General features: G+C 36.8%; 2 protein-coding genes across 7 annotated transcripts; both read right to left on the minus strand.

Annotated features, from left to right (window-relative positions):
* Positions 1–23,857: 23,857 nt before the first annotated feature.
* Positions 23,858–24,916, minus strand: LOC127137889 (serine/threonine-protein phosphatase 7 long form homolog). Its single transcript, XM_051064297.1, has 3 exons — positions 24,857–24,916; positions 24,065–24,771; positions 23,858–23,984 (listed from the first exon to the last, which is right to left on the minus strand). Exons 1-3 carry the CDS (start codon positions 24,914–24,916, stop codon positions 23,858–23,860), a joined length of 894 nt encoding a protein of 297 aa, XP_050920254.1.
* Positions 24,917–41,156: 16,240 nt separating this feature from the next.
* On the minus strand, positions 41,157–54,508 carry LOC127135223 (mediator of RNA polymerase II transcription subunit 12). Of its 6 annotated transcripts, none has more exons than XM_051061994.1 (14): positions 54,331–54,508; positions 53,423–53,459; positions 52,512–52,703; positions 50,542–50,607; positions 50,137–50,242; positions 49,827–49,895; positions 49,615–49,668; positions 49,341–49,448; positions 49,106–49,255; positions 48,667–49,014; positions 46,268–48,549; positions 43,162–45,768; positions 42,663–42,987; positions 41,157–42,173 (listed from the first exon to the last, which is right to left on the minus strand). In XM_051061994.1, the coding sequence occupies exons 3-14, from the start codon at positions 52,634–52,636 to the stop codon at positions 41,730–41,732; spliced, it is 6,684 nt and encodes a 2,227-aa protein (XP_050917951.1). In that variant the 5' UTR covers positions 52,637–52,703; positions 53,423–53,459; positions 54,331–54,508; the 3' UTR covers positions 41,157–41,729. The 6 variants fall into 6 exon arrangements, with proteins under 6 accessions (XP_050917951.1, XP_050917950.1, XP_050917953.1 ...); XM_051061993.1 differs by having other exon boundaries at positions 52,512–52,753; XM_051061996.1 differs by lacking the exon at positions 53,423–53,459.
* Between the last annotated feature and the right edge of the window lie 17,581 nt (positions 54,509–72,089).

The raw sequence follows: 72,089 nt of genomic DNA on the forward strand, positions 1-72,089 counted from the left end.
CATAAAGGTGTCCGACATCTCCTACCATACAAAGCTTCAAACGGTGCCATACCAATGCTCGAATGAAAACTATTGTTGTAGGTAAACTCAATCAAAGGTAAATAACAATCCCAAGCACCTCCCTTTTCCAAAACACAAGCCCTCAAAAGATCCTCCAGTGACTGAATCGTCCTCTCAGTCTGACCATCAGTCTGCGGATGATATGCAGAACTCAATCTCAGCTTAGTTCCCAAAGCCCTATGCAAACCTTCCCAGAACTTCGATGTAAATCTAGGATCTCTGTCCGAACAATACTCGACGGAATACCATGCAAACTTACAATTTTCTCAATATACAACTCAGCTAATCTCTCTAACGGATAATCCATTCTGATCGGAATGAAATGAGCCGATTTTGTCAATTTGTCAACAATCACCCAAATAGCTTCAAAATTCTTAATTGTCCTCGGTAAACCAGAAACAAAATCCATACTGATACTATCCCACTTCCACTCTGGAATAGCCAACGGTTGCATTAGCCCAGACGGCTTCTGATGCTCAATCTTTGACTTCTGACAAGTCAAACAAGAATAAACAAAACTCGCAATTTCTCTTTTCATTCCCGGCCACCAAAATAACTTTTTCAAATCATGATACATCTTCGTAGCCCCAGGATGAATACTCAGGCCACTACGATGTCCTTCCTCAAGAATACTCTTCTTAAGTTCGGTAACATCCGGAATACACACCCGATTACCAAATTTCAAAACACCATTCTTATCAACTCTGAATTCACCACCTTGACCTTGATTCACTAGAGTCAACTTATCAACCAAAAGCACATCGGATTTCTGACCCTCTCTAATCTCATCCAGAATACCACTCGTTAACTTCAACATTCCCAATTTAACACTATTGTGAGTACTCTCACACACCAAACTCAAGTCTCTAAACTGCTCAATTAAATCCAATTCCTTAACCATTAACATAGACATATGCAATGATTTCCGACTCAATGCATCAGCCACTACGTTTGCTTTACCCGGATGGTAATTCAAACCAAAGTCATAATCCTTCAGAAACTCTAACCATCTCCTCTGTCTCATATTCAGCTCTTTCTGATCAAACAAATACTTTAAACTTTTATGGTCACTGAAAACCTCAAATCTTGACCCGTACAAGTAATGCCTCCATAACTTCAGAACGAATACCACAGCTGCCAACTCTAAATCGTGTGTCGGATAGTTCCTCTCATGAACCTTCAGTTGTCTCGAAGCATAAGCTACAACCTGCTTATTCTGCATCAAAACACCACCCAAACCCAACAATGAAGCATCACAGTAAACCTCAAATGGTTCCGACGGACTTGGTAATATCAGAATAGGAGCAGTAGTTAACCTTCTCTTTAACTCTTGGAAACCTTCTTCACATTTTGAGTCCCAAATAAACGCTTGCCCCTTTCTAGTCAACATCGTCAACGGTAACGCCAACTTAGAAAATCCCTCAATGAATTTCCTATAATAACCTGCAAGTCCAAGAAAACTCCTTATCTCAGAAACTGACTTCGGAGCTTCCCACTTAGATACCGCTTCTATCTTAGAAGGATCAACAGCAACACCACCTCTTGAAACCACATGACCAAGAAAACTAACCTCTTCTAACCAAAATTCACACTTGGACAGTTTAGCAAATAACTTCTTTTCTCGTAGAACTCCTAAAACCACTCTCAAATGTTCAGCATGCTCTTCTTCAGATTTCGAATACACCAAAATATCGTCAATAAACACCACAACAAACTTGTCTAGGTACGGATGGAAAATCCTATTCATATACTCCATAAATACCCCAGGCGCATTAGTCACACCAAAAGGCATTATAGAATACTCATAATGTCCATACCTTGTTCTGAAAGCAGTCTTCTGAATATCCTCAGTTTTCACACGTATCTGATGATACCCCGATCTCAAATCTATTTTGCTGAACACACTCGCACCAACCAACTGATCCATCAAATCATCAATCCTCGGCAAAGGATACCGATTCTTGATCGTCACTTTATTCAGTTGCCTGTAGTCCACACACAACCTCATAGTACCTTCTTTCTTCTTAACCAATAACACTGGTGTTCCCCACGGTGACACACTCGGACGAATAAATTTCTTATCCAACAGATCTTCCAGCTGACTCTTCAATTCAGTTAACTCAACAGCAGACATACGGTACGGAGCCATCGATATCGGCCTAGTACCAGGTACCAAATCAATCGAGAACTCAACTTCATGCTCTGGCGGTAATTCATTCACTTCTTCAGGAAACACATCAGGAAAATCACACACCACGGCTAGATCGCAAATCACCAGTTTATCTTTAGCCTCCAAAGTCGCTAACAGCATAAACAACTCTGCCCCATCTGCTACTGCCTCATTCACCTGCCTTGCTGATAGAAACAAACTCTTTCCTTCCTCAATCTCAGGAAAGATCACAGTCTTATCAAAACAGTTGATATAAACTCGGTTAAACACCAACCAGTTCATACCCAGGATAACATCAATCTGCACTAGTGGAAGACACACGAGGTCCATCCCAAAGTCTACCAAAAATACTCAAAGGGCAATTTAAACAAACTGAAGTAGTAGTCACTGAACCCTTCACAGGAGTATCAATCACCATACTCCCATGCATCTCAGATATCTCTAATTTAAGTTTCACAGCACAATCCAAAGATATAAAGGAATGAGTCGCACCTGTGTCAATAATAGCTACAAGAGGAAAGCCATTAATATAACACGTACCTCGGATCAAACAATCATCTGCAGAAGTCTCAGAACCCGATAAAGCAAAGACCTTGCCTCCCGACTGGTTCTCTTTCTTCGGCTTAGGACACTGTGGACTGATATGACCCACCTCTCCACAGTTGAAACAAGTCATAGTCTTCAACCGGCACTCTGCAGCCAAGTGACCACCTTTGCCACACTTGAAACACTTCTTCTCAGTACTGGTACACTCATGGATACGATGTCCAGCCTGACCACATCTGTAACACTTAGCAGGGGCACTGGAGTCTCCCCCACTAGGTCTCTTCATCCCACTCTGTCTCTGGAAACCTTTGCCAGCTGCATACGGTTTCCCACGATCATTCTGATTCTTGCCTTTCCTATCAACCCTCTGCTGATAGCTCTCCGCTCTGGCCTTGGTATCCTGTTCAAAAATCCTGCAACAGTCAACCAAGTCAGAAAACACTCTAATCCGCTGATACCCAATAGTCTGCTTGATCTCGGGACGTAACCCGTTCTCAAACTTCACACATTTTGAAAATTCCCCAGTAGCCTCATCATAGGGAGTGTAATACTTCGACAGCTCTGTGAACTTAGCAGCATACTCAGTAACAGACCGGTTGCCCTGCTTCAATTCTAAGAACTCTATCTCTTTCTTTCCTCTGACATCCTCTGGAAAGTACTTCCTCAGGAATCTCTCTCTGAACACCGCCCAAGTGATCTCAGCACTCCCAGCAGCTTCCAACTCAGTGCGGGCAGCAACCCACCAATCATCTGCTTCCTCTGACAGCATATGCGTACCGAACCTGACCTTCTGGTTATCGGCACACTCAGTCACTCGGAAGATCCTCTCGGTCTCCTTCAACCACTTCTGAGCACCATCTGGATCGTATGCTCCCTTGAACATTGGAGGATTGTTCTTCTGGAACTCACTCAGTTGACGAGCAGCTCCCAATCCCATAACATTCGGATTCCCTCCAAGTACTCCAGCTAGCATACCCAGAGCCTCAGCAATCGCAGCATCGTCTCTACCTCTTCCATCCATCTCTATTCTGAGTTAATCCAACAAGCTAAAACAATAAGTACTGATAGGGTTACACAACATCTATCACATACAGGGAAACAGAATAATTACGACTCGACTCGACCGACTATGCTCTGATACCACTAATGTAACACCCTTCTAAAATACCCCAATAATTAATTAAAACAACAAAATATGAATCAGAGTAGATATGCAATTTCAGGGTGTCACACTTGACACTTCACACCATTCACCAAAATAACTTGTCATGCTCATTTATTAATCAAAATAAAACATTGCACAATTCGCAACGGATAGAAATCTAACAACATGCAAACCATGTAACACATTACATGTAAAATTGTTCAACAACCAAAAATGAAAACAAAGTAAAACATCCCGTCCCGATGTTACATATACCAGAGCATGACCCACTAAGGAACTACACTAGACTCCAAGCACTAGCTTCTACTCAATCACTGCTCGTTACCTGAAACATAGTTGTAAGGGTGAGTTCCTCAATCGATATAATAAGCATTATAAAATATCATGTAATGCTAAGTAAATTAACACATTCATCACCCTAATCATATCACACATTCAGCAACGGCAACATCAACTCATAATCATACTCAACACAAACACAAAACACACGTATAATATTGGAATACATCCATTCATATTATATGCCATACATACATTATGAAATGAGACTCCATGCATGCGGTACCGACTATTCGTGAACACATAGTTCAACCTCACCGATCAAACCCAGATACGGCTACCAAGCTCACTAGTCCCACTCATTTGAGACCTAGTGACTCACTCACTAATTCCTCACCATGGGAATTAGCTACCACCATAAAGGCTATGCTATGCACGCTAAATCACCTAGCATGCAAACATCAACAACAATCCACAATGGACATATGCTCACACTCTAAGCCATAAACAGTCCATCCACAATTGCATACATAATAGATATATTCACAGCATTATCCATACCATCATACATCATCAGCATATTTATCACAGAATCATATCATGTCATGCCAAATAATAAATCACAGTATTAGCACACTCTACTAATACCTATACTGCTCAAAACAACGGGAAATGATCCCTACTATATCATACATCAGCTAAATTACATCACTCAGCTGAAACGACCAAAACTGCACAACAACAGCTCAGAAAAATCAAACTTCTGCCCATACACGTATGCCTCATGCCCATACGCGTATGGCACATTTCCTAGCCAAGCCCATACGCGTATGGCCTGTCTCATACGCGTATGATACGCGTACCACTTCTCCCATACGCGTACCAACAGAGACAAAACTACGTTAGAACATCATCTTCTTCATTCATACGCGTATGGCCTCACCCCATACGCGTACCACTCACAGGCTACGCGTAAGTACACGCGTATGGCGCGTATCAGCACCAGTCTCCTCCCCTCCAGGCCATCTCATACGCGTATGGCCTAGTGTCATACGCGTATGACCAGAAACCAAAATTCCAGATCTGCTATGGGTTTTTCTCTTCTACGAGATTTCTCAAATCCAACCTCCCACAGTCCAATTTTTACACAGCATTCGTTCACATTATCTAACACAGATCATACCCATTCAATTTCACAATTTCTAACCTTATTACATCTAATTCCTACGAATTTTCTTCAATTATAAACCCATATCTCATTCATCCCTAAGTTCACAATTTGCAGCATTCATCATCCTAATTAGAGTCAATTCAATGGCTTATTACTACCCATTACATGTTAACCCATAATGCCCATTAAACGACGATAAACCCCCCTTACCTGAGTTAATCCGGCAAATCCTTTAACTTCAAGCTTTTCCCTTCTTCAACCCTTTTTCTCTTGCTCTTCCTTTTTGCCCTTTTTCCACTTTTTAGTCGCTTCTCCGTTTTCACGTGTAAAAACCTTTTTACTAAATGGGACTCTTTGTAGCGGTGTATTCGTCGCTATATGATCTATTGGTTAAATCATAAGCAAAGTATACAATAAACATAGAGTCGCCACCGCACTTTTATTTATCCTAAGGACTGGCTAAAAAGCGAACAAAAGCCTAAGAAGTTTTACTCGTAGAAAACCAATGAAAAGATCAGAGATCGGGGTAAGGGGTAAATTACGCAAAGGGAAGGTGTTAGGCACCCAATGCGTCCTAGGTACTCCTAGGGAGCCCTTTTCACACTTTGTTGTTTGAAAAATTATTATTTGTCATGACATAAGTATTGTGCAAACATGATTGGGATGATGAGGGAAGAATGTACAAATTAATTATTTTTGTGTTTGGATGGATAACCATTGCCTACGTACCTTTACAGGATCAAAACCTCGTAGTTCGGCTAAAAAACTTCCAAAAGTTAGTGGATTCAATTTTAAAACACAAGCTCAAAGGTCTTACGTTACCCACGGGAGAAAACTCAACCTTAAGAAACAACAAGTCCACCATGTGAGAAAAGCTTCAACTTGCTAGAGAGGGGTTAACCCTATAATAAGCAAGGAAGACTTACAATTCAATCAACTAAGGACAAATAGGTGAGATTAATATCAACCAACTAGGGTAAATCAAACCTATAGCTGATGTATGAAAACTTAATAAGCATGGACAAAGCCACAAAATCATTTGAATGGGTGAAGTTATTTGGATTATTTACGAAAAGTCAAAGTATGATTAAAGTCAATTCAAAATGAAGTATTTACAAAAATGAAGTTTGGAAAATCATGGACTTAAGGTCCAAGTTTCTAATTTGGGAAAGAAGGTGAGAATGTTTGCACAACACTTATTTCAAGTTTTTAAACATGTGTGAAAAGGTTTAGGACACAATGGGGTGAATGGAATAGAAGAGTGAATGTAAAACTTCTTAGGAGGGTCCACCTCTTGAAATCATATAGAAGATGATTCAAGTGGGTCCTTAGGAATAGGCTACAAATGAGCAATAATATGAACATGGTACAGATGAAAGTAAATAAAAGCGGATACTGGATGCCACTCAATGGTCTTATACCTGTCTCCTAAAACAAGTAAGGATATCAAAGGCCACTCTATGGACTTACACTAATCTCCATCAGAATAAAACAAAAAAACAAAACAGGGAAGTCAACTGCCAATCTATCTGGACTTATGTCAACCTCCACAGTATGATCCTAGGACTACAAATGCCACATCACAGGGACTTACAATGAATCCTCACATACAACAACAATGCTCGAACAAAGAGCAAAGAAGATATGAGTGACCAATGAGGTCTTACACTCTATCTCTTCCATATCATGGGAACAAAAGCCAACCAATATGGACTTACAATTGTCCTCAATGGGAAAACATCAATGTCACGAGGACAAAAGAAATGATCATGCACTAATGGCAAACAAAGATGATAAATGCACAATGGCAATCAATGATAGTAAATGCACAATGGCAAATCAAGTAATCATGTATAAATGAATCAAGTAATCAATCACATAAATTCAAGTAGCACACACTATAACCATTCAATGAGGCTCAAGCAAAAGGGTGAGGCATTAAAGCCAACTGTAATAGGGTTCAAGTTGCTCTTAACCTTGCCATTGAGGGGATAAGGTGAAGCAGATGAAAGGATATGAGGGGTGTGCCTCATCACTCTTATCTCTGGTCAGAGAGAGTATTGAATATCAGAAGGGGTGGGAGTTCAGAAAGGGGGAACTCTCTCCACATTTTAGACTCGATGGATCTTGGGTTTGGATCTCAATGCTACAACCATGTAATGGGAGCAAGGAGAAGACTCACAGAATAGTGGGAGATAGGCTACATATCTCTTATATCCACCAATTGCCTCAAATGAGGACTTTTCCTGCTTGGGACAAACATAAACAATCACAAACATTGCCTCTTAAGGAGGACTTCAGACAGTTTGCCCGGCCAAATAACAGGCCGGGTCTCCAGACTACATGAAGAATAGAGAGTCTACCTCAATGCAAATTGCTATTTAAGCAAAGCAATGCAAGTTCTTAAGAGAACTGAGCAACTAAAGGGTACCTGAAATCAATCAAATATAATCAGCATCCCAGCATAAACAAAACAACAACATAATGATCAATCAACAATGTACAATCAAACAATAATGTGCATAGCACCAAGCTCAAGTGGCCCAAGCACCCTACAACACAAACAAATTAGTTCACAATAGTCAAAAGCAATAACTCAATCATGAATCAACCTCCTTAAGGCATTAGCTTTTTAACCTGAAAAGTCAAAGTCAAGCTCAAACATAAGTAACAAGACCACTAGGACAAGCCTAGGGTCCAAAGGAGGGAAAAAACTTAAAACAGCAAGTAAATCATGATCAAAGTTAAGCTAATTCAAATAAGAAGAGATCCCAAGTGGTCTCACATCCAAACTATGCACTAATTTCATTTTATGCACAAATTAAGACAAAGTGAGCAATGTTGCATCACATATGGACAACCAGAATGATTTCAATCCAAAAAAAATATCAAAACAATACAGTAAATTCCACAAAAATTATATCCTAAACAGAGGGCATTCAATGAGCTACACATCAATTTTCATGCCATTTGGACAAAAGGAACTATGGGAATTAAATCAACATGTTAAAGCATGCAAAAACACAACCAAATTAAGTCACCAAAATGAGTATCAACCTCAATCCATTGGTAAAACAGTGAAATCAAATTAGAAATGAGTGGGACCAAAGCCAAATTAAAGCTTAATATGTTAGGAAGCACTCCATAAATTTTCATGTTCATAGGATAAGGGATGAGTATTTAATGACACATGTATATTTTGTTACACATAAAACAATCCAAAATTGCTAAACAGCAATCAAAAATCCAAATCAATTAGAAAATGGATCAATTAAATCCACAAAAATTCAGGGTGAAACCTAACATATACATTGTATCTCATGCAAAAAATCAGGGCCATAGGCCTAGGGGAAGCATGGAAAAATAAATCATGAACTCAGCATAGCATAGTGTGACACATATTGTCACACTCAAAAAGAATAAATCATATCTAATGGACCAGAGGTCTAAAATTTAAAAATCATATATCAAAATCTCCAGGAATGTGTCAAGAATCATCATATGAATTTTCAATTAATTTGGAGCTAGCATGAATATTTGGTGATTAAAATGGTAAAACACATGAATATTGCACACATGTCAAAAATCAATATACCATTCAAAATTCTACCAGGCACAACTTACACTACTATGCCTAAAAAATTCTAGAGGAAATTCTGAATCCAACAAAAAAAATTCCACCTAATTTGGATTAAGAATGAGTTAATTAGGATTTTTTGAAGATTGGTTAAATATTGAAATAATTATCTAAGTTTAAATGAAATTAAATTAATTCAGCATGGCAAACTTGTAATTACTTGCGCCATAGCCAAAACGACGCAGTTTCATTAAACTGCATGTCAGCACGCTATTGGTCCATTCCGGAGGGAAACAAGATTCAAATGCGCGGCCAGGGAACTGAAGATCAAAACACGAATTTTCCAGAAAACTCCAAGAACATCAACGTGTTCTTCATGTTCATACCGGTAAACAGCAAATCATCACAAAAATCATCATGCCATATATGGATCGAATCCTCATTCCACCTAGATCATGGATCTAACAATGATTTGACCTAAATCTAATCATGCTTCACGGATCGAGCCAAGAAAGTTTCACAGTCAAACATTCAAATCCACATAACTTCATCAATACCTAACGAAAATTCATGATCTAAGTTGCAGTGTAATCTATGTTCCACGATCTACCTAAACCACATGCTGATTTCAAGAATCGAAGGATTCGAAATCTCACCTTATGAATGTGCAGTTCGTGTTCTTGAGATTTTCGAACCTCCAATTGTCAAAACAGATGTCCTATGGTGTTGTGGAAGATGAATGCAAGTAGAAGTTTAGCTCGACACAGCTTGATGATGTAGAAACTTCAAGATGCCATGGATGAACAAGGTGATGACAGTTGCGGTTTAGCCAAGTTCTTCAAGATTTCTCCTGCAACAGTTCCTCGATAACACCTACAAATGATGATTAACACAAGAGAAACCAAAAAGAATCATGAAATTCGAAGGAAAAAGCGAGAAAAAGTTTGAAGAATTTTGAGAGAATTTGGAGAATTTTTGGTTTGGATCTGAGAAAATGAATTGTGATTAGCTGTTTCTGTTATGATTAGTCTATATATATGATGTACTAATGATGCTTGCTAATCACAATTAAGCAGATGCCAAGGGATTAATGAAAACCAAGGTGTTTTGCAAATTTGCCAATTAGTGGTGCATGAAGTAATATGGACGTGAACAGTAAACAATGCATGATCAAAACAGAGTTATGTATTGATACCAAAGCTTCTGCATCAATGCATAGCACATATTTAACAGTATGGATCGATACCAAATTCATATGCATCAATACATAACACTTTTTAACAGTATGCATCGACACATAACTTGTTTGTATCGATACATAGCACTTTTTAACAGTATGCATCGATGCGTAACTCGTATGTATCAATACATAGCATTTTTTAACAGTATGGATCGACACATAACTTGTTTGCATCGATACGTAACACTTTTTAACAGTATGCATCGACACATAACTCGTATGCATCGATACATGGAAAATTTCTGCCTTGCATGCATCGATGCGAAACTCGTACGTATCGATACATGGAAAATTTTGCCATGCACGCTCGGTGGTAATTTGATCATATCTCCTCAACCGTTCATCCGATTCTCATGATCTTGGACTTTTTGGAAATGGGAGAGAAAGAGCTACAACTTTCATGTTCAACAAAATTCCATTTGAAGATTTTTTTGATGATGAAAAGTTGAGTTGAAGTCGTTCCAAAAACTTGCCATTTTTTTTGGAAACTTGAAACCATAGGTAATTTTTCCCTTTGGAAACTTTTGGTATGATCTCAAATCCTTCAATGTGAGTATTTGAAATGTCAAATGAGACTTGTTTGAACATGAATGGAGTATTTTTAATCACTTCCCACCTCCAAATCCACAATTGACTTTGCAGTTGACTTTTCTAGGGTTTTGGATGACTGGGCCATGTTCTGATGAATTCCAAGCCTCTTTCAATTGAGATCTTGATTCCAAATGGTATCACAAGTTATATGAACTCTTTATGAATGATCATGGTGTCCAAATTCTCAAGAATGGCCACCATCTATTGCTCAATGGCTGATTTTGACTGATTGACTGATGATTGTTTCAGCTGCAAGAAACAAGGTTAGATGACAATATTTTTGTACTTTTGGTTAGTAGACATATGAAAAGCAATGATATACAATGCAATACATGCTTGGTGATCAAGAACCACACTCACAAGATAACCCACCCACTAGGAGGGCAGCTAGGGCATGCAATGATCCTTGAGGCCATGATATGATATGATATGGGCCATGAGGGATCTTAGGGCCAAAATTGGGGTCTTACACTCTTTACTGATTCCAAAAATCGTTCCAATTCCAACTTTATTATTCCAATAATAATAATCCAATAATATTCCAATTATTTAATTAAATTAATAAATATACTAATAATAATATATATGAATGGTTTATCTTTTATTTTGAAAAATAATACCCTCTCATTCATATTATCATCATAATATACTATTAAACTTAAATTAAATAATTATCATATTTTATCGGGGTGTTACAACTTTGTTCAGTCCATCATTGTGAGCGTGCGATTGCGCTTCACGTAAGTCGTATTCTCATTTTTCGAGGTGCGACAATTGCCAATGTTGAGGATGTCTTCCTATCTGAACCACTCGCTTTAAGAGATGCCCCTTGAAGTCTTCAAACTCATTTGGGAGAGAGGTTGACGTGCACCACCAAGTTTCCTTCTGGAAAGAATATGTACTTCTTATCGATAAATTGTTGAATATTAACTTTCAAAGCGTTGTAGTCTTCAGTTGAGTGCCCTATAGATCCAGCATCATATTCACATTGCACATTGGGGTCATACCCAGGTGGGTATGGTTATGGAAATGGCTTGAGTGGTTTGGTATCCACCAGCAAGCTTTGAATCAAACCTGGTAGAAGTTGATTGTAGGTTATAGGAATTGGATTGAGATGAGCATTCCTTCTTTCCAGAATGTTTTGAGGTCTATGTTGGTTGTGATGTTGATTTTGATATCTTCGACCATGAGCTTATTTATTTGCATAAGCAGCAGTCCATGGTTGCTGGTATGGCACTCTAGGCATTGATGGTTGCCCTCAAGGATAGTGTGGCACTGGACATGGTGACTGCTAAAAAGATGGGGGATCATAAGGTATGGTTGGTGCACAATGAGATTACCCAACATCTGTCATGACTACATTGGTTTCATCCTCTTCTTCCTTTTGGGAACTGCTGAGGGATTTTATCTCGCTAGCTTGACTGCTCAATGTGCCTTAGATTCTTCCGTTTTTTAGGAACTCTCGATGCATTCTCCAATTGTAACTAGGTGGGAAAATTTGTATAACGCAATGCCTACCAACCTCTCGAAGTACGGGTTCTACAATGTGTCCATAAATAAGTAAACCAATTCCTTGTCTAAAAATAATGGTTGCACTTGGGCTGCCAATTCTCTCCACCATTGCGCATATCCTTTGAAGGATTCACTACTCTTTTGAGATAAGCTTTGCATCTGCCTTCGGTCTGAACCCATGTCTAAATTGTACTTGTACTGCTTCAAAAAGGCGTTTGCCAAGTCTTCCCATGACTAGATATGGCTCATTTCTAACTTCATATACTAGATCAATAACGCTCCAATCAAATTATCTTGAAAACAGTTAATCATTAGTTTATCATCGTTAGTATGAGAGGCTATTTTTCGGAAGAACATCACCAAATGGTGCCTTGGGCATCTACCCCCTCTTTACTTCTCGAAGTTTGGTAATTTGAAATTTGGCGGGATCACTAGGCCTGACACTAAGCACAAATTGAGCCTAGAAGTGTCATTCACGTCCATTGCTCATACTTTCTCCTCAAGGGCACGAAGCCTTTCAACATCAGGATTGGCCAGTGGCATCAATTGGGATTTAGTAGGATTGTTCACTTGTGGAGGATAATAGTCAGGCAAAAGATTATACATTGGGTTTGTAATCACAGTAATCCTGATGTGGAACGAACATTCTCTATGAAAACATGATGAATATTGTTGTTTGAGTGAGCTAGCATAGCTTCCACCATTTGGTTTACCTTGCCTTTCATGTAGTTCATATCCTTTCTTAGCTCAACTTGATTTTGTCCCAAGCATTCCATTATCCTTTAGTAGCTTTCAAGGGTTCGATACGAGTACCGGGAAGTCAACTTGTTGGTTATGGATAAAAGGTGGGATGTTTGGTTTATGATATGCATGCATGCTGATGAATGCAGATGCATGGTTTTTTTTGTATGCAAAAGAAAATTCAATGTAGGTATAGTTATAATTTGGGATAACATGAGTATCATTGAACAATCCTAAGATGGAGGTCTTCATATAGTGGATAGTTCTAAGCTTTCTACCCATAAACCGCTCACAGGGTTGGATATGAGGTTTTGGATAAGGTTCCCAGATTCATGGACGTTAATTGTATAAACGTCCTATAATAGGCTATCCGTTTTATGATGAGAGTGACGAAAGGTTTATTCCAGGAGGGGTCTTCATATTAGGCACACAATTAGTGGTCCTTGGAGTCTAACACTACATAACCACCAAGACAGAAACTGGTTCTAAGAGTAGTTCCTACAGTCATGAACCTTTCATGAATCAAGTCATGCTACTGTTTACCGTGAAAATTGGTAAACAATCTCTGGTTCCAAGAATGGTTTACTTTACAGGATCAACCAGTGAATCCTAGGACATGTTTTCTTGTTAAATTATAGTTGAAAGTCTATGAACACTTTGACATTGTTCATGATTTGAGAATGTTGTTTAAAGTTTAAAAGTAGAATGCATAATTTGTAAAGTAATTGCAATAAAGGAACTTCAAATTAAATTGCAATAAGAAATAATAATTGATAAATTGCAGATAATTTTAATTGAAACAAAGATGTGGTGATTGATAACGCAAAAACGTATCGTATATTTGGCTTCATATGCATTGCTTTTTACTTGATTAACACTTATTATTACGCAGTATTTTATGTTTATTTCAGGTATTTATCAAATAAGAGATGTATAGGCAAGCAAATTGGAAAATAGCAAAAAGGAAAGAAAAAGAGAAGAAAATGGAGAAAAATAGAAAGCATGGCGCTCACCATACCAAATGGACGTGTGGCGCCCACCACTTGGATATGTGGTGCCCGCCATATGACCTAAAGGGAGTGGTGGCGCCCACCACGAAGCTATAAAGTGGTGGCGCCCATCCCACAAAAGGTGGTGCCCGCCACGAAGACCATATTAGGGTTGTGGCAGCCGCCATCAACCCGGTCTCCCTTATTTCTCTCCACTTTTTTATCCACGACCTCCACATTTTTAGCCATGACTTTCACTTACTTTCTCAACTAACGAATGCTACAATTAGGGAGAGTGGAAGTATATAAAGGAGGGTCAGTTTTCTCACCATGGTGTGCATTTTTCAGTCAAATTCTTTTGGTTAGATTTTCTTAGGCAGTTTCCTACTTTGTAAAAGCAATAGATTCTCCACATCGAGGACTATTGCAATTTATTGTTTAAGCATCTGAATTTAATTGTAACGGTGAACTTGATTGCCAAAGCTTATCGGCATTGTTTAATTTGAAGAATCAGGATTCATTCCAAGTTCTCTATTTATATTCTAGGTTTTATTTTAATTTCCATGGTCCACACACATCAAAGTGAACTAACTCCAGCTTTTCCTTCGACCCCATAGGCAAGTCATGTTTGAATGCTTTCCTAGCCTGCTTTGCTTTGCAACATTCCTCACATACCTGACTTGGTTTCTTTATCTGAGGTAATCCATACAACATCTTCTTCTGGTTGATCATACCTAAACTTATGAAATTTATATGTCCATACTTGTGATGCCATAGTCAGTTCTTATCTTCTTCTGCAGACGAAGCAAGACACTTGTGATTAACTGGGTTGATCTCTACTTTGAAGGGCATGTTGTCTGCCAATGGTGCCTTCAGAATCAACCTTCCATCATCATGATACACCTTCATTTGATTCTTTTCTAACTTCATGTTGTACCTTTTTGCGAGTAATTAACCTACGCTTATCAAGTTACTTGTCATCAAAGGTACATACAACATATAAGTGATGTTGACTTTTCGATCATCCTTTATGACAATAGAGATATCTCCTTTTTCACCTAATGTGAGGTGCGTGCCATTTGCAAACTTTATCACTTTCTCAACAAATTCATCTAGTTTGGTGAACCAGTTTTTATTACCAGTTATATGGTTACTGCATCCTGAATCTAGGTACCTCATGTTAGTTTTCTCAGTGTTCGACTGAGTGTTGACCATGAGTAGCACATCATCATAATCATTATCTTCAGCATGTGCATACTGCACTTTATCACTATCTTTCGCCCATGCTTCCTTATTTCTTCGACGGTCTCGATCATAGTGGTCAAATCTTTGACAGTTGTAAAACTACACCTCCTTCATGTCAACTTTCTTCCCTTAATACTTGTTCCTCATGCCTTTATTTGTTTGAAGCAGAGTGATTGTTTGAATTATTTCTTGACTTCTCATCATTATCAAGATTTTTTCCCTACTTCGCTTTCTCTTTCCCATATTTCTTTATGACTCTTGCTTGTAGTGCTTGTTCAACCACCTTCTCCCTTTCTAAGTTCCTCTGCTTCAGCCTCATCTCATAAGCCTCTAATGAAGCTTGAATTTCTTCTAACTTTATCTCATCTAGGTTCTTGGACTCTTCAATTGACACTACAATATAATTAAAATTCACAGTCAAAGATCTCAACACTTTCTCTATCTTGTTCAAATCGTTGATTGATTCACCATACGCCTTCATCTGGTTTGTTAACAACATCGCACGTGAAAGGTATTCTGATATTGACTCATCTTCCTTCATTTGAGTCATATCGAATTGATTTCTCAACGTCTGCAACTTTACCATTTTTAGTTTTTCATCTCAGTCATACAAGTTCTTCAACTTATCACATGCTCCTTTGATTGTTTGTTCTTCAATTATCTTCTTGAACATGTTAGGATTCACACATTGGTGAATCAAGAATAGAGTTTTTCCCTCTTTCTTCTATTGATCCTTGTGCGCAACTTTCTGACCATCATATACATTCACTTCTAATTACGGTACTCCATAGTTCATGATTTCATATACATCTTGAAATCTGAAGATGACCTTCATATACACAACTCACTGTTTGTAGTTCTTATCTTTGAAAACCGATAGATTCGCTGGAAATTATGTTGATGTTGTTGTTCCATTTGCCACTACATATTCTCTTTAAATTGTAACTCGGACTCCTTGATACCGATTGTTGGAACAAAAAGATTTTCAAGAAAGATGATAAAAGAAGAAGAAGAAGAAGAAGAGAGAGAGAGAGAGAGAGAGAGAGAGAGAGAGAGAGAGAGAGAGTTGAATTAGTGAAAAGTGGAATTCTTCTTAAGTGAAGTTGTTATTTACCTCATATCATGCCATTTATATAGGCAAATGAAGTCCATATCTAAAACTTACAAAATACAAAATATAAAACTTCAAGTTACACTTCAACATAACAGTTATATGTTATACTCGACTCTGTCGAATACAACTGACTCATACTACTTCGACTAATTATTTAGATAGAGTCCAATACTAACTTCCTACAAAACTATGAATTACAACTAACAAGATACGATATGTTGGTCTAATATTTTTAACGATTTTCTTTCTTATTTTATATTGCTTCCAATTTTTATATTTTAATTGTGTGACATGACACTTTTATGTGTCAGTAACTTAAAGGAGATAATTTGTTTAACTACTACAAAATGAAGATGGTTTGATGATGCTACTAGATATAATGGACTGCCTGCCTTCGCCACCACAAACTATAGCCAGATTAATCATAATCTATTAGTTGGTTTTTCTAATAGGTGCTAACAAAAGACCAACAACTTACATGTATTGGTTGAGATTTTTTTTTCCTCAAATGCCCCAATTCTGAAAAATCAATTTCCAATATATTCTATTTTGAAAGAAAAAAAATCTAAAATTGACCTTATTTGTAAAAGGGATCGTCCATTCATTGACAGAGGACTTTTCTAAAGAGATTCCTCAATCATTTATTGAACAAGGATATGCATGAAACCGGTGTACATTAAAATAAACAAAAAAAACATTCAGACTCTAATCCAATGAATAGTCAAGGATATACCTATAGTGGACCCTCGGTCAATGAATGATCGAGTCTCTTCTTCAAATAGAGCATCATACACTTTAACAAATTGTGAATTTTGTTTTTTAAAAAAGAGGGCAAGGCCAACAATAGACTTTTTTCTCAAAATGCCCCAAACCTGAAAATAAAATCCCATAATATCCCAGTTTGAAAAAAAAATCCCAATCTGCCCCCTTTTCCTTATTGGGCTCGTCCATTCATTGGGCGAGTTCCTGAAGCCCATAATGCGCTGGGTGGGCTCGGCCATTCATTGGCCGAGCTAGTGAAGGAAGTAATTTTTTTATTATTATTATTTTAAAAACTTTTATATAATTAAAAAACTTTATTAAAATTATTATTAAATATTTTTCTAATTAATTCTATATTTAATTAATATAATTAATTTTTTTAAAAATAATAGTAATAATTTTATAAAAATATTTAAAATAAAATGTTAATAATAATAGTTTTTTATAATAATAATTGTTTTTCTAATATTGTTTTTTTAAAATATTATTAATAAAATGATTTTTTTTTAAAATATTAATAATAGAAATGATTAATTTTTTTAAGAATTACAATGGAAGAAATACATTTTATTGATATAATGGAAGGAATACATTTTATTTATAGTGACCGCTTGTTCCACATCTGTAACACCTCAAAATTTGCCCTCCTCTCTTGGGACTAGCTTTGCATATTGCATTTCATTTTGTAGGACATTAGGCATTACATCTTTGCATACCATGTGGAAACAATGAGCAAGTCATCCTCCTAGGTCTTTCTCAGAAGATAGAGAGGTTAAGAGATGCAAGCCTAAGGGTTTCATGAATTGATCACCAATCATCTGAGGGTTTGTGCTTCAATTAGGGTTTTTTGGTTCCTCAAGGAGGTTGGGTATTATCTTGGTTGAAATGGTACACCATCATCATCATGGTTCATTATTCCTGATCAAGCTCCTTGGGATTAGGGTTTTAACCTCTGGTCAACCCTAATCAGTTGCATTATGCCAATCAGGGATTTTTAGGGAGATAAGGTCTTTATTAAGATGGGGATCATCATATGATTTTGTTGGGCTTGTATAAGATAGGGTTCCATTTTGGTGCCATTTCATCAAGTGGTTGAGGCTCAAAATCATCTGTGCATGACCAAGTCATCTATCAACTGCAAAAGTCAACTGCCAAGTCAACTGTTGGATTTGGAGGTGGGAAGTGATTAGAAATACTTCATTCATGTTCAAAAAAGTCTCATTTGACATTTCAAACATCAACTTTGAAGAATTTAAAGTCAGGACAAAACTTTCCAAAAATAGAAAGTGACTTGTAATTAGAATTTGCCAAAAATGGAAAGGTTTTCAACTCAAGATTACATCATCAAGAAAGCTTCAAATTAAATTTTGTTGAGTATGAAAGTTGTAGATCTTTCTCTCCCATTTCCAAAAAGTCCAAGATCATCAATTTCTCATGTGTGGTTAAGGAGATATGATCAAAACTTGACAAAGTATGCATTGAACTTCAAATGGGCATAACTTCTCAACCAAAAGGCCAATTTGAGTGGTTCTTTTTGCATATTGATCCTTGTAACATGTATTTTCCAAGAATGGCATCATTTGGCATGAAATCTCATTTGCATGGCATTGGCTCTTTCATGAAGATTTTGGGAAGAAAATGCATAACTTCATTTTGGTGTAGCATGAGCATACCAAATCAATTCCAACATGTGCATGGAATATTTTTAAGTGATTTTAAGCCTTCAACATGCACTGTTCACGTGCATGAAGGTGCATGAAGTAGAAAATCCATTTTTGCACTTACACCACAAAGCTCCTTAATCTCATTTGCATTTGCCCTAAACCTTGCTTAAACATGATTAGCATTGAGTATAAAGCCCTAATCCTAACTGTTTTCATCACAATTACCAATTCTAGATCTAGAATCACAAAAAATTCTCAAAATTCTCTCTCACTTTTTTCTCCAAAATTCTTCAAACACCAACACTTTTCCTTGATTCATTCATCATCATGGATCATATTTGAACACATTTGCACGTGGAAACAGAGGAAATTGTTGCTATTTTGTTCATGTTCAAGGTGTGAAGCTTCCATGGCAAGTGAAGATTGAGCAAGATTCAAGAGCATTTGAGCCTCATATTCATCATCATTCATCTTAAGGAGTATATTGGAGAAGATCTAAAGCATCAAGAGCCTTGGAAACACGTGAATCAAGTGACTGCTCATCAAGAGGTAGGTTTTTGACCTCTCTAATTTTGCAATTCGTTATGCCTATCATGTAGATCTCTTAATGGTGATGAATCTGCACTTTGAATCAAGTGATTTGATGCTATATCCATGAAGATTCGTGCATTTGAAGTTTGGACGATGAACTTTAATTCCTTCGATCCATGCATGTTTATGTGTTTTTTTTCATGAAATGATTATTGATTCTTGTTGTATGATGAGTGATGAGTTGATTGATATGCATGTTTTTGATTTCTGGAACGTTTGAGAAATTCTGGAAAAATTGGATGAAGATGTTCATCATGTTCTTCATGATTCATGCATTTTCCAGTTTATTTGTGGATTTACCTAGGGAATTACCTGTGAAACGCATGCAATTACCTGCGGAACGCATAGGCGTTTCCTACGGATTTTCAAATTGATGCATGGCGCGCGCTTAGGGTTTGTGTACTGATACGACGCCGTTTTGATTTGGCGCGCCTGGCATTTCAAATTTGCCTTGTGTTCGATTCTCCGCTGCACCATTATTTCAAATGCTCAGTTATTTTCTCCATTTCCCTCCATGCATTGCCATACTTGATCCACATGATTTTTGTTTTCTTTCTCATCTTCAAAAATTCACAACAAATGGAAAATTGATCCAAAAATGATGAGATTTTTTTCATTGTGATCCTGATTTTGTCTAGTATTTTTTGATCATTAAAATGAAAATTGTGCTTGGCCTGGAAATTATTTTGGTTAGAGTGATTGAATACATGTCCATTCTTGACATTGCTATGCTATATCATTTGTGAAATGCTCATTTTTAATCCAATGCTTCTGAAATTTTACATGTTGAAACTAGACTCATGGCTTGAAATTATGGTGTTGATTTGGTATTTTTATCATGTGTCATTTCTGTTTTATGATCATGTTAAGTTAGGTGTGACAATTTGTGTCACACCTTGTGATGTTCAACTTGATTGGTGTGTTTACCATGCTAAATGATATCCAATTCTCCTGATTTTTTGTATGATGCTTGATATGAATGTTGTGATTGCTCATGATTTATGTTGGAATTTTTGGGATCATTTCTGATTTAATTGAGATTTTTCATTCTGGATGGTCACATTTGAGCTTTTGAATTGCCTTGAACTTCATTTGATTTTGAAATGCTTGTGGATTATCCAATGCTTGTGAAATTTTGCACACTATTTCTAGACATGTTGAATGTTGTTTTGGCTTTGGTTTGAGGTTTTTACCAACTACCATTTCTGTTTTATGCCTATGCTAACTTGGTGTGACAATTTGTGTCACACATGTGCTTGTTGTGCTTGTCTTGACTTGTGCAATGTGATTGCTATGCCTAATGATGTCCAATGCCTCTAATTTTTTGTGTGATGATCATGTTGTATGTCCTGTTTACTCATGAATTTTTCCAAGATCATTTGAATCATTTTTGATTTAATGTGCATTTGTTGCTTCTGATGTCACAATGTGGTCACAATTTGCATACCTTGCCATGTTTGGTTCATGAAATGGATTTGGTAATTGATATTGAGATGAGACCTTTTGGATTGTTTCAAGATGTGTTTGAAGTTGATTCATGTTAATTTTCAGCTTCTGTTTTAAATTTTTTCTCCATCTTTGACCCTAGGCTTTGACCTAGTGGTTGGTTGCTTATCTTTGAGCTTTGGTTTCAGGTTGAACATTCAAGTTCCATAGTTGATGATGCTCTATCACTTGAGCATTTGATGTTTACTTTTGACTACTAACCTTGTGTGTTTTGTAGGGTTGTTACCTCATTGGAGTTTGACTTGTTGGCTTATGCCTTTGCTCATTGGGTTTGACTGTTTGATATTCATGATTGTCTGTATAGTTGTACTGATTTGTTTGATGTTTCCACAGGTACATAAGTTGCTTAAGTTCATTTTGAACTTTCTTTTGCTTGGTTGCTTAACCACTTAGGTATAACCTCTAATCTTCATGTAGTCTGGAAGACCTGTCCTGTTATGTGGGCAGGCACCTGTCTGAAGCCCTCCTTAAGAGGCAATGCTTGTGTTTGTTTACTTTTGTGCCAAGCAGGAAAAGTCCTCTTATGAGGCAATTGGCAGATAGAAGAGATGTGTAATCCATCTCCTGCTATTCAGTGTGTCATCCACTTTGCTCACACACCTTGTGTTGATGCATTGTGGATAATAACCCAAGATCTTTGTTGTGTCAGTCATATGTGGAGAATAGTTCCTACATTCTGAACTCCCACACTTTCATTTGTCTGAAGCTCTCCCAGGCCAGGGATAAGAGCTGTGAGGTCTTACCCTCATTTCCCATTTCATCTGCTTCACCCTAACTCTCAATGTTAGGGTTAAGAGCTAACATCACCCTGTTACAGTGGCTTGTTTATCGAGGTTGACATGACCCCTTGACTAAAGCCTAACCTTGTATGAGCCCAATTGTGTGCATATAGTGTGTGTGCTTGCTTTTTGTGCTTGTGTTGTTTGACTGTGCTGTTTAGGATAGCTTGCTGCCTGTGCAAGTTAGATAGAAACCTCAACCTAGGACCATTGTGGATTACATGATAACTATTAGGCTCGAGTCAGTCTCCCTTTTAGTTTGTCATTTCCCAGTCTCTGGTTAGGATAGAAGTTTCTCCCCTGTTAAGGGGAACTACGTTGCCCTGATCCTCATACCAGATGAGGTACGTAGGCAGGAGATCATGCGAGATCTCTCCGGGCACCCTTTTCCTTTTTGTGTGTGTTTGCTTGACAGTTATTAGGCTCGAGTGCCAGACTCCCTATTAACTTGTTTGGTTGTTAACCTTCTTGTGTGCGTTAGGAGATGGATATAAGACCAGTGATTGGCATTCCGTATCGTATTGGTGTTTGTTTGTGTGGAGTCTGACGTAAGTCCAGTGATTGGCAGTTGGTTTCCTGTGTGTGTTTGTTGGTTCGGAGTCTGATGTAAGTCCAGTGATTGGCATTCGGTTTCCATGTTTGCCTGTTTGTGTGGAGTCTGACGTAAGTCCAGCGATTGGCAGTCGGTTTCCAATATGGGTGTTGTTTGGCGTGCGTTAGCCGAACTACGGTAGCTCTGATTCTCATTCCATATGAGATACGTAGGCATAGGATGCGATATCCTAGCGAGCCCGTTTCCCCCTCTTCTTCCACTTGTGTATTATTCCAGTGTGTGTGTGCTTTCTTTTGAGCAGTGTTTAGCAACCTTTCTTCTATTCTTTTGAGCGTGGATCCCGTCGAGTACGACGGATGCGTAGGGGTGCTAATACCTTCCCTTCGCATAACCGACTCCCGATCCCATCTCTCTTTGGTCGCGAGACCATGTCTTTTCCAGGTTTACTTCGAGCGTTTCCTTTCCCTCTTTTGGGATAAATAACGCACGGTGGCGGCTCTGTCTGTTTTGTTTTTTTGCCCACCGGTTGTTTTTCGCGGATGCGACAACATCTTGTGCCAACTTTTTTGTGTTTTCCCTTGCCCAAGTCTTCTTGTCTTTGTCTTGCGGGAGACAGAGATGAGTCAGAAGACAATTCATCATGGGCGTCTTGTTGTTGATGTTGTTGTTGACTTTGATGTTGTTGTGATGTGTTTGGAGGCATATCCATACCGTCGAGTTCTTGAATGCGAAAAGAAGGCATATTCATTAGATGGTCATAGGTGAGGTCAAAGTTGGGTAGTGAATGTGTGACTTGTGTATAGGTGTCGGGTTGGGTGTGTTGGATAGGAGGATAATAGACATCATCAGGGTTGTATGTGGGAGTGGGATGTGCGAATATGGTGTTAGAAGGTTGGGGTTGAGAATGAGGGTTTGAGTATTCAAAGTTGGGTTGAGGAATTGGAGTGTATTGTATGGGTGGGCGTAGGTTGGTTTGGTGTTGATATTGTTGGTTGTAATAGTAGTTTGTTTGAGGGAATGGAGTGTGGGGATTATGGTGTTGGGTTGAGGTGGAATAAATTGTGTGTTGTTGTATGGTCTGGGTGTGTTGGTAAGTTTGTTGAGTTGAGGATGATGGTTGGTTATGTTGTTGTGGGGGTGATGTTGTTTGTTGGGTTGAAGAAGCTACATGTTGACGGGGATCATTCAAAAACTGTGTCGGAGCAACGTGCATAAAAGGAATTGATAAAAATCAGTACATGTATTCTCTACCTGGCTTAGACTCACCAATTACCGAGTTTCCTTGTAACACCAAATGCCTTCTTCTTTTCCATTCTTTCAGCTCTTCTTTATTTAAATCTTGCCAATGTGTGTCCCAAGCTTGGACCATAGTCATGTTATGGTGTTCACTTAGACATCTTGGTTGAGACGTTATTTGTTGTTCAAATCCAAATTGGAGTTTGACTCGATCCGTCTGATGCATCTCAACGGTAAAGAAACATACCATATATGTTGTTGCATTCCAAACTCAACTGTCAGTATAATCAGGCACTAGATATTGTATGTACGGCCTCCAAATAAATTGTTAAAAGAAATATAACTATTATAATGTATAAAATAAATTTAAATAAGTTTAATATTATAATTAATCATTCTTACATCGTTTTCTTCCATGTGTTCTATTGCAACACAGTACCCTCGTAGATGATGACGAGGATTATTTTCATAATTCATACCTCGTTTGCACCATCTTGCATATTAAAAAAAACGTTAAAGCAACGTATAAATAATTTTGAGAAATATAAATTGCATTTAAATGAAAATCGTTACCTTAATGCATAAGGATGTGATGGAACCTCGTTACTAACCGGGGCTAACAAGGGTATGCGTGTGAATGCCCATACAGTTAGTAATACAACACATCCTCCTATGCTCTTGACTCCTTTATGGGTTGCCTTGCACATATGTCTATATAGTGTCTCCAGACAAGCAGAACCCCAACTGTATGTATTACATTTTTCAAGGTCTCCTACTAAAGGTAACCAAGAAGAATGCAACAAATTATGACTCTTATCTGGCATTAAAAAAGTAGCAATTAAAAGTAAAATATAAATTTTTGCATGAAGAATATTTTCTGCCCCGGTCGGGTTAGGGTTATTTTTTTGTGTCAATACTACTTCTAACCAAACTATTTTGACAGAAGCCCCATTTTTATCCGAAGTTGTTGGTTCGATGCCCAAATTTTCCATGTAAACATCATTGGTTACGTTTGTCGGGCCATTAGCAGCTTTCACATGGATTCGGAGACCGAGTAACATACTCACATCATCTAGTGTGATAGTACATTCACCTATTGGTAAATGAAAGGTATGTGTCTCCGGTCTCCATCTCTCTAACAATGCAACAATTAGTTTAGAGTCTACTTTTAGACTTGCAATCTTGGCCACATTTGCAAAGCCGGCTAGTTCCAAATACGGTATTATAACCGCACTTGGTTGAATGTATGTATGTGAATAGACCCGAAACCTACCGTCTTGCTGAAATTAAAATAAAAAATGGTAATGAATATTTGATGTGATATTTACGTATTGAATTTGTGAAATAGATTTGAAAGAGACTTACGTATTCGGAAATGTTTGCCGCCGTCCCACGGTGTGATTCGCCCATCCATAACAAAGACATTTTGGATTTAAAGATAGTGAATATTTGTAGAGAGTAAATATTTGAAGATAGTGAATAGAAATTGTAGGTAGATGATGAGAAGGAAGTGTAGAGGAAAGGATTATTTATAGTAGTAAAATATAATAAATATATTGGTTAAGATTTTAATGAGTGATTGGACATTGCATGGAATGCATGCAAAAAAATTTGGTAAGGAATCCTGCAAGAAGAGACTCCCACGCTGATGGGAAATTGCACTGTCCAAAGGCCTATTTTCAGACTCGTCACTTTGATAGACGAGTTAAGCTTTGGTGTGTATGAGCTCGTCCAATGGAATGACGAGGTACTTCATTTGTTGTATGGGCTCGTCCAATGGAATGACGAGTTTAGTCTTTTAGGGTTTCGGCTCGCCCAATGAATGGACAAGCTAGTACAGCCTAGGGATCACGCTTTCTCTCTCTTCCTATTAAATGAATATCTGCATGTGATTTGTATAGGATTTGGTTTACTATAAATACCACTAACATCTTCATTCATTCTCACCAAACCAAATCTACATTCATATCTCCTAAATCAAATCAAATATTCCACATCCATGGCTCAAAGAAATTTAATTGTTTCTATCCATTCCGAAGGATCCCTTTTCACAGATCCAAATGAGGGATTCTCATTTTGCAATACGAATTTAACTATGTTCAAAATCCACATCAACTCCGACTTTCATCATTTCAAAGACCGTATTGAAAAAAAGTTGCAACGTTATGTTGAAGACATCATTTATCGTCAACCATTATTTAATGGAGATGATAATACCGTCTTTTACATAATGACACACATTGAGACCGACGAAGATGTCAAGTCGATGTTTCAATGTCATGTAACATTATCTCAATTACCCACCATTGAGATATATGTTCGTCTAGTCTAAAATCTTAAAGAACAACCGAGTCACAATGAAGATGTTGAAGAACAACCGAGTCACAATGAAAATCTTGGTTATCCAACGCAATCAGTACAATCACACGACTATGGAATGAGTCAAGCCATTGACGAAGAGCCGACTCAAAATAATGAACCTTTCATACCAAATGAAGAGGTAGGCGAGAATAGTGAGGATGATCTTGAGGAGGTTCGATTTGAAGATCTATTTGGTGTTAGCGATGACGATGGCAACGAGGACATATTCGACACACCGACCGTTGCATTAAGAGCGCAACCAATTAGTTTGTACAACCCACCTGTGCACATGCAAAACATAAGTTTGGATGATGTTGAACCAATCTTCGTTTTTGGAAGTTTCATACCAACTCACAATTCTGACGAAATAGAGGAGGGCATCGAGTATGAAAATAAGGAAGAGTGTCTTCTGGCATTGCAACAATGGCATATAAAACGTAGCCTAGATTTTTCTGTGGTTAAATATGACAATGTACGTTTTGTCATCAAATGTAGAAATTCAACATGCAATTTCAAATGCAGAGTCTCTTTGCGTAAGGGCAACTCAAGGTGAAGAGTTGGTAAGTCTGGTGGGCCTCATACGTGCACAACCACTACCATGTCACAAGACCATACACAGCTCAGTTCAGAAATGATTAGTAAGAGCATAATGGAGCTTGTAAATCGGGACGTTTCTCTTAAGGTGAAGGTTATCATCGCTCATGTTGCTGAGAAATACAGCTATATCATATCCTACAAAAAGGCATGGATTGCAAAGTGTAAGGCAATTGAGTCGCTGTATGGAAATTGGGAGACATCTTACAACGATCTTCCGCAGTGGATACTGGTAATGAAAACATATCTACCAGGTACTGTAACACCCTTCTACCCAAACGACATATTTAAATAGATTATCAGAGTACAACATGTAGAAGAGTTTACATTTCTTACAACATAACAATTATCGCATCACAACATAAAACATATTATTTATTTTATTAAAACTTCGCAGCGGACAACAACATTAATATTATCATTCATCATATAACAATTCATAATAATGGTTCAACATTATCTCAACAAAACATCTCAACATGTTAGTCATCATAAACAACGTAAATAATAATCAATTATCTATCGAATCCCATAACCCCGGTGTCACATGACCAGAGCATTTGACTCGACTCTGTAGAATAACTCTACACTTATTCTTCAAACCTCAACAATAGCTACTCCTCTTTATCTGCACATTGCTCATCATAGATGAACATAAACACATGCAGAAGGGGTGAGAATTACATTATTAAATAATAATATAACGACAGAAATATAAACATAAATATATTTCACATATGCCAACACAGCTCATCATAATCATCATAATCAACATATTCATGAACATCAACAAAACAACATATCAAATGCAATGCACACACCCATGCATGACTCAACACGACTCGGTATACCCATTTTGTGACCAACTACAGGATCACCACTCCCAGATTCATCACCATAGAATCCGAGTTCCCCGCAAGGAACCAAGCCTCTCAACAAGCCCGGAGTCAACAACATCATTGGAACTCAGTCCGTTCATCACTAGGCATCGGCCTTTCATGAATGCATGCACACCAAGCATGCATCATAATCAACATAGCAACAACAGCATCATATATTCATGTTATCATCATCATTAACACATTCTATCACAAAAGCATATCACATCATGCCACATAATCAAACACAGTATTATCACACTCTACTAATATCTATACCACTCAAAGCAACGGGAAATGATCCCTCGTATACCATACATCAGCTAAGTTACCTCGCTCAGCCTAAACAACCAAAAACTGCACAACAACAGCCCAGGAAAGACCACAAGTCTGCCCATACGCGTATTGCCTATGCCCATACGCGTATTGCCCACGCCTGACCAAATCCATACGCGTATTGCCATGTCCATACGCGTATCACATTCCCATACGCGTACCAACAGAGACCAAAACACGTTCAAAACATCATCTTCCTCATCCATACGCGTATTGCCTAGTGCCATACGCGTACCAGCAATCTCATACGCGTATTGCCTAGTGCCATACGCGTATGACCAGAAACCAGATTTCCAGATCTGCAATGGCTTTTTCTGCTACGAGATCTATCCAAATTCATCCTTCCACAGTCCAAATTTCACACAAAATCACTCATATCATCTAATACAAATAGTCCCCTATTCGATTTCACAAATCCTAACATCCTTGCATATAATTTCTACGAATTCCTTCGATTAAAATCCCAATTTCGTTCATCCAATATTTCACCATTTTCAGCATATTATTGTTTAATAAGGTTCAGACCCCTTACCTCTTTGGATTGAAGGAAGCTCTGAGCAATCTTTGGCCTTTTCCTCTTCCTTCTCTTTCTCTTCAGCGTTTCTCCCCCTTTCTCTGACTCTGAGGCAAAACACGTGAAAAAACCTGAGTCCTCACTTTGGCCTCTTTTATCCAATTTCCACTTTTACCCTTCCACTCTTCATATTCCATTTATTTTATTATTTAATTATTATTAAAATAAATAACATCTATAATAATAATAAAAATAATCCAATAATTCAACTTTATTTAATTAAATTAATAAAATAATATTGACTCAATTAAATAATTCTCTTATTTTAATCGGGGTGTTACAACTCTCCCCCACTAAAAGAGTTTTCGTCCTCGAAAACATACCTCAAGCAAATAGAGCCGGATACGACTCCTTCATCTGATCTTCACGCTCCCAAGTCAAGCTCTCACCAGCTGGACCTCCCCAAACAACTTTCACTAGAGCAATCTTCTTACCTCTCAGGGTCTTCTCTTCTCGGTCATCTATCCGAATTGGCAACACCTCAACGGTCAAATTATCCCTCACCTGGATATCATCCAACTGAACAACATGCGAAGGATCCGCAATATATTTTCTCAACTGAGATACATGAAACACATCATGCAGATTAGAAAGCGACGGCGGTAAAGCTATCCGATACGCCACTTCCCCAACCCTTTTCAAAATCTGATACGGACCCACAAACCTCGGAGTAAGCTTTTTAGACTTTAAAGCTCTACCCACACCTGTCGTCGGAGTAACTCTCAAGAACACATGATCTCCCTCTTGGAACTCAAGTGCCTTTCTCCTGTTATCATGATAACTCTTCTGACGACTCTGAGAAATCTTCATTTTCTCCTGAATCATCTTAACCCTTTCAGTCGTCTGCTGCACAATCTCAGGTCCGAGTACAACACTCTCACCTGATTCATACCAACACAATGAAGTTCTACACCTCCTACCATACAATGCTTCATATGGAGCCATACCGATACTAGCATGAAAATTATTATTATAAGTAAACTCCACCAACGGCAAATAACTATCCCAAGAACCACTCTGCTCCAACACACAAGCTCTCAACAAATCCTCCAAGGATTGGATAGTTCTTTCGGTCTGACCATCAGTCTGAGGATGATAAGCTGAACTCAACCTCAACTTAGTTCCCAACGCTTTCTGCAAACTTTCCCAAAATCTAGAAGTAAATCTGGGATCTCTATCAGACACAATACTGGATGGAATACCATGCAGCCTCACTATCTCCTCAATATACAACTCTGCCAACTTCTCTAAAGAGTGATTAATCTTCATCGGCAAGAAATGCGCCGACTTAGTCAATCGATCCACAATCACCCAAATAGAATCATTACCTTTCGTCGTCCTCGGCAATCCCGTCACAAAATCCATGGAAATGCTATCCCACTTCCATTCAGGAATCTTCAAAGGTTGCATCATACCTGCCGGTTTCTGATGTTCAATCTTTGACTTCTGACAAGTCAAACAGGCATACACAAACTTAGCAACATCTCTTTTCATACCAGCCCACCAAAACAACTTCTTCAAATCTTGATACATTTTAGTTGCACCTGGATGGATGCTCAATCCACTCCTATGGCCCTCTTCAAGAATACTCTTTTTCAATTCAGACACCTCAGGAACACAAACTCTACCCTTAAATCGCAGGATGCCATTCTCATCAATCTCAAAATTACCACCATTACCCTGGTTAACCATAGTAATATGATCAACTAGAGCGACATCAACTTGCTGACCATTCCGAATATCTTCCAGAATTCCACTAGTCAACTTCAGCATACCCAACTTTACACTATCAGCGGAAACTTCACAACCCAAACTCATATCACGGAACTGTTCAATTAACTCGAGCTCCTGAACCATCATCATAGACATATGTAGAGACTTTCTACTCAGCGCATCTGCAACTACATTAGCCTTACCGGGATGATAACTCAATTCAAAGTCAAAATCCTTCAGTAATTCTAACCACCTTCTCTGCCTCATATTTAACTCTTTCTGATCAAACAGATACTTCAGACTCTTGTGATCACTGAACACTTCGAATCTGGAACCATACAGATAATGCCTCCACATTTTCAACACAAATACAACAGCTGCAAGTTCTAGATCATGCGTAGGATAATTCCTCTCATGAACTTTCAACTGTCTAGAAGCATAAGCTACAACTTTACCATTCTGCATCAAAACACCACCAAGACCCATCAAAGAAGCATCACAATAAACAACGAAGGACTCACCAGGATTAGGCAAGATCAACACTGGAGCACTGGTCAACCGCCTCTTCAACTCAACAAAACTCGCTTCACAAGCTGCATCCCACACATACACTTGACCCTTCTTAGTCAACTGCGTCAACGGCAATGCCAACCTAGAGAAGCCCTCAATAAATCTGCGATAATAACCAGCTAACCCCAGAAAACTGCGTATCTCAGTAGCAGACTTCGGAGTCTCCCACTGTAATACAGCATCAACTTTGGCAGGATCAACAGAAATCCCACCACTCGAAATCACATGGCCAAGGAAACTCACTTCCTTCAACCAGAACTCACATTTAGCTAACTTTGCATATAATTTCTTTTCTCTTAACACCTGCAAAACAATTCTCAGATGTCCTGCATGCTCTTCTTCCGTCTTAGAATATATCAATATATCATCTATGAACACCACAACAAAATTATCAAGGTACGGATGAAATATACGATTCATATATTCCATAAACACACCTGGAGCATTAGATACACCGAACGGCATCACAGTGTATTCATAGTGACCATACCTCGTACGGAAAGCAGTCTTCGCAATATCGTCTGACTTCACTCGGATCTGATGATAACCCGACCGCAAATCAATCTTACTGAAAACATGAGCTCCAACCAACTGGTCCATCAAATCATCAATCCTCGGCAATGGATACCGATTCTTGATAGTCACCTTATTCAACTGCCGGTAATCGACACACAACCTCATCGTACCTTCTTTCTTCTTCACTAACAATACTGGTGCACCCCAAGGAGAAACACTTGGACGCACAAACTTCTTCTCAAGCAATTCCTCCAGTTGCTTCTTCAGTTCAACTAATTCCGCTGCCGACATTCTATAAGGAGACATCGACACTGGACTCGTACCTGGTACCAAGTCAATGGCAAATTCTACTTCACGTTCTGGAGGTAAATCACTTACATCCTCCGGAAACACATCCTGAAATTCACAGACAACAGGCAAATCTACACTTACCACTTTCTTATCCGCGTGCAGAGACGCAAATAAAGCGAATATCTGAGCTTCATCTTTCACAAAATCCCCCACCTGCTTAGCAGATAGAAATCTTGCCTCATCATTCTCACCAACTTCAGAAAATCGCACCGTCTTCCTATAGCAGTTGATAAACACGCCATAGAATTCTAGCCAATTCATTCCCAGAATAATATCAATTTGGTGCAAGGGTAAGCACACCAAATCAACCACGAACTCTCTCTCAAAGATCGTCAAATGACAACCTCGACAGACAACAGAAGTCTTCACAGAACCATTAGCAGGAGTATCTATCACCATACTTCCGCCTAGGGACGACATAATCACACCAATCCTGGTCGCACACTCACACGAAATAAACGAATGAGTAGCACCAGTGTCAACAATAGCAAGCAATTCAACATTATTAATCAAGCAAGTACCTTTAATCAGATTATCTTCTTTAGGAGCTTCAGCCCCACTCAGAGCAAACACCCTACTAGTAGTATGAGCTGCAGTAGCCGCCTTCTTCGGTTTCGAGCACTGCGAACTGATATGGCCTTTCTCGCCACAATTAAAACATGTCGGACCAGCATCCTTACATTCCGTAACTCTATGACCAGCCTGACCGCATCGGAAACATCTCAGCACTTTCTTGACACAGCTATCAGCACGGTGGCCTGGCTCGCCACACTTGAAACATTTACCAGCTATGGGAGATCCTCCCCCACTTGGCTTCTTCGCATCTACCACTTTCTGCTTACCTTTACCATTCGGAGATGCATAAGGACTACCACGATCCTTATTCTTCTTCTCACTAAGACTCTTGTAGTGAGCAGTCCTAGCCTTGCTATCTTCATCAAATATCCTGCACTTGTTAACCAGTGTAGGAAACCTACGAATCTCCTGGTAACCAATGCCTTGTTTGATCTCGGGACGCAACCCGTTCTCAAACTTGACACACTTGGATTCCTCAGCATCAGCATTATTATAATGAGGACAATACTGCACCAGCTCCTCAAACTTCGAAGCGTAATCAGCAACAGACATGTTACCCTGCTTCAGTCCCAGAAATTCCATCTCCTTCTTACATCGCACATCAGCAGGAAAATATTTCTCCAGAAAGGCCGTCTTGAACCTTTCCCAAGTCATCTCAGCACCTGGTACTTCAATCCTCTGTCGAGTGTTATCCCACCAGTTTTCAGCCTCTTCAGATAACATATGCGTACCAAACTGCACCTTCTGTGCTTCAGTACACGTCATCACCCGGAAAATCTTCTCAATTTCCTTCAGCCAAATCTGAGCACCATCTGGATCATAGCGCCCCTTGAATGTAGGAGGGTTATTCTTCAGAAACCTTCCCAAATTCCTAAACTCGTCGACCGGCGGATTCTGCTGCGCCTGCATAGCCTGCGCCATAGCAGCCAAAGCCTCAGCAATCGCACGGTCATTTTCTCCAGCCATACTCTGCACGACACAACTACAACCGTTAAATATCGACAGTGTCATTTACACTAATCGACCAACAGGGAAAACATCACATTATGACTCGACTGGACTGACCATGCTCTGATACCACTAATGTAACACCCTTCTACCCAAACGACATATTTAAATAGATTATCAGAGTACAACATGTAGAAGAGTTTACATTTCTTACAACATAACAATTATCGCATCACAACATAAAACATATTATTTATTTTATTAAAACTTCGCAGCGGACAACAACATTAATATTATCATTCATCATATAACAATTCATAATAATGGTTCAACATTATCTCAACAAAACATCTCAACATGTTAGTCATCATAAACAACGTAAATAATAATCAATTATCTATCGAATCCCATAACCCCGGTGTCACATGACCAGAGCATTTGACTCGACTCTGTAGAATAACTCTACACTTATTCTTCAAACCTCAACAATAGCTACTCCTCTTTATCTGCACATTGCTCATCATAGATGAACATAAACACATGCAGAAGGGGTGAGAATTACTTTATTAAATAATAATATAACGACAGAAATATAAACATAAATATATTTCACATATGCCAACACAGCTCATCATAATCATCATAATCAACATATTCATGAACATCAACAAAACAACATATTAAATGCAATGCACACACCCATGCATGACTCAACACGACTCGGTATACCCATTTTGTGACCAACTACAGGATCACCACTCCCAGATTCATCACCATAGAATCCGAGTTCCCCGCAAGGAACCAAGCCTCTCAACAAGCCCGGAGTCAACAACATCATTGGAACTCAGTCCGTTCATCACTAGGCATCGGCCTTTCATGAATGCATGCACACCAAGCATGCATCATAATCAACATAGCAACAACAGCATCATATATTCATGTTATCATCATCATTAACACATTCTATCACAAAAGCATATCACATCATGCCACATAATCAAACACAGTATTATCACACTCTACTAATATCTATACCACTCAAAGCAACGGGAAATGATCCCTCGTATACCATACATCAGCTAAGTTACCTCGCTCAGCCTAAACAACCAAAAACTGCACAACAACAGCCCAGGAAAGACCACAAGTCTGCCCATACGCGTATTGCCTATGCCCATACGCGTATTGCCCACGCCTGACCAAATCCATACGCGTATTGCCATGTCCATACGCGTATCACATTCCCATACGCGTACCAACAGAGACCAAAACACGTTCAAAACATCATCTTCCTCATCCATACGCGTATTGCCTAGTGCCATACGCGTACCAGCAATCTCATACGCGTATTGCCTAGTGCCATACGCGTATGACCAGAAACCAGATTTCCAGATCTGCAATGGCTTTTTCTGCTACGAGATCTATCCAAATTCATCCTTCCACAGTCCAAATTTCACACAAAATCACTCATATCATCTAATACAAATAGTCCCCTATTCGATTTCACAAATCCTAACATCCTTGCATATAATTTCTACGAATTCCTTCGATTAAAATCTCAATTTCGTTCATCCAATATTTCACCATTTTCAGCATATTATTGTTTAATAAGGTTCAGACCCCTTACCTCTTTGGATTGAAGGAAGCTCTGAGCAATCTTTGGCCTTTTCCTCTTCCTTCTCTTTCTCTTCAGCGTTTCTCCCCCTTTCTCTGACTCTGAGGCAAAACACGTGAAAAAACCTGAGTCCTCACTTTGGCCTCTTTTATCCAATTTCCACTTTTACCCTTCCACTCTTCATATTCCATTTATTTTATTATTTAATTATTATTAAAATAAATAACATCTATAATAATAATAAAAATAATCCAATAATTCAACTTTATTTAATTAAATTAATAAAATAATATTGACTCAATTAAATAATTCTCTTATTTTAATCGGGGTGTTACAGGTACCATTATAGAATTACAATCCTTACCTGTGATTTTAAATGATGGTTCATACTTGGGTGACCAAAGGATATTTCATCGTCTGTTTTGGGCGTTTAGACCATGTATACGTGGTTTCACGTATTGTAAACCAATTGTGCAGGTCGATGGAACTTGGTTGTATGGCAAGTACAGAGGGACTCTGTTGATGGCTGTGGCACAGGATGGGAACGGGAACATATTTCCGATAGCGTTCGCATTGGTTGAAAGTGAGACAAATGAAGCTTGGAGTTTCTTTCTTAAGAATTTAAGAATACACGTTACCCCCCAAGAAAATCTATGCCTAATATCAGACAGGCATGAATCGATAAAGAGTGCATACAACAACCCGGAAAATGGATGGCAGTTTCCTCCTTCATCACACGTCTATTGCATTAGACACATCGCGCAAAACTTCATGTGCGAGATTAAAGACAAGGATCTGCGCAAAATAGTTGTTAACATGGGTTATGCGTTAACAGAGGCAAAATTTAACTACTATCAGGGGGAAATCCGAAGGACAAACAACGACACTTTATCATGGATAGACAACATCCCTCGGGAGAAGTGGGCAAGGACATTTGACGGAGGGCAACGCTGGGGTCACATGACAACTAACCTAGCAGAAGCAATGAACTCGGTGCTAAAAGAAACCCGAAACCTTCCAATCACTGCATTGGTCAAATCTACGTACTATCGTTCAGGATCACTATTTGGTAGAAGAGGCCATCAATGGACAAAAATATTAGCCTCTGGGCAAGTTTTCACTGATAACTGCAACAAGGGGATGGCTGAGGAAGTCATCAAAGCTAACACGCACAACGTCATGCAGTTCGATCGAGTGAGATTTTATTTCATGGTCCAAGAGAAGATTAATCATAACGACGGTCGACCAACCGGAACATTCAGCGTTGATCTGAGGAAACAACACTGTGACTGTGGGAAATTTCAGGCATTTCACCTACCTTGCTCCCATGTAACCGCAGCACGTTCGAGCATATGCCAGGACTACTCCATTCACATTTCAGACGTCTTCAAAATTCTTAACGTCTTCAAGGTCTATCAGGAGAGTTTCCTAGGACTTCCCCATGAGGAGATTTGGCCATAATATGAAGGATTTACTCTTTGCCACGACGACTCTATGAGAAGGAGGAAGAAAGGGCGCCCAAACAGCACCAGGATTAGAACCGAGATGGACGACGTTGAGAAGGAAAAGAGAAGGTGTGGAATTTGCCGTGAAATAGGACACATGCGTAGGAAATGTCCTAATGTTGCAGGACCGTCCCAACGACCATCCAGATGATTATGTTGTTATTTTAAATATCCGTCCAGATGATTATGTTGTTTTTTTTAATTATTAACTACTATGCACGTAATATATATAAACCATTGTGTATTTCTAATGTCTTTTGGGAACAAACAATTATGAAATACATTTGATAATCAAAGGCTTATGGTTACAAAGTACAACCACATTAACTAAACAACAACAACAACCAACACAACTGGTAATTAAAAAATTAATCAACAACAACAACCAACACAAGTGGACCTTCAACTCCTCTATTAACTTCATCACTATGTGTCAAAAACATACACTGAACATCTTCATCATTTTCTATACGATCCAGGTAATACATGTACGTACCATCGGGGCTTGCATCAGTCAACGTTATGTATGGACAACGATACTCTACTTCCCTCACCTTCATACGACGCCCGCCCAACTGTCGGAAGCCAGTGTGGATGGCTGAAATCAGTGTTCTGAAATTCCATTGCGGATCAAGGCAAACACTCATTTTTTCACTGTGTCCATAAAATACAAGACCCCAAACAGACATTCTGACCAAAAGAAAGGATTTTGTGATCTGAGTTACATTTTTACAAGTTTTGCTATTTATAGAAAATTAATACTTGAATACTCGGTCAATCATTGGCCGAGACAGTATAAACACAAAGCAATTGCTCGGTCATTGAAATTTTGGAGGGAAATATATCATTCCCAAAAAATTATTAAAATTTTGGAGGGAAACATTTTATTTTTATTATTAATATATAATAAAAAAATTATTTCTATTATTAATATTATAAAAAATAATGATTTTTATTATTAATATTTTAAAAGAACAATACTAGAAAACTATTATTATATAAAAAAACTATTATTATTAACATTTTATTTTAAATATTTTTATTAAAATATTATTATTATTTTTAAAAAAAAATCAATTATATTAATTAAATATAGAATTAATTACAAAACTATTTAATAATAATTAGAAAACTATTTACTAAAGTTTAAAAAAAAAAAATACGCTTCCTTCACTAGCTTGGCCAATGAATGGCCGAGCCTACCCAGCGAATATTGGGTTTCACACACTCGCCACTTTGATGGACGAGCCCAATAAAAAAAAAAAAAATTCAAACGGAAATATAATGGAAGATTAATTTCAAAGAAGGAGGCACTTAAGAAAAAAAATCTCAGCAATAAATCACCGACTGATGAGGTAACGTTGACATTGAATAGCATGTCATATCTCTTGCATCTGCCTGTCCAGAATCGTCTACTGTTGCATCTGCTTATGTGTTCGAGATTGATTTATTCCAAATTATTTGATAAAAATGTGCATACATGGTAGAATTCAGTGAAAAAAACTCATCTGTATAGTTATAATTTTGTTTGTGTTTAATTAATGTTTATTATTTAAGTTGATGTATTATGTTATTGTTGAATTATTATTTAATAAAGTATTTATATTGAATGTTACTATATTTAAAAAATATTCAAATTTCAGAACTCAAACATTCAAAAACACGCTTCAAATCTTAAAATAAGTTCAAATGTTAATTGTAAAAATTTGAAGAACTTAAGAAAGAACTAGAGGAAAAGGGGGAGAATTTTACTTTTTTTTATACTATGAAATTTTGATAATTTCTGGTTCCGTCCTCCTATATTCTCAAAGCCTTCCAAAATAGATATTCAAAAAGATTCTTCCAATACAATATAAATAAAATACAGTATTAAAAAAAAGCTTTTCAAGCTTTTCCATACTAATGAGGAAAATTTTATGCCAACCTTTACAATTATCTCCTATTCTTACATTTTCAAAATATTCCAATTACATCATTTTATTATTTATTTTTAAAACCGAAAAAAGTTTGTACTCCTGCACCAATGTATTGGAGTACGTGACTTAAAAGAATTTTTGTACGTAATTTTTCTTCACGAATTAATTTGGAATATATTTTTTCGATATTATAATTTTTTATTAAAATTTATTCATCGGATAATTTGTTATACGTTTTTCAATATTATATTTTTTTACCAAAAGTTTATTCACCGCGGATAATTTGTTATAAATTTTTATAATTTTTTTATTAATCATAAGTTTTTTTTTTAGTTTTTTTCATTTGTAATTATATTTTAGACAGCAGTGTTAAAACCGTTGTCAAAAGTGAAGACAACGAATAAAAAGCATTAACAGGCAAACAAGAACAATTTTCTTTATTTTAGGCCGTAATTTTTCATGTTGCCTATTATTTTTCAAAAAAAAAATATTTTTTTTTCAGACATAATATTAACATATTTTGGTCGAATCAAATAAATTGCAGAGATGAGAGATAATTATTAGAGTATGGGGTAAAAATTTCACTAATGAGATGCATATAGATATTAAAAAAGTCTCATATGAACAAACTTTATTAACTAGATTAGTTTTTATTTTTGGACTCCCTATTAAATGAATATTTTCTCGACTTTTTATTGATAAGCCTCGTAATATTATTCTTTTTATAGAACCTAACTAGGAGAGTAAAAGTTTTTTTAAAAAAAATTATTTATAACAGAAGACTTTTGTTTTTTAATATTTGATATGCTTTAATCTACTCCTCTCTAATATTATTTGATGAGTTAGTCTAAATGGATTTCTCTGAGGAATTATTGTCATGTAAGGATGTGACATTCTAAAATATCATTGGATATAGTCAAATGCACTACTACATGACTAAGGATATGACACACTTCGTGCTTTCTCTAATACCATATGATTATAGAAATCATCAAACATCACATCAACATTTCTACGGACGACAATGGGAGGAGTAGACAAAAAGGAGTCTCTTGAAATAGGTTGTAGAAACTCGAACTGGCACATGATTCACTCAGACAGATATGGATAAATCAGACGTGATCCACAATCTTTTATAATTTGGAGTATAAGGTTATGTCGTCCAGGGGATGTTGTGACAGTGTTCGCCGTACGGTGTGTATTGTATATCATTTGCTTCAATACGGTCAATAGACACTCAAAACGACTTGATCGTTTAATTCCCTATGGGCGGAATGAAGGCGTAAGCATGTGGACAAGTCTCATTGTATTCCTTCTCATATGATTAGTCAAAAATGCGTGGAAAGTGAGAGAAGATATATACTTAAAAATGATTTAGATAAAATAAGTAACAGTGTAGCACAAGTGTTATTAAATATTAATAATAATAAAGGTTCAAATATATTACCGTAAATAGCGTGTTGCTTGTTGTCATTTGTTTAATCTTTCAAAGATAAATTTCACCTAACTTCGAATACATATAAACCAAATAAATGGGTCCCATATGTACTCATGAATCCATTTGAAATCAATAAAGTATCTAGGATAAATCACATTGACATGATAAGCACTTTTGTCCCATGTCAACCTAATACATAAGATATGACCTCAATTCACATGCTCTATAATGTAAAATATATGCATCATTACCATCAGCCTCCACTGCTACAACCTGGTAGTATTTGTACAACTCCTCTAAAAATACAAAACTAGCATGACACCCTCTAGTATCATCCATCTTCTTTTGGACATCACCTGCATCAGCTCCCAAATAGGTTATCATTATATTTAGTGCCTTAGATTTACTGCATCTAAGAACAGTTCAATAATTTTTTCCTAATTGAAAGATGTAGTAGAGACGACACATCATCTAGTGTGACGAACATCTCACCAATCAAAAGATTAAAAGATGACGTTTTTAAGTGTCATCTCTCCACAAAAGTTGACAGCATATCATGGTTAATAAAGAATAATCAGTCATGCATAAATCTTGAAACACATAAAAGGCAATAAACACATAAATCCAACATGTCTTATGCTCTAAACTTCAAAAATAATCAATGCATGCCTCAATAATCTATGTTAAATTACCTATTTAATAATTCATGCATCACAAATAAAAATAAAGTATAAAAATAAAAAAAACTTATCAAATGTAAGAAGTAAATGCTCTTGAATCGACTAGAAGATTGAAAAAATCTTGGATTATGCACAAATCATTAAAAAATTTAAGAAAGATTGAAAAATAGTGAAAATAAGATTTCTCACTAACTTTTTTTTTTTAGAATAATCTCTAATGGAAGTGAGAAAGGAGAAGATCTGATGTGATAATATCACTCAAAACGTATCTAAAGATACGTTTCTATAGTTTATACAGTTATACACTTCCGTACTAATTTATGACAATATAGGAATGACTAACTTACAAAATATATTAATGTAAATTTTTCGTGCATTCGAAAATACATCTTCGTCAAAAGGCATCTATGATTTTTTGAGATGTGTGCACCACTAAAAATACAATAAACAACCCCCTAAATTTTGAAGATCTTAAAAATTAGAGCGCTGCTTTTCAAAGTCCCTAAATTGACATCTCTAGAGCTGCGTGATGAAAAATCATCACAATTTTTTAACTTCAAATGAACACATAAAAAAACAAATTTATACCCTCAAAAAGTGCCCTTTCAAACAAAAATATATCACAAGGTATACTTCAAAACGTTTGTGACCTATTTAAAACATACGGTGGAAAAAATTTCTCCCTTGTCAAAAATTACAAACAAATTGGCATTGCTCACATGACCAAATTTTATGTTTATGCTAACAACACCAATGTCCCATTTACTTTTGAAATACATTGTCTGTTTTCCTTTTTTTTAACTGAAATATAGATGGAACATTTCATTAGCTAACAAGGAAATGGAAAATTTATCTAGTAAGCAATTGAAATAGATAGAAGATAAAGGACAAGCTTGAAAGCATGTATTTTCAGAAACAATGTTTTGATATTTCTAAATTTTTTGACAATGCTATATCTATTTTCAAAACTTATAGAACACTTGTCTTTTATTTTTGGTTGAAGAAAAAAATTACAGCACATATATGTAATCAAAACTAAATAATTTCCCTTGCTAATCATGCATATATATATATATATATATATATATATATATATATAACTCTTTTCCTGATAAAACTCAGGCAGAAATAATGACACTATCACTGGACTTTCCAGGAAATAATTGAATGCTACAGTCGAAGCCGATGCTCGTCATAACTTTGACAATAATCTAAATGTATGAAAAGAAACAAAGGTTGGATATGGATACCCTTGTGTGCATGTGCCCCTAAAAGATACATAGACAGTTAGCACACAAGTGTGCATGATACAGCTACATACCACTTTAACATATATATTACTCAAACCAATTGGTGAGTAAAACATTCATCCCTATATATACAACAAACATTCTAAACTGTGCCATAAACTGCACAATCCAGAGGGGGTGATCAACATGTTAATGCTCAGCCATACCAGAATCATCATAGGATGAGCTCTAAGGGTATTGCCTTGTTGTCTTCTCAATAAAGAACTCTCATCCCTTCACCCATCTTTCAAAACAGTGCCTCTCAGCTTCCCTTCGATACAGCAAGGGCCAGCACAAAATGGCATTTTTCATCCATCAAAAAACGCACCTGCTCGAGGGTTTGCACGTTCCGGTCCAAAACCAATAAAAAAATACTGTTAATCAGCTGCCATCATCTACAGCCCCGACATACGTAAGGTCTGTCCTTCTCACCCTTACAGCTCCTTTAAGCCAGCTCGCAGCTCGAAGATTAGCATGGTCACCGCCTCCTATGCTAGCAGTATTACTTGCAGAAGGGCAAGATCCAGCGCCGTCTTCTAAAAGCGTCCAAGGATCAATTTCTGTTTCACTTTCCTGTTGTTTTAACTTTGCAGGTGCATTACCTGCAACCCTGGATAGGACCGGGTTTCTAAGAGAGGTAGCTGAACTACTTAAGTTAATGCCAGGAACTGTATTGCTGCAGGCTTGAAGAGAAACCAGAGCAGAGGTTGGAACAGGTGGAGCTTGGCAGGAGAAAGAGGACCGCTTCGAGGGAAAAAGCACCGGCATTGCAGCTTGGATACGCCACCGGATAGTATCAGGCAGCTGCATACGGTCCAAGTCATTCTGCAACAATAATTAGATCATTAGACAATCAGGCAAAGAGGAATCGGCGAATGGCTAAGTTTTAGCAGTAAAAACACAAACAAAAAGTTGGGCCATTCCATTATTAAAGGGGTGAAAGTGAAGAAATGAATTTTTACAATGTTAACTCATTGGAGGCACAAGAATTCTTGAATTTATTGAAACCCAATGAAATCTCAAGCATGTCGGCAGATATACTCAATTAAAAAATTAAATACTATGCGGTGCTAGCTAACAGTATTCAAGCATCGAATACGGTAAATTACAAAAGCTTTGTATCTAACACAACCAAGATAGACATTTTAGACACTCGATGCTTCTGGATCTTTCACTTGCTCGACAAGTTTGTGAAGGTAACTTAGATTATGCTGAACTAAAAGTCAAATTAATCTAAAATGCCTTCTTATCAGACACAAGGGATTAGTGACTTAGGCCAAAAGCTAAAACCATGCACAGGGTGAAAGATCAAACCTGCATACTCTCCAATAGTTCTCGGTCAAATCCAGAAAATTCCTTTGTAGGTTCATTGATAGACTTTGAACCAGGTTTCGGCTTAAGCCAACTTGGAGGATAACTACTCAACAGAACATGTAAGACCAACAACAAACGATCAAATAGACCCTCGGCAGAAAAGTCTACAAATGCAGCAGAAGCGGCTTCAGAAGATGACTCTGAATCCTTCTTAGAATGCATGGCATTCACCGAAATATATGCATCCTCATACACAACCCGGCTGCCTAGGAGACGAAGAATCACAGGGGCCAGAAAATGTCTCATGTTCCGCACAGATGGTTCCCTGCAAAATTGAACACACAACTGATAAACTGCCTCCATATCACAGACACAAAAACTAAAGAAAATTGTTTTCATAGCACAAATAACCATAGTTCATTAATTATTTTATTGATTTCCAACAATTCCTGAAGGAGGAAAATATTTACGTACACTAATATCTAGTCTTTTTACATACCTTTCAATGCAAAGAATAGGAAGAAATCTCAGGAGTAACTGCAAACGAAGTGACAATGAAACACGTAGAGCTGCAGGAGATGGTGGAGAAGAATCTATTGGAACTGCTGGTCGCCTAGCTAATCCAGGGCTGCTGCCACCTCTTACACTTTTCCTGGAATTTGCTTTAGTTGTCTGGCCTTCAACTCCAGGAGAAGTACTTCCCACTGGCTTACTTCCACCTGTAACAGCATTTATCTGTAGCTCAATATTAGCGAACTGTTTCATCAAATCATTCGCAAAGGAATTGCGAGATTCATTAGAGCTTTGGTCTAAGCAAGGAAGAAGCAACTCAATAAGAGCCTTCTCAGTCAGATGTTGCTGGTTTATTCTTGAGCTTTCGGAGTCAAACACTTGAGAGAGCCCTTTAAGGTTCTTTTTCAGATCCACCCCCTCATCAACAACTTCTCCTTCTTCAAGTGATGTGGCATCAAACTTCCTCTTTTCCCCTTTGACAGCCACCGGATCGGTACACGGACTACACCAACCCCACGGCTCCCAATACTGGGCCTTAGCAGAAAGTCTTTTACTCTCAGCTATGTTATGTAGCCTTTGTTTAATGGTCTTCCGACCAAAGAGGACATCTTGGCCTCCAAGGAACCACTTAGCTTGCATCAACATTGAATCCTGTAGAGACCTACCAAAGAGATGAACCAAATCCGAAAAAAGAGGTGCAGCATCAGGTCTAACCAGTAACCTAGTGAGAAGTATTTGAATGAAATTGTTCTCATTCTCGGAAGCAGCAGCAGCCTTCTCCGGATTAGGTGAGGACAACTGTATGGCATCAGATAAAGACATATCATGTGCCTCCAGTTTTTCAATGAGAGCTTGTTCATTTAAAATCAGCCTGAGTGCAACCCACTGCCAATGAAATTTGGCAGGCTGCAAGGTATCCAAAATATGCACGAGCTTATCCTGAAGCTTAGAATCACCATTTGCAAACTTAATCTTAGATTCACCGGGTCCAGAAACACGGTTAATATCATCCTTTGTAAAAATAGATGGTGGCATCTTACAATCAATCATGGCATTCAGAAAAAGCCTAGAACGAAGAGGAACAAAAGCCATGGATTTTAAATGCATATCAGAGCTATTCAACTCTAGCAGGGCTGCAAATTCAGCATCACTTTCATCTGCAGCCATAAGATCATAAAGCCCTTGACAGTCTCGAAAACATACATCACGAAAAGGCGAATGTTTTATAGCATCAGCTATGGCTATTGTTAAAGACTGATAAAGTTGATTCGCGTCTTCACGAACTGTGACATTAGCATTCAGAATGAACGGCCGCCATCTAACAAATGTAAATATTGAATACGCGGGCGGGAAAATCAAACTTAGAGGAAGCATATGTTGCATCCTTGAAAGAGCTGAAATAGAAGGTTCACCCAAGAGGTCCACCACTAATCCTTCACAGAGGGCTCTGCAGTTCCCAACAAGCAATCTAAACCAGTGGACATGAACTTCAATTGAATTATCTGCCTTAAAAGCCCCAACAGAACGGGCATTTCCATTTGAATTGGATCTTGAGGTTCTTATAAATTGTATCACATCTAGCCCCTCCTTTAACCTAAGAATGGTAACCAGTCTTTCCAGGCTGGTAACACCATATATAACTGCACCAACAACAAGCGCAGAAACAGCAGCAGCATTTTTTGTTGCTTTTGTAACCACGGCTTTAATAGAGTTGTTTCCCATGTCATTTGAATTAGCGGCACTAGCATCATGGACTTCAGCAGAAGACATTTGAAACTGAGCTCGAGATGCTTTACTGGGAGCAAAAACACCAGCAAAAACATTAGAAGCTTCGGTTGCAAGAGCAATATCAAATACACGGCTTTGGCGTTCCCCCAGAGCTTCCTTAAGCAGGCGCAGACAGGTTATAAACATTCGCAGAATGCATCTGGCATAGTTCAAAGACACTATACTAGACTGATTATTGGCAGAAGAAAAATCAGGCATTTTGGCTAAAGTTGGACCCACACTGCCAACAATTGCAGAAACCGCAGACAAGACCAAAGAGGGATCCCCTTCTTGAGCAGCACCGCCAGTCTGCCTTATGCTTTCGATCAAACCCATAACTATTTGTTGAGCAATTTGATATCCATTATCCCATTTTTCTAAAGGACTTTTTGGTGTACCAGCAGCATAGAGCTTTCTATCTTTTCCAAAAAGATATTGGAATGCCTCTTCAATGTTGCGCTGCACTATGTCTCTCATGCCAGCACCTACCCTGGATGGTAATCGGCTACCACTTATCTTCTGACGGAAAAAATCATCAGGGTCATCAACTCCTGCAGGAACTCCAAAGGGCAACCCTAACTCTCCATCCCCTGACTTAATAGACTCAAATTCAGCAGAGAGTCTTGCATCACATGTAGACTTAAATGTTTTCTCCCATTCAACGACACTAGCAACATTACTGTATTTTTTCAATAAATACCGAGTAAAAGCAGTGGCTCCTGAATTTGACACCCTTCCACTAGATGCAATAATAGTGGACGCACGATTCATTGCAAATGACAAAGCTTCAGGAACAAGGTCTGCTGCAACAAGAATGTTCTCATACCTACACCAAAAGGAATGCATAAGTCAGGATTTAAAAAATCTTTTGTAACCATAACAAAACTTCCCAAAAGAATCATAAAGAATAAAAAGTATAGACAGCTCATAAATCTTCGTTAGAATGAGAAAAAAAATGAGAAAGATTTAGAATTGAATAGGCTTTGATGTCATCTTAGAATTTGAATTGAGTCGAACACAACTTTACAAAACCAGTTTGTAAGGTGTGACTACCCCACTTATAAACATACATTAGACCATATCTCATGTAATGTGAGACTCATAATAACAACTATTATATGTTACTAACTTGTAAGTATATGACTTTGTTTAGGAATTTATGAGTAGATGAGAGCAAAGCAAATCTAATTTGATACCAGATAACAAACAAAAGATCATAGTTTACCAGGTACATTCCAAATTTTAAAGGTACTAAGCTAGCTATTAAAAAAGCCGCTAACACCGCATAAATTAGAAGGGAAGGTTGAATGAAGGGAAGAGCAAACCTTCTAAGTGATGATAACAGAAAAGCCTCTCCCACATCACAAACTTGGTTTTCCACATTTCTTGGTAGCATCAGAATATTCCTCCCACTATGAATTGTAGAATTGGGGCTACTAAGAACCTTTGGCATCAGCCATAGGAGAAACTTGACACCGGATACCAAATCATCAGTGATGTCTATCAAATAAAGTATCCCAGAAAGTTCATCTTCGCCAAGCTTCCACCGTATTGAGCTTCTATCATCCACCATAGAATAAGCCCTGCCATATTGTCCAACTTTACCAATACTTTTCTCAGTCTCTTCAATCACCTGCTTTACAACAGTCAAAAGCCAAGCTGCTACAAGCCTTTTCTCAACAAAACGAAGTTGCTTCAGCGCTTTGCCAACAAAAACAATATCCCTAGAGTTACTTGTCCTTATGCTATCCACAGACTTTGGAGCATCTCCGTCTACAGCACTTCTATGGTAAGGGCAGCTTACCTTATTATCACACATATGACTAGTTGACGCCCCTTGACTACCCTCAATTCTAGAAGCTGCCAGTTGAGCAAGACTCATTTTACGCACATTCTTCTGACGATTCTTAGTAACCTGCTTGGTTATCTTTTGAGGCTGGTCAACTTTGAGAGGCTCTGAGGATTTCAAACCCTTCTTCACCCACCATGTATCATCATCACCTGGAACAAATGAGCTTCTTTCCTCGCTTAACTTTTGTCTCTTTGCTCTTCTACATTCTTCACACCCAGGTGTGCCTTCCACTGGTTCAATCTTGTTGTAATTAGGCCAGGTAGGTCTTCTAACACTGCCTTCAGATTCATCACATCCTGTAGAGTTTAAATTAGATACACTATTAGGTAGTTGTAACAATACTGAGATGGCTTCTTTAATTTCTTCAATGCTAGCACCATCTTTTGCACTTTTAGAAGATACTGGAGCTTGAACAGCTTTCCACTGATCGGTTGATACTGTAGAAGTCCCATCCTTTGAAGAAGTTGGATATCGTTTTCGCTTCGAAACAGAGACTTTGGCACTGCTAGCATCGTCATTCAGCTCACTCAGAGAACCGCGAAGTATGAGGCGCCGTTCAGTCAAGTAAATTTGCAACGCCTCATTGAGGTGTGGCCCATCAGCAATCCCAGATTCTGCCAAAGCATCACTCACAAAGTGCCCAGGCAGTTGCTTTAAGATGTGATAGTGTCTCTTCCGCCGCTCTACGTCAACAGAACTCACATCCATATCCATGATCCCACTCACAATCAACTGGCGTACATATGCCAAGGGGTAAAAGATGCCTGCGCGTATTAGTTCAACTAAAAATAAATGTAGGCGCTTGAGACCTTCCCCTTTATGCACCACATGCTGATCAATCCAACAAACTATAATATCATGGAGAGGACCTGGGCTTTCAGATATTACTGAAGAAGCAGTAGCTACGTAACTCCGATTATGCCTCTGACTTGCATGTTTTACAACATAATTAGCTCTGTGAATGCTTCGATTAGTTTGTCTTGATGAAGTTTTCAAATCCCTCAGCTTCATTTTCAAAAGTCTAACTGCTATTTGCACTTGAGAAAGATCTTTCCTACCAGTGAACTTTATGTCACTAGGAGGGATAGTGCAAAAATTCCTGAAATCACATGTTGCCCACTCGCTGAGGAAAAACACTGAACATATAAGAGATGTATGTACAGTCCCAAACCATTTCAGAGATAACCTTAAGCAAGGGCTCACTTTTGCAACCCAAGTGTCGGATACAGTTTCATCACAAAAATCTTCAAAAAGAAACTTGTATGATTCATGTAAATCACCAAGCATAAGGGATTTATCCAAGGCCTTTGCTACCTTAGCTAGACAATGACCTGGATTGCCAGGGCTTGCAGCCTTGGCAAGATCTTCTCCACGTTTCTGAATACATGAAACAATCCGAGCAAAATCTTCTGAACTATTCTTTATCTTCCCTGCAGCTTCAGTTGAGTTTAGTACAAAACTGCCATCATTCATTGTATGTGAGACTACAGTGGATGGTAAAGGAAAGCAATTCAAAGCAACAAAGGTATCTGGCACCGCAAGTATTAAATATTGGAGCATCTCGATCAGTGCATATGTTGTATATGCCCTTCTGGAATTATCTACTAGATCTGATCCACCTGGAGCAGGATCACGAATGACGCGAAGAGTTAATCCAGAAAGAGTGCGTACATAGGTTTGAGACAGAACAATAATTTCTAGGAAGCCATATATAATAGGCAATAACAGCTGCCAAACTTCAAGCAGATCTTTTTCCTGAAAGAAACAGAAATATATGAAATCATAACTTGGCATAAGATACATGCAAGATGCTTTTAATTTTATGAGCACATAAAACCAGTTAAATACAAATGATGAATAAAAGGCAAATACCTGAAGTTGACTCAAAATCCAATCAATAACAAGAGAAGGAAGAATCAGCCCTTCAGCATGATGCCATTGCAAAAGCCGAACAATATACCACCATCTAAAATGTAAAGATGGCTCTTCACCAGCAGAAAAAGATAGTAATGGGTCACTTTTGTGCAGCAGCGGTCCAGCATAAGGCATTTGTGGTGACCGCTCTCGATTATGAAGAGTAGAATGAGAAGAATTTTTTGATAAAAACTCATCAAGAAGAATTTGCAAGTAATGGATAATATCTTTGGTCCAAATCTCTGAACGAGACAGCTGAATTTTGTCAGCAGTCCCAGAAGAAATGCCAACAGAAGCTGGTCGAACCTGAAAAGTGCAACCATAATCTAACTTCAGATATTAAGACTATAAAGTAACTCGGCATAATTGGTATAAGCCAACATTGAAGCATCCCTACCTGATTCAGGTATGTAACCTTTACAAACCAAGTGGCCCTTAGCAATGGAACATTATTCCTGATAAGAACCTCCAAAAGTGACGACCTTTTATAACCATGCGGAACATGGTCAGCCAAAGTGCGTAACCGCTTGTGTGGTTGAGATAAACCCTAAAATACAATTTTAACTGGGTTAACTTACTGAAATGACTAGCTACCCAATGAAGAAAGCGGAAGGGACAAGACATAAGTATACCTCAATCCATTTCTTCCGGAAGTCCTCGCCGCACGGCTTTAGTTCAGGGAAAATACCGGGCTTGGCAAGTTGTAATCCCGAAAGAGGCACACCATATACTTGACCAGCCTGTCAAAGCAAAACATTGACATCAAATAACTTCATAAAAAACTGAGACAAGTAGACTGCCATAATTCCAAATAGGCCAGACGAAAACACAGAAATATAGGTATGTTATAGAAGCAGAATCTTTTGGAAGGATAAATAGATAAGAATGCATAATAAAGATCATCACCTTCCTCTTTTGAGCACGAGATTCATTGATGGCCCTTAGGCGTTTTTTAATAGCCTGGAAAGAAAAAATAACAAGTCAACGTATGTCCATGTAGTCTTACGATGAATATAATATAAATTGGATAATGTGCAGCAAATCCAAAGTATGACTAAAGAAGCAAATAAATAAAGTGAACTCGAGCATCTCAGGAAGACATGAGACAAGGAAATCACCTCTTTGCAATTATGAACAATTGTCTTGTTAAAATGTGGAACCTGAGTCAGCGAAATTTCTCTAGCTTCCTGAGTGATAAAAGAAGCAAGGCAATGTAAGAAGATAAAAGTTGAGACAAAAGCGCAGATATTGATAGTTGGAAGATACCAAAAACAAGCAAGAATGTGATGGCTAAACATGAAATATTCAAGCTTTAAATTTTAATAAAATGTAATAGCTGGTTAAGCATTTCACTCATCAGCTAAGCAGGCAGTAGCTACTTTACAACATCTGATTTGGTATAAACGCGAGAAAAATTTAATGACATACCTCAAGTCCCTCAACTGTATCCCTATATCCAGTTTGCAAATATTCTCTGGTCAGAGTCTCCTCAGCGCAATTTGGTGTTTGGGAAACAAAATCTGGAGCCCCAAGCCTGAGATTAAAATAATAGCATTTAACAGTTACATATACAAGTTCATAACACTCATAAGAGAACGAACGGGGGAATATAGAGAGGCGACAGCATGAATGACCCCACCAAAACGCTTATGATAGGAACTCGGATTATGAGACACATAAGTCCCACGTGTAGTACAGAATACTCGACAGTGTATTTAAGTAACAGTCATTTTTTAAAGTAACTGTGATACGTAAATTTTGACACCATAGTATGATATTTTTCTTATGAAAGCACAGTAAGGCAAAAATCATGTAATTATGAACAGAAAGTACCTAGAGTTCAAATGCTCTTTATCACACTTTAACTTGTATGGGTTTAAGTTCAACGGTGGTTGTCGCCTGCAAAAACAAAACCATTGGGTTGAAAACTATTAACAGCGTCAGATTTCTGATTTAGCGCAAAAGAAAAGAAAATATATCACTTCATTACTAACTATCCCTAATAAAAGGAAGAAAAAAAAACCTCCGTTACCCTTTAAGAAAAAATATTGTCTCTAAATATAAGCCTTCTTTCAAATAACTAGATGCATTTATTATTTTTTCTAAAGATATCCCTGATTATTACTACTAATTTTGTCTTGGAATATGAAAAGTCAATATTAATTACATATGTATACACAAAAGGATAATTTAGTAATAGTTCCACACAAAGTATACACATTATTTATACTATCAACTTATTTTAATAATGTAAAATATATAATTGGTGCTTATAAAAAGGGACCAAGGGAGTATCACACAAAGTACAGACTGTGAAAATGATGCTTTAACAAAATTGGTTAAAAGTAAATATGAAAGGGTTGAGTCACAAGATAACTCCCAATTTGTGATCGCCAATTTACTATGTTTTCACTTTTTATAAACACACACGGAGAGAGGAAGTGTGGAGACCAGGGATTGAACCCAGACACCAGCACAAAATGTTCTCGGAGTCAAACCACTATGTTGTAAAAACAAGGACCAATTTATTACTAAAATAAAAAGTACACGATAAATCCCTGGATTTGGACTGAATTTCAAAATACAATTTTAATACAAGTCTCTGTTGAGTCTTTATGGCAGGGATCAATAATGTGATTTTTTTGTCACAATAAATTCTTCATCTATCAAAATCGTCTATAGGATAGTGGATCAAACAATAAATACTTGCTAAATTTTCAGAATTTAAACATAATTAGAATTAAGAAGAAAAAAACTAGCATTAAGATTTACCGCATAATAGGAAAACGCTTTGGTTGTCCTTTAATATTTTGTTTACTTCTTGAGCCCATGGTTATCAAATCGGGATTCGATTTATGAATTGGAAGACCTATTTTCAAATTGTGAATCGAATCTTCTTCTGAATCGTAAGACATGATCAATAATAAAAATATGATATTTTTAGTCGAAAATGAGTAACATAAGTATCAAAAAATAAAAACATGAGCCAATAATATATCATATATGAACTTCAAAATAATTCAAGATTCAAGTCATAAATAAATAAATCAAGTATCAACTAATACGACACTGTTGTATTTTAGAAGACCAAAATAGGATGCAAATCAATTTGATACACTAATGTGAGGATGGAAATGAGGTTTTCATAGTTCTGGCCCATTATACCATCCAAGCACAGCATCAAAAATATAAATAGGATAGTAGATCAAACAATAAATACTTGCTAAATTTTCAGGATTTAAACATAATTACAATTAAGAAGGAAAAAAACTAGCATTAAAATTTATCACATAATAGGAAAACGCTATGGTTGTCCTTTATAGTTTAGCAGGACACATCAATATGACACACTAATATAACACAAAATAGCATGCAAACTTAACCATTATATAGAAAGAACAAAATCAATGTAGTAAAAACTTTTAAACCCCCATTTACTAATTTTGTAAGGCGGAAGGAAGAATAATGTATGATTGGTTGTAAGCAGAGGATACTCATGAACTTCTGGAGCAATCAAATTCATATATTGAAAATCAAGCAAAACAATTTGATTGCTCAAGAAACAAATGAACCCGGCTGAGGTAGGTTTACAATTTTCAAAATGATGTTAATCAATTAGGAAAAAAAAAATACCTATAAACTACTATCTAACATAGAAGAAAACACTAGAGCAAAAACAATTATGCCAACACAACCATAATATTTTGGAATTCACAACACATCACATATGCTATAGTCATTAATATCGAGAAGAAAGAATAAATTGGCAATAAGGAAAAGTGACAGAGGGAAGGTTCTCTTACCTTGAATTTACAGGGAAGTGGGCTGGAAAAGAAGAATCAGATCTTCCAGTATCCCTAGAAGATGGCCTGCCTACGGTACCGTTATTAACTGCACTAGTGCAGCTGCCAGCATGATACCTGTGCATTTCCTCCAACTATAACCGGCATACTTCCCTAAGCCTCATACCACTATAAGTAGCTTTAATAGCTAAACTGTATGATGAAAAGTATCAGCAAGTCTTTCAAAGTCAAACAGGCGTCAACTACACAAACAAAAAATAAAAGGTGAACAAAGTTTTGAAAAAACTGAGCAATCGGCTAAGAATTATTTGACTTCACTTCTCAAACATTGAAGGCAGAATTTTAGTATTCTGAATTACAAGTATACAAACACAAATGAGTAACAAACGACAAAATCTACTGACTGACACTAATCATAATATCAACTCCAGACTGCAGTCAGCTTATAAAATGGAAAACATAAAGCATATACAAAATCCCAAACTTTAGTCCACGCTGCTTTCCTAGGGTGTTATAGTTCACGTAACCGACGCAACCATATCAGTGCACCAAAGACAGTACTCTACCATACATCTTACAAAGGGGCTATCCTATCATTTTCTGTAATAATCATATTCAAACTATGTCGTAAGCTTCATACTTTTAGTTGGATCAAACATATTTCAATGTGATACTTAGGGCATCATATGTTTTCCTGTTTTCACCTCTATTTGTGCCTTCCTTGTTAAACTTGCATTCCACAAAATTATGTTCATGAGTTGAATTTGACATTCATATTGAAATCAATGTAAGAATCGAAAATGGCAGATTATGGCGGCTAGCCAAAAATCTGCCATATAAATATGGCGTTGCAGCCCATGGAAGATATAGTAAGCATTGCAGCCTATGCATAAATAAATGACAACACTGACCTAAACATATAAATTTCTCTGTGGTGCTTCTGCAAATCTGTAAACAAACAAAATCAAAAAAACAAACCCTCAAAAACATTTTCCAAGAAGGCAACAAAAACGTCATTAATTACAAAATGAGACTTAAAACATTGAGATAAAATGCAACTATCTAAACTGTAATCTTTTCATTAAAAGTTTTCTGGAGCTTAATTCCAAGAAAAATGTATCTATCTACATGAAGTGCCAACTGTTCTAACAATCTAATCAGAATATAAACTTGCAACAGATCATTTTGCTAAATCATCCCAATCAATATATGAAGTAGTAATAAATAACAAAATCCAACACTAAAGTTACCAAATTCAATCAAATCACTCGTGATCCATAACTAAGTCAAAACTCACAGCTCAAAAGCTAATAATACAGAACAACTAAACACCCTTTTAATTGCAACATTTTTCCCTCTCAATTCAAATCACCTACTAGCTCATATCAGTATCCTCTGAACTAAGTAATCATCAGATAGAACTTTTTCAAATGCAACAAACAAACTTGAACACAGCCCGCCAACTTAATCATCAGCAAAAACTCAGTTCATCATCAAATCCAACTTACACACACACAAACAAAGCTGAACAGATAATTGCAAAAACATAAAAACCAAACCTAATGCAAGAAAAAGCACCAAACTTCAAACTCCAAACCAAGATCCAAAACTAGGGTTTAACAAAAGGGGTAAAAATTAAAAAACTAAACTTTCAAATTTATTTTTCATTTTCCCCCCAAATTCACAATCCAATTGGGAAGCTACAAAAACTAAGTCTTACCAGCTAGGTTTTCAGATTCAAAACACCAAAAAACTAATTTTTTTTTCAAAATATATGAAAAGGGGTTGAAGATTATGAAAACAATAGTTGAAGACATACCTGTGTAGAGAAAAAAAATCAAAACTTTGAGGAAAAGAGTTGAAGAAAAAGGAACAAAATCAGCGAAGAAGAAGGGTATGAAAGTGAGTGAATCAGTTTGACTCAGAGAGTTTTCTGGGTGGTGATGACGACGACGATGCCGTTGTTGCTTCCTCTGGTATGAATAAAGGGTGAAGGTGAAGGATCCACTAATTTTTATTTAATTAAAATAATATTAAAATAATATTATAATGTTTTTTAATTTTGACAAAATTTTATAACTTTACATTATAAAATATTTTAATGTGATTTTTTTCTTATTCTAACTTTTTTATTACTATATAGTCAAATATATTTTATTATCATACTTTTTTTATTATATTTTTTTGACTATTTTGTAACTATATTAATAGAAAAATTATTATTTTCATGAGTATTTTCTTCATAAGATTTTTATTCCTTCTATTCTTCTTCTTTTCCTATTTTGGTCTTATATTATAGTAGTTGTTTTGTGTATTCAATGAATTGAGACAAATTTAGTGGGGGTAATATGGTCAAATTAATTTGTAAAAGATGTCTATTTTGTAAATTACCAAATCTAAAAAAGACTATCTTAGATATTAATAACATGATTTTTTTTATAAAATAAGTAAAATATTTATGCTTAAGAGGATATGATAGCAATAAAGAACCATTAACTAAAATAAAATTAAAAAATAAAGATATATTTGATTTTATCACTAAAAACAAGTTTTGTTAGAATCATGATTTATAGTTCAAATTTTCTATAGGTTTAATGATGTTTTTTTTAAAGACAAGTGATGTACTAACACACAAGTGTTGCATGTTTGAAAAGTAGTTTTTTTTTGTTGTACAAACTTATAATCATGGAAGATAGCAAAAATATATATTTCTCATGCTAACCAAAATTTTAAATTTAATTCATCAAAATCTCGCTTAAAATCTTGATTAAAAATTAAAGCATTATTATTTATTTTATTTATAAAAAAATATTGCTAAATATTGCTGACCAAATGAATTGATTAAAAATTGAAACATTATTATTTATTTTATTTATTAAAAAAAATAATTCTAAAGTAATTAGTTTCATTCTTAATATATATATATATATATATATATATATATATATATATATTAATTTATGTACAGTCAAATTATTATTTTAAAATATATTATATTGAAATATCAAGTTAATTAATAAAATAATTTATAAATAAATTTGAGGGTTTTATTAAATTATTTAAATTTGAGAAAATGCGTATTAATTGAGTTATCATTTCTTTCTTAGACAAAAAATTTATATATTAATGATTTCATATGAAAAAAATTATGAATTTAGTTCAAAATGTATTGATAGTATAAAGATATTCTATACTCTCAATAATAATAGTTGATTTATTTAGAGTATTTGATTTTTATTTTTATTTTTTTAAGTAATCCATTTAAATAATTATGGTGTAAAAAGTTTTAAATTGATAATTGATAATACATAACAATTTAACTCAAAAATTATTCCTTTATAAAAATGTATTTTTATATAAAATATTAATTTTCTTAATAATTTATTTGTTATAATTATAAAAACTATTTTAAAGATTTTATAAAAAATATCATTGTTTTTTATTAAATTTTTATTTTTTTGAATTTTAGAATACTAAAATTGAATAAAAGATGAATATTTTTTAATAAAAGATGAATATTTATCAGTCGACTATCTTATTGGTATGTTAATTTTGAAGGATTTCTAGAATTTTTCAAAAGTATATACATAATATAATTAGGACATTCATTTTTCAAAAGAAATCATCAAAAGTATTTAACTTTGAAAGATAGTTCTTAGAATGTTTGTGTTGGAGTAAATAATTTTAATATGTTTATATTTTGAAATAACAAATAAATAAAAATATTAATAATAATCACATTTTTAAAATAAAGTTTAATTTAAGATGTCTTTAATCAAAATCCAAAATATTGTATATGATCTTGGAATAAATATTTAAAAGAGGATTTTTTTACAAAAATAACTCATTTTTTCTAGGAAATTCTCAAAATATCACTGGTTTTAAAAAAAATCTCAAATTACTCCACTTTTAGGAGGAGGCGCCAATTCAATGGCGACTCCTCTTAAAAATTGAACGGAGGCGCGAATTGGATTGCCAGTCCAATTGGCGCCCATGTGTATTACTTGAGAGGAGGCGTCAATTGGATTGGCGTCTCAGTGTAAAATGCGATTTTTTGTTATAAATAGATGTGTTGTGTGAGTCATTGTTCCACATCTCAATTAATCATTTGGCAATCATGTTTGGTGTTCGTCGCCGATACGGAAAGGTGATTTATGCGAGAGACAAACCTCAGATGTTGATGTTGTTCTGGAACATCACTACGTTCGATTAACTGAAGAGGGAGCTGGTTCATCGGTTAGATGGGAAAATACCAGAAGGGGGAATGAAGACTGATAAGGATGTTAGGGAAATTATGTTCGGTCGAGATGACATCAATTTGATTGTTGTAATCAGTTAGAAATTTTATGTTTTCAGTTAGCTTATTTTGTATTGATGTTTGTTGTGAACCTCGTTGTAACAAAAACTTAATGATATATAATGATTGAAGGTTACAAAAATACAATGTTACAAAAAGCTTAAGACCCGGATGATGCTCCTCGATTGGGACAGTTGTTCTTGTTGTGTCCTAGTTGACGACAAATACTACATAATCTTATCATTTTATGTATGGAATCCATTTCTGTCCTAATACGTGTGTTGTTTGCCCTTCCTTTTTTCTTTCTATGCATCCCGTCGTTGTGTCAAACTATATCACCTTCATATGGAGGCCAGTATTCCTCTATTGGTAGTACCGAGAAGCTTTGATTATATACATTCATGACGGTGACGGCCTTGTACACATCAGATAAATGGTTGTAAGCATCTTGACGAGTATATGCGCATGCTGCAATGACATGGGAGCAAGGAATGCGGAAGACCTGGAATTTTCCACAGTCGCATTAACTTCTGTTTAGTCTAACAGCATAGGCTAAATTTGGTCTCCCCTCGTTGTGGTCCATCGTTTCCTAGACGCTGCAATTTTGCCTATGACGGTCAAAGACTATTACAGCGTGTGTGCTAGCTTTGATACTCTCCTCTTTCATAACTTTCATGCAACACTCACTGAATACTTGTCCAGACATTAACACCGCACTCCATCTTTCACCTTTGGTTGCGAACGTAGAAGCCAACCTATAATAGGTCGATCTTACCAAGGCGGTTATTGGCAGATTTCTAATTCCTTTGAATATCCCGTTCATGCATTCCACAAGGTTTGTTGTCATGTGTCCCCATCGACAACCTCTATCAAATTCCCTTGTCCACTGCTCTACTGGTATGTTATTTAGCCATCTCCAAGCATCTTCGTTAGACAATCTAATTTCATCACGATAATATTGAAATGACAGTTGAGTTAGAGCATACCCAACATTCACCACCTTCTTGCGAAGATTCTTATCTTTTATTGCACGCATGAAGTTTTGTGAAATATGTCTAATGCAATAGACATAGGTTGAAGAAGGATCATGTCATTCGTTGTCATGCTTGTTGTAGGCACTCTCAATGGCAGCATGTCTATCAGAAATCAAACAAAGATTGGCTTGTGGAGCCACATGCATTATGAGATGTCGAAGAAAGAAACCCCATCCACCAGTCGTTTCACCTTCAACCAGAGCAAAAGCAATGGGAAAGACATTGTTGTTGCCGTCTTGTGCAACCGCCATAAGCAAAGTACCATTGTATTTGTCGTATAACCAGGTGCCATCAATTTGAATAATAGGTTTGCAGAATGTGAAACCTTTGATGCATGGGTCAAACGCCCAAAAGAGACGGTGAAAGATTATATTGCCTGTAACACAGGTTTCGTCTTGCATCATTGCTGGCAATGTCTCTATAATTTCCACAGTTCCTGAGACATATGTTTTTAGTGCCCATAAAAACCGTGGCAATTCTTTGTATGAATCCTCCCAGTTGTCGAATACCTGTTCAACAGCCTTTGTCCTCGCAATCCAGGCTTTCTTGTAAGATGGAGTGTAATTATATGTTGTTCTGATATGGGATATAATTATACTCACCTTCACTGATGTGCATTTATTAACCAACGGTAGAATGTCTTGACATATCAATGCAGCGCTTAGTTTACGGTGATCTTGTTCAACGTTAGTTGCAATGCAATTGTGAGGTGGGTTTATTGAAGCGATCTCCCAAGAGTCGTTTTTCTTTTTGTAAGACGCAGCCAACTGAAAATTACAAAGGATGTTACGACATTCTATAACATACCTTCTTGAATCAGTGTGTTTCACTGTAAAATCAGCAGAGTTGTTCATGTGGAATTTTTTGATAGCTCGCACACATTCTTCTTTAGTACGAAACATGTCTCCCACCTTTAATTCGCCTTTTGATCATGGATACGGGTTAAAGAAAACACTGTTGGATGTTTCATCGTCGTGCAGATCCATATTTGTCATATATTGAGGCGGATTGTAGACACGACTAAAAGGTATTGGTGGTGGTTGATCATCCTCTTCAATGTCATTGTTCAGCATGTGATCAACCTGTATCGCGGTCTCCTCTTCTTCTTCATCAATGATGTCCACTTCTGCTTCTGCTTCTGGGTTGACGTCATCTGACCATTGTGGATCAAATTCACCAGATTCATCCTGACTGGTTATTTGAGACTATTGAGATGGTATACATGGTTGAAGAGTAATGTACAACTCAATACAGTTGCAGCCTGAATGTTCATGACTAACAAACATGTATTCAACATCTTCATTGTCTCGTACCTTAAGCGGGAAAAACTTACATTGACTATTCTCAAAAAATATTGGATTTTGATACGTGATCTTTGACACGATACCCAGTCCTATACATGATTGTACTCTTTTTTCAAATGCAAGAAGGTTGCATTTCTCTTGATCGTAAGTCTAATGGTATCAGTGTTTCGAAAACAAAAACCATATAACTCATACTCGTATGTTTCACCGTTGCAGTGAACGTTGACACTGTATTTTGGTGAAGATGACATTGTACAGATGAAAACTATTTTCTTGTTGCAGATGAATGTGAGTGATGTGTCTTGGATGTTGATAGTAAGACACTTAAATAGGTGAGTGAAGTATCTCACATGCTAGCTAGTTCGAAGTGATGTGTCGCACATGCAAGCTAGTCCGAAATGATGTGTCAACCATGCAAGCTACTAAAAAGTGACATGTTCAGCATGCAAGAGAGAGGACAACCACGTGTCACACATGCAGACACACACTCTAATTGAATTGGCGCCCCCATTCATTCCTTGCACATGGGCGCCAATCCATTTGGCGACACCTTGTCTTGCATGCATGCAGACCTCGAAACCAAGCAATCGGACTTAGGTCTTGCATTCATGTCCTTATGGAGGCGCCAATTTGAATGGCGACACCATGTATAAAATGCACATGGGCGCCAATTCAATTGGAGACAACATGCAAGCATAACTTTTCATGCACTCATTCATTTGTTTATAAATACAACCACACCATTAACACTTCTTCCACACCATCACTCTCATTACTTCTTCTACAATTTCATCTGCAATAACTTCTTGTAGTTTCATTTGCACCAACCGCTTTCATCCCCGTCAAAATGTATATCCTCACAATGGGCGAATCGCATAGAGGAACGGTTGCAAACATAGCAACTTATGTAAGCATTTTCTTATTTTGTTATTTGTTTTAATAGAGTCCCTTTTAATAACATACCAACTTAGTTAAGTTTTTTGTTCTTTCTTTTATAGGATGTTTCAAGGTTCCGGACTTGGGTCCACGAATATGTCCATATGGACTCGATGATTCAACCTTATGTTGAACTCGCTGGTTTTGGTCATATAAGCAAGATTTTATCTTGGTCCGTAGATAACAAATTCATTCTTGCTTTATGCGAAAGATGGCGTCCAGGGACACACACATTTTGGTTCCCAACCGGTGAGTGTACCGTGACATTAGAAGACGTCTACATGCTTTTGGGACTGCGCATTGAAGGTAAGGTTGTTAATGGTAAAACCAACTATGCAAATTCAATTTGCATGGACCTCTTGGAGACTGATTTGATAGATGATAACTCAATAGGTCAAGGTATACTCCTTTCACGCCTTAAGTCATACTATAATAGTTTATACTTAGATGAGCATTCCACTGAAGATGCTCGAATAATAAAAACTAGGTGTTACATTATGCTTTTAATTGGTTTGTTTTTATTTCCCGAAGGTAGTGGTTATAACATGCATATTATGTATTTACCTTTACTTAGACATGTAGATAGAATAGGAAGTTACAATTGGGGATCTGCTTGTCTAGCCTGTCTCTATAGCTCCTTGTGCAAAAACTCACACAAAGACACATCTACATTTTTTAGATGTGCTGTTTTGCTACAAGCATGGGGTTGGTCAAGACTATTGTCCATATCACCCGTCAACAACAACTCTTTCACATTCCCGTATGCACAAAAGTAAGTTGTTTAAATTGCTATATCTTTACTTACTTCTTTAAAGATTATTATCTCTAACTAATATTCTTATCTTTTTTGTCTAGATGGTCTGCACGTGGTATGAGTTATAACAGATGTCCTAGACATTGTATTACTCAGTATCGCAATTTGTTGGATCACCTTCGACCGACAGACGTAAGGATAATAACTTCATTATTTCTTTATAATTTGTTAACTTCTTCTACCTAGATTATAATCCTATATTCTTTCACATTTCAGTTCATTTGGCGTCCATACCTTAATTTGGATCATGACCATGAGGTCAACGCTGAAGACGCAGCCGTATGGACTGCATGCACACCGATAATACGGTTCACAACTATGGAGATGCACAACAGTGGTCGTGTGAAGTTGCACTTTGGTATGCCCCAAAACATCCCAGATCCCCCAGCAAGCCTAGGAGAATGGCATCTGAGACCCAACATTGTTTCGCATCCACCATATCACCCTACCAAAGTTGCCTTAGCTAGAACATCCAACGATCATTTAACACCAACCGCCCTTCCTCCTACCATAGCCAAGAAGCTCAAACCTCACAAAACCAAAACATCCAACAACTTTATCTCTACCAAACACCTCAACAACCTTTCCAACCATTCCTCGATGCATCATTCACACCCATGTCTCCCTTCAACCGTCCTGGTCGCCCACCAATGAGTCAACCACAACCCAACTACTCTGACATGGGTCATGAACTCAGCTACGGCGGTACGCCTTCAATGCATACTGAAGACTATATTGAATTGTCTGACTACCTAAATAGGTCATCTCCTGTAGTTGGTAGTGACGCTCCTGGCCCCTCAGATGCTCAAACACCAGTGGTGAATCATCAACGCGGGTTAGGGCCACGAGTTAGGGTAGTTAGGGGATGTGGGACCGGAGGCCGGTTAGGTGATCCCGGTCATCACCATTAGGCTTTTTTGTGTAAACGGATAATTTTATTAATATCAATTGGTCCTATTTCAAATTTATGTATCACGTTGACCATTTAGCAAAAAAAATGCATTTTACACTGAGGTGTCAATCCAATTGGCGCCTCCTCTCAAGTAATACACATGGGCGCCAATTGGATTGGCTAGGGCACATGCCCTAGCCAATCCAATTGACGTATCCATTCAATTCTTAAGAGGAGTCGCCAATTGAATTGGCGCCTCCTTCTAAAAGTGGGGTAGTTTGGGATTTTTTTTGAAACCAGAGGTATTTTGGGAATTTCCTTGAAAAAATGGGTTATTTTTGTAAAAAAATCTTAAAAGAGAGATATGACTTTGTATGATACATATTTGTGTGATGTATTAAAATTTATTTTTTTAACTTTAACTATTTTGATGGTTGTATTTTTGAAAAAGACGATTGTAATGATTAAATCGTTTAAAGATTAAAAGGCTAAACTAGAATTTTGGTCCCCTATTTTGCTCAACTCATAAAATTAATTCCTCTATTTATTTTTTAAACAGTTTTGATCCTCATCTCATACCTATTTTTCATTAAAAAACGGTGATGTGTCAATTTTTTTAATACGTGGCACTTAATAAAATGATTTTTTTTTATTAATGTAATTTTTAAAGTTATTTTTAATTATATTTTATTAATTAATGTAATGTTTAATTAACACATGTGTTAAAGTTAAACTGAGCATTTGGTTCCATAATCCAGAAGACGAAAAGCACAACGAAGACGACGATGAGAGCATAGCGACGACGACGATAGGAGCATTTGATTCGAAACCTAGAAGACGAAAATGAACCCTAATTTCACTAGGTATCCTTTGATTATTTTCATTTATTGATGGTTCTGATATGGTTGTTGTTGACGAAAACAAATTTAAACCCTAAATTTAATTTTAATGTCAAACTGCAGTGGAATGTGGGTCTCTTACGATACATCCTCATCTTGGACAAAGGAAGATCCATAATTTTGTTCAAGGTGTGTATATTCAAAACTAATTTATATACTTATATGATAGTTGTTGGTTTTTGTAGTATGTTCTAAAAATTGTATTGATATGATAGTTATTTTCTGTCTTACTGATATGATGGTTGTTCAATGTGTGAAAGTAGTTGTACTTATATGCTTTTCAAATTGGTTCTGATATGGTTATTGTTGTTTGTTCGTTTTGTTTTTGTGTAGGCCAACTAAGATAAATGCAGTAAAACTCAGAATTAGTCATGGAGGGAGTTTGTTTCATTATCCTTGCAAGTTATATGTAGATAGAAAGATATATGAGTTGAATTCGAAATGGGATGTCGATTCGATATCGTATATGGAGATATTCAAAGTAACTAAGTCATTAGGTTATGTAAGAGTCAAATTTATGTGGTACCACGATTCAAAGTTTTCACTTGAGCATGGACGTATACCTATTAACAATGATAAAGATATTCTAAAATTTAGGGAAGATATGAAAGGTTATGATTATGTTAATATATATGTTGAACATATAGTAGATGAACTTAATGTTGTAATAGAAGATGGAGTAAGGGAGTATATTAAAGCTCGACAAGACACAATAAATATTGACTCAAATGATGAAGTTCATCTCGAGGATAAGGATGAAGACCATTTAGAGGAGACGGAAGAAGTCCAGGATGAGCAGAGAGAGGAATTTCAGAGTGAGGAAGATGAAGACTTTGTTCAGGATGATAATGATGATTTGTATGATAGTGAATTCAATGAGATAGATGAATATGATTTGGATTGGACACAATAAGTACCTAGCCATATGATCACACTCTATCATTGTAAGTTTTCGGTCAAAGAAACGGATCAAAACAAGTTAAAGAGGAGTAAAAATGAACAAGAAAGACCAAAGAAAGGTGAAAAATGAGTAAGTATGAAGAAATAAGGACTTAGTGAGAATCAGGTGAAAAAGTGCAAAAAACATGAAGCTACTGGAATAATCACGCGCAACATGGTGCACGTGATAGAAAGCCAAAGTCAGCATCGTGCGCGTGATAGGTCTTTTTTGAAGGAGAATTGCGGTCCAAAACGCAGCGGAAATTAAAATTTTCTCCTTTAGAGATCCTTACGAATGGTCATGATCAGTGATAGAATATTTACCTCTTGTGACGATTGAAACCTTTGGTGCAGATCTCTTGTGACAATCAAAACCTTTGATGCAGATCTACGGAGCGATCACCAACATTGAATAATGACAACGTCTCTATTCAGTCCACACGAACGAATTCCTTCAATCTCAGTGCTAGCTGGTACGAATGAAGGCTTTGAGTGAGTGAGTGAGTGAGAGAGAGAGAGAGAGAGAGAGAGAGAGAGAGAGAGAGAGAGAGAGAGAGAGAAAGAGAAAGAGAAAATGAAAATAATGCAACCGCAATGAATGCTTCTGCACAAGGATTCTATTTATAGAACCACTTGTGTGGGCTTCAAGCTAAAAGCCCACTTAAGTGTATTTTGGCCCATATCTTATAATATCCCAAAATCACTTAAGCCCATGGTACCTTACCATATTTTGTATTCTACTTAAGTACATCGTACCTTACGATATTCTACAACTCACTTAAGTGCACCGTACCTTACGGTGTTCCTTAGTTACTCTATCTCTCATCAATCCGTCCTTTGTGTGTGACCCTGTAGGTTTTCGTGGCATTGGAAATTATATTAAATCATGTATTTAACATAATAAATAGTGAGCGGTATCTAGCAACACATCACTGCTACCCAAGACACGAAAATGTCATGTGATCTGACAAATCCTTCTAGAATAATACTTATGTGCATAATTACCTTTTTGCCCTTATGTCTATATTGAACACAAGGCATAGACTGTGTCATCCTTATCCAGTTCAATATTGGACCCATAGACATTTATCCTGTTAGACAGGATGGGCAAATTCCATCTAGGTCACTCATGTCCCTCAACATGCTTCATGGAGTACCCATCAACTGTCTTTATGGTTATCTAGTTACGGACAACGTTTGATCAACAATAAAGCACTCGACTCTACATCTAGGGTCCATAGTGGTTTCAGGTCGAAGAGTGGTATACACCATTATCACCATGAGAATAACTTATGACACTTTGTATAACTTTTTATATAGTATTCTCATAGCGGGTCAATCCAGTATAAATATTACTCTTAATATTCATACCTATGTTTAAGACTTGATAACTCATTATCCATGATCCATGAGATGTGATCATCAGTCTATATACATAATAGTCTTAATGCTTTAATGTTATCCCACTTCACAATAAAACTCGGCTACGGATACTTTAAGAATAGTGTCCTTATATTTAATGTGATCTCATGATCAAGTCACACTTGATACATTAAATGGACTAGCTATTCTATGGACTTTATTAAACAAACGTAATAAAGAAAAAGCCTTTTATTATTAATAAATAATGATGATTTGGATGATAGTGAATTCAATGAGATAGATGAATATGATTTGGATTGGACACAATAAGTACCTAGCCATATGATCACACTCTATCATTTCAAGTTTTCGGTCAAAGAAAGGGATCAAAACAAGTTAAAGAGGAGCAAAAAAGAACAAGAAAGACCAAAGAAAGGTGCAAAAATGAGTAAGTATGAAGAAATAAGGACTTAGTGAGAATCAAGTGAAAAAGTGCAAAAAACATGAAGCTACTAGAATAATCACGCGCAACATGGTGCACGTGATAGAAAGCCAAAGTCAGCATCGTGCATGTGATAGGTCTTTTCTGGGCCTATTCTGACGCGTTCTGGACTGATTTGACTGGTATAAAAGGGAATGTTTGGTGTTTTTTAAGGGTTCTATGATTTTACACTACAGGTGGCGATTTACAACACCGGAAGGCGTATTTGGAGCGCATTTGAAGCCACTAGAGGTCAGTTCTTAAAGGAATCTCTTATGTAAACCTCTTAGTTGTATTTGGTATTGTAATTTACATTATGTGTAGCTAATTCTCTTTGGGTTAGGTTTTGTTTGATGAACTTATTTTGATATTGTTGGGACATATGGTTGATTTGATATTACATGAATAATTTGAGTTATAATTTTATTCAATTGCACCTTGTTCTTAATGTTTTTTTTTATGTGAGATACTATTTTAATCTGATTTTAGGTGTATAGGGAATATTAACCATTAGTTTATGTGTTGGACCTAGGGAAATTGTTACGCTTACACCAGTTGAATAGGGATAAGAGACCTCAAGTATGGCTTAGGAATTAATATTCTATTGCATTGCTTAATCTTGCTTACGTTGGTGTACTAGGGATAGGAAACTCCGAGTATAGATTAGTGAGCTATACACCAAGGAATTGGGTATAGCGGTTTTGTTAATTCGTCGTGGAATTGTAGCAACAATATCATTTATGCAATACATCGACATAACACTTTACTTTCTTTTTGCATTAACACTCGACCCCCCCCCCCCCCCCCCCCGATTTAATATTTTCTAAATATTGCATAATTATTGTCTTATTAAATAATAGTCCCCATGGATTCAAATTTTTTATTACTTCGACATTATCGATACACTTGCCGAAAAGTCATCAAGTTTTTGGCGCCATGGTCGGGAACTGTTGATAATTTCAATAAGGCAACGCTTGTGCAACGTTTGTTTATTTAGTTTTAATTTTTTTCTATATTTTCTCATTAATTATTTAATTATAGTGCTACTAAGGTATTTCTTGTTTGTGTATGCGCAACTCAGGATTGGCATTGGCACTGTTTGATATAGAAAATGAAACAACTACACATGCCATCAGGAGATCAGTTAGATAAGCGACTCTGGCTCAAAGGATCTTATTAGAAGACAATTCACTGATTTCTTCGGAGTTTGTAGAGGAAATCACCATGGCAGTCATACCACCATCCATTATAAGGGATTGTTGCAAAAGGACTAACGAAGGACAAATTTCTAGAGGGTTTGTACCGGCAAACCCCATTAACTTTGATATAAAGAGTTATGTGCTTTCAGGTTTTAGAGACAATCCATTCAACGGGAACGCAATTAGAGACCTGTGGGAGCACCTTGCTCGCTTCTACGAAACAACCTCGACGTGCAGGCCAACTGAGGTCATGGAAGACCAAGTCAAGTTGAGGCTGTTAGAAGAGCTAAAGATTGGTTATTTTTACTTCTAAATGGAACTATACAGACGTGGAAAGAGTTTGAGGACAAATTCTTGGAAAGATTCTTCACCACCGCTCAGTTTGTTGAGCGAATAATGGAAATTACAAATTTTGAGCAGCAGGAAACTGAATTGTTGTTTGACTCACGGGAAAGGTTTAAACTTTTAATACGTAGGTGCCCAAATCATAATATGAATAACATGGAGCAAATTCATAATTTTATCAAAGGCCTTAAGAGTCAAACACGTATACTGCTAGATGTTTTTGCAGGAGGCACGATCATAACAATGATTGAATCACAAGTTAAAGACCTGTTTGAAAAGATGTGCTTGAATGAATATCCTTTAAAGAGTGAAAGGTCGGTAAAAAACTAAAAATGTAGACACATAAAAAGGTATGTTAGCTACTGATACTCATACTACACTTTTAGCCCAAATTGAATTATTGAATAAAAAGCTAGCTGAAACCAGCTTGAGTAAAGCTAATGTGAGTCGGGTATAAGCACTTAGGTGTGATTTATGTGGAAAGGGACATGCAAATGGAACGTGTTTTTTGGAAGGATCGAGTGAATAAGCTCAATTTGCTAATTTTCAGAAAAATAACCCTTACTCCAACACATACAATCCCAAATGAAAGGATCATCCAAATTTTAGATTGAGCAATAACTAGAACACAAGTGCTAATCAAGGTATTCAACAAAATCAATAAGTTACAATCCAAAGGAAACCTTCACCACTGGAAGAGACCCTATAAAAATTCATCCAGGCAACCTAGGTTAGTTTTGAACAAGTGAATAAACAACCTGAAATAATGAGTAAGAACCATGATGCGTCTATAAAAATGTTAGAGATGCAAATTGGCCAACTATCTCGACAAATAGTAATTTTACCTGGTTGTAGTGGAGGATTTACAGGTAACACTATGGATAATCATAAAAATGAGACTTACAAGGCTGTAGAAACAAGTTTTGAGGTAATCACCCACATAGACGAGGATGAAATAATGGAAGAGGACTTGATTGAAGAGGAAGGAGTATGGCTGAGAAAGAGAAAAGTAAAAATAAGAGTGACCAGGATGAGAAGAGAGTCACCATTGAATAATTAATAGACAAAAAAATCCCCTTGGAGAAGGAATAAGAAGCATATTCTTAATGACTTTAATCCAGAATTACCTGATTACATAAAACCGCCATATCCAATAATTAAGAAGAAACCATTACAGGAAAATGAGGCAGGGTTGTTTACCAGGTTTAAAAATATATTGACCACGCTTCAGGTAAGTATTTCTTTCCATGAAGTTTTAGAGCTAATGTCCAAGTTTGCTAAATTTATGAAGGCATTGCTAAATGGTACAAAGAAGAAGTTGGACAAAGAACACGTAAACATGACTGAGAAATGTGAGATGGCAGTACCCCAAACACTGCCACCAAAGCTGAAAGATCCATGTAAGTTTACAATCTCTTGCATCATCGGTAGGGTAAATACCCCACACACTTTATGTGATTTAGGGTTAAGTATCAATGTAATTCCCCTTAATAAGCCTAAAGAATTGAATTTGGGAAAGCTTATACTGAGTAATATGACTTTTACCTTAGTTGATTTATTTGTCACTTACCCTCATGGTATCTTACAAGACATGTTAGTACATGTCGACAGTCTAGTTTTTCCTGCAGATTTTGTGGTAGTCGACATGATGGGAGGCACGGGTGGTTCAGTGATTCTCAGAAGGTCATTCTTGGCAACCGTGAAGGCATTAATAAATGTTGAAACCGGTGAACTTAGCTTGAAGTTCAACAAGGAAAAAGTGGTGTTTAATGTGTATGAATGGACACCGTACATAGATGATATGAAACATGCTACCAGATGGAAGAAAAAGGTAGTAAGATTGACAAAGGAAGGAACAAAGGTAAATCATTCGGGGTGATGGTCTCCCTTGTGCCTGACGTGCCTTAGGCATGAATTGTAAAGCTAATGACGGAAAAGAAACGTTGGATGGGAAGCAACCCATTAGTAAGTAAGTGTTTAAATTTTTAAGTTTTACTTTGTTTTTGAAAACATGTATTTTTGTGTGTTGTTGTGCAAGAAAGGAAGGCAGGTGAAAGATAAGAAAGAAAGAAAAAACAAAAGAGAATAAGAGAAAAATAAAAGAAGGAAGCCCCTGGAATAATCACGCAAGTCATTGCACATGTGATAGGGCTGAATCACGTGTGCAATGTCTGCATAACGCGCGCGATAAAGACGTTGGGGGGAATCTGAATACCATTAGTATCGCGAGCGTGATGGACGTATAACATGCACGATATAGACGTTGGCTGAGAGGCGTTGGTAAAACCGTTAGCATCGTGTGCGTGATGGATACATGATGTGCATGATGGCAATGAAAACATGGCATATAAATAGAGATTTTGAATCTCTTATCCTCACAACTCTCTTTCTACTCTTTCTTATTCACCAATTCCCTCTTATCATAATCTCTGCTTAATACTTTTTCTCTGTGCAGTGTTATTTTGTTGTGTTGTTGCAGGCACCATGGCTTCAAAAAAAGGAAGAGTTACAAGAGGTTCATCTTCAAGAGCTTCCCCCACACTTAATGTTTCAACCTTTCCCAATCTCAAGTTTTCTTTAGAGGCTAATGTGGAAAAATATCTCAATTTGGTTGATTACCATATTATGAGGGGAGAGAGCATTTGCATGTGAATACCTAAGAGGCTTAAGAGAGGTGGTAGAAATATTGCAATAACGATATTGGGTAAGTTTCAATAGTTTAATTCAAGAAACCAATAAAACCATAGGCCTAGAATTTTATGCAAATGTGTCATTTAGGAAAGTGGGCACCCACACTTCTTATGTGCGAGGTAAGTATATTGATTACTCTCCTATTGTTATTAACTCTCTTTTTAATCTTTAACCTCCTCCTGTATGAGCGCTTAGAACCTATATAAATGAGAATAGGGTGATAAACAAAGCCATGGCCCAATAAATATTTGAGGTTTTTTGTAGGCCAGAGGCATAATAGGTGGTTGAGTATGTGTAAGCGTTGCGCCTTAAAACAACTGAATTTCGCTAGATTCTAAGGGCTTGGGCCTCATTTTTTGTGCAGTCTTTAGAAGTCGGTTCTAACCAATCACAATTTACTATGAAGCGATGTTTAAGACTTTTATTATGGGTATTTTTGTGTTATTAATGAATTGTGTAGGAGAGTCAGAGTGCCTATCTACCCTAATAACGAGATGATAGGTCCAAAAGCACCTATCATTGCTTCAATAATTAGGAGGTTGCAATATAATCACCCAACAGAAGCAGCTCAACATGATCAAGAAGATACCCCGACAAGAAATGACGTAAAATTATACTAACATCAGGTGCAGCAGCAGCCAGGCAAATGTAAGGAAATCAACAAGCATTAGAGTTTCAAAGAAGAATGGAAGCTCATGAAATGGGGGTTACAAGGTGGATATCGAAAGTTCCACCCATTTTATATGTGGAACCCTCGAGATTCGCTTCTGTATTTAGAGACTTCTACTACCAGCAAGAAGACCACATGCCTACTCAAAGTTTAAGAGCATGCTTTACAACCGCTGAAGAGATGGAGAATTACTTCACCAGTCAAGATCAAGAGCAAGCAAGGAGAAGAGAGAACATGAGATAAGAATGGACCCAACAAAATGACGATTTCAACGACATTATGAATGACATTCATGATCTTTTCTGCAATGATAACATATGAAAAGACATCTAACTAGTTTTCTTTATTTTTAGAAGTTTTTTTTTCCGAATGTATACTTAACAAAGAGTAATGACACTTATAAGTACTTTTCCCCCATTGTATTAATTCAGTAATGTTTATCTTTAATGAATAAGTTTCTAGCGGTTCTTTCTTTCAGATTTACAAAAATTTACACTTGTAGCATTGAACAAATGAACCAAAAGTACCATATGAGGAAACTTTATCATTAGGAAAGTAACTTCCAAATTTAATGCAAAGGATGAAAAAGGAATCAATGGGCTTGTACTCAACCTTCAGATACCTTAACTAGCAAGGTTTGAGCTAAAAAAAAATACATTATTTACTATTCCTTTTATTGAGTGTACCCATGCATTATTATTTTATCAAATTTGAACTATTTCTTATTAAATTTTTTTTGGTTTGATTGACACATATTGAGGTAGTTGTTTGCTTTGAACTTTGAGCCTTTTAACCACCATGCAGTAATAGGATACATCAATTGCTAACCATTTTGAGCTTTACCTTTCTTTCGGTGACTTAGCCTTATTTCTTAGCCATATGACTTGAAAGATTTTATCTTTCCCCCTCTATTTAGAGTTAGGTAGAAATGTTTAAGCTCTTAAGTTTTATGAAAAAAATAAGTCTGGGGTTGCTCTTAGAAGTGAGTAAAGTTTAAAGTTTGGGGTTGGGGTAATAGAGAAAATGATCAAATTTTCAAAATTTTGAGAAAATAAGAAGTTGGAAAACGGAACTTCTTCAAAAAAAAAAAGATAAAAAGAATGCAAAATGCATACTGAGACCACAATAGCAATATCTCTAGTACCATAAATAAGGAGCAAAATGGTATGCTAAAAGAATGAGAACTAGACACCTAACTTCAAATGTTTAAACCTTCTTTTCCAAAAATGTCCTACCCGAACATAAGCCAAGATACAACCGAAAAACCCTCAAATATGTGTGTTTTGATTTCTTTTACGAATTATATTAGAACATGATCAAACTCAGTATAAACTATTTTGCATGTTGATTGAGAAACTACCCTATCAAATGAGTGAGTCAAGGTGAGATGAGAGACATGTTGAGTACTTTCCAAAGCTTGAGGATGTTTTTTGAATTTTTCGGATTGAAGTTGGTGAATGTGTGAAAAACATGAGAAATGGGGGTTTGAATTGGGTTTTAAAAACAAAGGCTTTTTACCAACTCAAAATCTTCACACAAACAAGAGTACAAAGAGAGAAAGACACAAGGATTTTTATCCTGGTTCGCTTGAAATCAAAGCTAATCCAGTCCACCCGCCAAGGTGATTTCGCCTTATACACAAGGACTTAATCCATTATAGTAAAACAAGTTACATAAAAACCACAAAGAATAACTTTATTTGTCTTCTCAAGGAT

The sequence above is a fragment of the Lathyrus oleraceus genome, chromosome 4 (genome assembly GCF_024323335.1).
Source record: "Lathyrus oleraceus cultivar Zhongwan6 chromosome 4, CAAS_Psat_ZW6_1.0, whole genome shotgun sequence".
Classification (NCBI taxonomy): Eukaryota; Viridiplantae; Streptophyta; class Magnoliopsida; order Fabales; family Fabaceae; genus Lathyrus; species Lathyrus oleraceus.

Coding starts and splice junctions, on each gene's coding strand:
- LOC127137889 (XM_051064297.1), bottom strand. CDS start 24,916: ATGTCTTTGTTATGGATGGGCGAATCACACCGTGGGACGGCGGCAAAC. Junction 24,772..24,856: donor CGGCAAACATTTCCGAATAC/GTAAGTCTCTTT, acceptor TTTTAATTTCAG/CAAGACGGTAGGTTTCGGGT. Junction 23,985..24,064: donor TCACATCCTTATGCATTAAG/GTAACGATTTTC, acceptor TTAATATGCAAG/ATGGTGCAAACGAGGTATGA.
- LOC127135223 (XM_051061996.1), bottom strand. CDS start 52,636: ATGCACAGGTATCATGCTGGCAGCTGCACTAGTGCAGTTAATAACGGT. Junction 49,896..50,136: donor ATACAGTTGAGGGACTTGAG/GTATGTCATTAA, acceptor TTTATCACTCAG/GAAGCTAGAGAAATTTCGCT. Junction 42,988..43,161: donor CCTATTCTTTGCATTGAAAG/GTATGTAAAAAG, acceptor TCAATTTTGCAG/GGAACCATCTGTGCGGAACA.